Genomic DNA, 72089 nt, shown 5'->3' on the forward strand with positions numbered 1-72089 from the left:
TTAGCCTCGCCATAATTAAAAGAAGAGGATGAACGATCAAGATCAAGGAAAACAAAAGAGCAAGATTGAAGGAAAGGTTGCAAAGTATAAAGTGGAACGACTTTAGCTCTAAATCGAAAACCTCAAATAAATACCAAGGGAGTGGCCCATCATATTTTCTCTCAATAAAGGTTTTTGCCTTATAATATCTAGAAAGTTCAAATGACGAGTGTCCAAAAAGAGATGAGACAATCAGGGAGAGAGAAGAAAGGGCTAGAAAAGTAAAATCAATAATGGAAGAGGAAACACATGAGAAAAGGCATAATGAAATTCAAGAAGATGGTATGGAAATGGAGGATGTTGATTATGGTGATCATAGAATTCCATATTTGGTATTCATTAATTTAGAAACTTGAACACAAAACATAAAAAAGCAGTTAGGGATGATTGATGATATATTAAGATCCCTAACTGAAGTCATATTATCTAAGTTATTTGATTCTCAATTGGTAACTCCTATGGCACAATCATTAACGACTCCTAGTCAAGTTGAGAGGTCTACCTCTCGACTTAAAGAAACCTCAAGCATACTTAAGGACTTAAAACCACCATTTTTTTATTGGGGAAGAAAAAGAATGCAACAAGGGAATGATAAATATGCTCTTGCAAAAAATGACAAGACTTCCATAGACTCAGGAACACCCCTCCTAAAAATAGAGTCATGGAAGTAAGTCTTTCCCTTGAAGATAAGGCCTATAAATGGTGGATGAGAAGTGATAGGATCCCTAGGTATTGGGATGGATTCGAGAAACCCTTCTTAAGATAGTTTTTGCCTAAAGATGAATTAGAAAGAGCTTGGGAGGCTTGGGACAATTGTAGCATGGGTAAGAACACTTCAGTCCAATATATAGCAAACTATAGGGAGGCAATCCTTAAGTTGAAAGGAATCAACAAATTCCAAAAGATAAGAAGTTTCATGAGAGATCTAAAAGACACCTATAAGGTTAAGGTGAGAATAAATTCTCCCAAGACCTTTGAAGAAGAAATTAAGTATGCCCAAATATACAATGACACATGCGGAAATCCAAAGATGGAACTTTAAAACAAACAAGTTTTGCTCTGAGTTCACTGAATGTCCCAATTTGAAAAGGAAGGGGCACTTCAAGAAGGAGGCTTCTCAGGCACCACCTAAGAAACCTCAAACAAAAAAATATTCTCTCATGAAGAAAGAGGATTATGAAGGGCCAAGTAGGAAAATCCTTGCTTCAAATGTTTGGGCAAAGACCATGCTACTTGGAACTACCCTAAAAACAAACAAGTGGGAGCTAAATCCCCAAATAAACCTCCACAAAAACAAGTACACATGATGCAGGTGTTGCCACCTAATGGTATGGAAAAGTACACTGAGGTAGTGGTTTTTCATGAGCACAACTCCCACATGTGTTTTCTATAATTGACAATGTGGCAACCCACCTTTGGTCCTCATGACTTATCAAGGGTACATGGAAAAATTAAAGGGAAAAGAGTAAGAGTGATGGTTGATGATAGTGCCACACACAATTTCTTAAACTATTTGTTAGTTAAGAAGTTGCCAGAGAGACCAAGTGCCCATAAATACGTGGTCTCTCTAGGTTAGTGATAAAAAGGTTTGGGACACCATGATTCATGATGTAGAGGTGGATATCCAAGGTTATCAAGATGCCTTGGATTTCCAAATTACGCATCTCAATCATACTGATGTTTGTGCTTAGTCGAGAATGGTTGTATAGTCTTGGGCATAGCTTATAGTGGAGTTATTTAAATAACTCCATTGTGTTTGAAAAATATGGCGGAGTCTTCCAGATGATGTGCCCTACTCTCCCTTTATTTGTTTGATGGAATTGGAACAACTTCTACAACAACAATGCAAGGTATATCTCTATGAACTTTCTTTTATTGGTGATTTTATTTGTGCTACATATAAAAAGAATAAATTTCATGTTGATATGATTAAAAAGTATTAATCTTTGTTTAAGGAATTAATGGTTGAATTTAAAGATGTTTTCTCGAGTGACTTGCTTGATGTTTACCTCTCGCGTGAGATGTAGATCATAAAGTAGACATAACTCCTGTATCCACCCTATTTGTAAACCACAATATAGACTTAGTCAAATAAAAAAATGTCAGGTCAAAAGACAACTAGTTGAATACCTTAGGAAGGGCCAAATTCAACCTAGTAATTCACCATGGTCATCAACAGTTTTACTAGTAACGATAAAAGATGGCACTATGTGTTTATGCATAGATTATAAAGCCTTAAATAAAATCACAATTAAAAAAAAGTACCCTATGCCTTGCATTGATGATCTCTTTAATCGATTGTAAGGGAAAAAATATTTCACCAAAATTGACTTAAGATCAAGATATCACCAAGTGCGAATTAGAGAAGAGGATGTCCCTAAGACATCATTTTGTACTAGATATGGGCATTATCAGTAATGCCATTTGGTTTAACTAATGCTCCATAAACTCTTATGACACTTATGAACAGTGTCTTGAGGCTATATTTAGGAAAATTTGATGTAGTATTTGTAGATGATATCCTAATCTATAGTCATTTGAGGAAAGTGTTCCAATTGCTTAGAGATAATTCTCTTTTTGCAAAAGAATCCAAAGGTGAATTATTTGCAAAGGACGTAAAGTACTTGGGACATATTATATCTCAAGAAGGGATTTGTATGGTTCTCGAGAATGTAAGGGCCATATTGGAATGGCCACATCCTATAAACCTACATTAATTATAGACATTCTTAGGTTGGTTTGGATTTTATAGGAGGTTCATCCAAGATTATGCTAAAATTGATGTTCTGATGATGGACCAGCTTAAGGGGAAGGGAAGTACCTTCATATGGGATCAACCTCAAAAGAATAGTTTTGAGAAGTTAGAGGTAGTTATAGCATTTGATCTTGTTTTAAAGGTAGTGGATCCCAATGAACCATTTGTGGTTGAAATAGATGCCAACAACTTCACTGTTGCAGTAGTACTTTTGCAAAAGGGTTGACTAGGGGCTCTTTGAAAGCCATGACTAATGGAATTACTTAGCATATGAAAAGGAACTGTATGCTATAGTTAAGAAATGGAGGCACTATTTGAATGGTGCCAAATTTGAGATCATTTTTAATTAAGAAAGCATTAAGTGGATTCACAATAGCCAGAGCTTAAAGGTTGAAAAGCTAGATGAGCTAAAATAATGCAAGAGTTTAACATACATATCAGAAGGGAAAGTTCAATGTGGTAGTAGACTCCCTAAGCCAAATGCCAAAAGAAAATGTGGGTTTGATCCTCACTTCTTAAAAATATGGTAAGTAATTAAGAAGAGGGATCCAATTAATCAAGGAGCTTTCAGTGAGGAGTCACATGGAAATGGTGACACACCATAGGTTCTTGATAAAGTATTTAAATTGAAATTTTATAATATTAAAGATGGCTACCTACTCTACAAGGGTACAATATGATCCTAGATAATAATGACATTAGGCCCCAAATTCTTTTTGAGTGTCATGATATTCCTAGTGCTAGACACTCAGGAATTCAAAAGACATATGCACTTTTAAAGAGGCAATTCTTTTGGCCTAGAATAGATAAGGATGTCTAAGATTATGTATTGAAGTACCAAAAATACTAGGTCAATAAGGGTGAATGCCTTAAGGTAAGAGGTGTCCTACACCCATTGGAGATTCCATCTAGCAAATGGAAAAGCATCTCCATGGCTTTTATTATTGGATTACCTAGGACACAGAGGGGGCACGACTCTATATGGATAATTGAGGATTGATTGACCAAGATGGCTCACTTTATTCCAACTAATGAAGAGGTTAAAACTCTAGAATCAGCTAGGCTATATGTGGACCATATTTGATGAATTATATGTGCTACTTGCCGATATTGTTAGTGACTAGGATAGAAAGTTTAACATCCATTTTTGGAGGGCTATGTTGTTGGAAACTTCTTTGAATATGAGCACCGCAAATCATCCATAGAGTGATGGTCAAACTGAAAGGGTCAATCAAGTTATTGAGGATATGCTTCAAGCATATGTAAGTAAACGGCAAAGTAATTGGGAATAGTATTTTCCCATATTAGAATTTGCATATAATAGTGCCAAACATTCACCTATAGGTTTTATTCCATTCATGATGATATATGGATTTCAACCTAGAGCCCTAGCTGCAATGGGACTTGGAAAAGACAAGGTTCAGGCGGCCAAAGACTTTCTTGAGGATATGAATCAAATGCTTAAGTTAGCTAAAGATAGCATCAAAAGGGCTCAAGACAGAGCAAAAAGTTATGTAAACCTCCACTGTAGAAGGTTGGAGTTTGAAGTAAATGATAAAGTCTATATTAGGGTACTTGAACCTTCAGAATCCCTAGAGGTAGGCAAATGTCCTAAGTTGTCTCCTAGGTATTATGGACCCTTCACAATACTTAAGAGAATTGGAGAACTTGATTACAAATTAGCCTTACTAGAGGGATGTAGAGTACATCTAGTTTTTCATGTAAGCAAGCTAAAAAGAAAGTTAGGAAATGATAATAGTCTCATTGAACCTACTACTTTACCACATGAACTAGGAAAAAATTTAGATCAAGAAGAAAAAAGAACGTGACATACAATATGGCAAGAATGTCTAGTTAAGTGGAAAGATAGACTTGAAGAGAGCTCCAACATGGGAAACGATAAGCAATCTCTAGAGGAGGTTTCTCAATTTTGTTTGATGTAAGCCATTCTCAAGGGGAAGGGAATGTTACGTCAGCCATAATGCATAAGCACATAGGTTAGTTATGGTGAGGTGGGAAACCAAAGGGCTGTGACAATGCTTGCATAAGTGGGGCTTAAAGGGTTTGGGTCTAGGGTCATCCCTAGGTTCAAACATTAGTGAGAGGGTGCAAGGGAAGCCTATTGGGAGGGTCCCTTGGGGGACACATGGCACCACTGGGTGGTCCCACATGGCAAGCATGGGGTATGGGGGAGGGCTCCATATTTTTGGAGCTCCATTGGAATAGAATCCCATAGGAGGGAGTTGCATAGGAGGTTAATGGTAATATAGGAACTCACTGCAAAAGGAGAAACCCATGGCTAGGAGGTCAAACATGCAAGTGCTCTATTGTATTAGATGCTTCTAATTGCTGACCAACCTTGCTTGTGGGTGACCAACTGCCATGTGTTGCCAAGAGAACCAATCATTAGGGAAGATAATATTTGCCAAAATCTTTAAAGATCCCATCAAAATCTACAAAGATTCCATCAATATGAAGTAAAGATGCCATTATCGTTCTTGAATTCCCATTAACGTTGATTTGTATGTGTAGTTTGGTCAGTGTCGCATGTTTCTTGGCTACAGTTGTGCCTGCTTCTACATCGTTGCACTTGTTGAAGGAGGTGTTGAGATCACATCATAGTCTGTGTTAAGGCTGCGTTGTTATTTGTGGTCACGTGCTAGCCTTCATAGTCCATTGCCTATTGCCTTCTTATTTTGTTGGCTTCTGCGAATCCGGTTTTTCTATGCTAAGGTTGTTGTAGCTTAGTTTCTTTAGATGTCTCCCTTAATTGTTGCTGGTCTACTATTGTCACACGTTTGACTGTAGGTCATAAAGTCCATGTTGTAGATGTAGGTGTTAGGTTTTGCATTGCTTGCTTTACTTAGTTGCTTGGTCGTTGGCTTGCCCTATGCACTGCTTGATGTAGAATCCAGCTGCGTGTAGATTCAACAAGTTGTTTGGTTTGCAAGAGTTAGTGCTGCACCTAGAAGCATGTCTTGCTGGCTCGCTTTGGTTGTATGTGCTGCTGTCAGTTTGTGTGTACATCTGTTATTATCCCAGGAATGTAGGTAGAGTTGCTATTGTGAGCTGTGCGTAGTTGCTGCACTGCCTAGTGAGCATTTGAATAGAAGTTGACTGATGATTGACGTTTAATAGGCTTCTATTGCCTTGTTGTTGTAGAGTTGCTAAATGTAGGCTTGAGTATGGTAGCTATGAGGTCAGCTTGTTGCCCTTGCAAAATGGAAGCTCTCTCTAAAAGCCCTTCTCTCTCTCTCTCTCTCTCTCTCTCTCTCTCTCTCTCTCTCTCTCTCTCTCTCTCTCTCTCTCTCTCTCTCTGTGAAGATCTATCAACCCAAATCTCTCATCTGGTTGAAAGAGACACCGGTCACAAATCTCTCTCTCTCAGAATATACTAAGAAGGATACACTCCCTTTCTCTCATAATAGCTCTCGGAACACAACCGTCTCTCTAGAAACTCACAAAGAATAGCGATAATTCTCATCCTCTCAATGACGGAATGAACACTCACAAGGCTCTCTCTCTCACAAGAAATCTCTCAATTGAAATGAATAAACCGATGAACGAAAGTCTTCACTCAGTGGTAGTGAATGAAATGAGCTCACAATGACTCAAGAACTCTCAATCTCTCACACTCTCACAAGGATAGTGCCTCAGCAACCATGCTCTGATACCATGAACAAATATGAAAAGGGAGAGGAAAAGAGTGGAGATGAGGAGAGAGGGCATAGCTAGAGACCACGCCACAAATGATTAACTTTATACTATATTAGTTGAGAAGAATGAATATATACAAACCCCTTTAGGGTTAGGTCTAGGGCTAGGGCTAGGGTTTCCAACCCTTGTGCCTTTTAGCACTCATGATGTTGAGATGCATCCTCAATAGATCATGCCTTGATTTTGATATTAAGTGCTTCACATGTTGGTGCCCTTATCTATTCAATGGGGTTTTATTTGTGCATCTACATGTTTAAATTGGAAAAGCTTGTCCATGTGTCTGTGGACCTTACCTATGTGCCTAGGTGCAGACTTACAAATTTGTAGGACTCGAGAGAATCTTATCTTTAGAAATTTATTCATTTGGCATGAACTAATAAAGATTCCATTATCTTATTTTGTTGTGATGTTGAAATTGTCCAATTGATAATGCCCTTGTTGAACAATGCCAATTTATTGATGATGTGTTTCTCTTTGAGTCATAATTTGATAAAAAGCTCCCAAAATTCATCAAAATGGTTGTAGAAATGTTGCCTTTGAATAGCTAAACCTATTGGAGAAGACTAGAAACAATTCTCATAGGTTTTGTTGAAGTTATGAGGATTTCCCTTCAAAAGGTACCTATAATTGGTGCAATGATTGGCCTTGGAATTATGTACAAAATTAGGTCAAATGTATTGGAAAAACATGATCTTTCAATGTGTGAAAGGTGGGCTTTGACAGGGTCCAATTAAGCAAATTATGTCTTAGGGTGAAATTTAGAGGGGTTCTGGTCTTTAAGTTTAGGTGTAGATATAGCTTAATGTTTAGAAATACTAAGCTTTAAAGGGTTAGACAAACTAATTGGGGCACTATGTCATGTTACTCTAACTAAGGGTTGTCTCTAACTTTACCCATGCAAGTAGAGCAATTATGCATCACTCGACCCTTTAGACAAATTGTAATGGAGGAAATGCACCAACCACCATATATGGGACATAGGGGAGTGACTGCTACTTTACAAGTGATAGGAGCAAGGGAATTTCATTGGCCTACTATAAGAAAAGATGTGGCTAAGTTTGTAGCCGAATGCATCACTTGCCAGAAGATCAAGAGTTACAAAGGAAAGACCCGAGGATTGCTAATGCCTTTGCCTATTCCTATGCAACCTTGGGAACAAACATCTATAGATTTCATAACAGGTTTTCCTACTAAAGCGAATCAAAATGATATGATTTGGATGATAGTAGATCGCTTTAATAAGCAAGCTTATTTCATCCCATGTAAGAATACTTTTAACATCTCAACAAGCTGCACATTTATTCATCATCTTTGTTCATCATGGCTTGCTAAAGTTTATAGTGTTTGATCGAGATTCGAAGTTTTGCAATAATTTTTGGACTGCATTATTTCATAATCTAGGCACTAAGTTAGATTTCTCATCAGCTTTTCATCTAGAATCGAATGGACAAACTGAAGTTACAAATAGTACTATTCTAGACATGATAAGAGCTTATGTGGGAAGTCAACCAAAGACTTGGGACAAATACATTCATCTCTTACAATTTGCATATAACAATAACACTCCTCATTCTGCAACTGGAAGAGCACCTTTTGAGATTATCTATGGGAAGGTTTTACCTATTCCTATCACATGATTGACCCATAGAGTGGAGGCAGCAAATGCATTTACCCATGACTATCAAAATATTCTCACAAAGAGGTTCAAGAAGCCATTACAATCGCTCAAGAGAAGTACACAAAACAAGCTAATAAGAAACGGAAACATGTGCTTTTTAAAGAAGGTGATTATGTACTTCTTCGGATTGAGAAAAGAAGATTGAAGAGTGTTGAGAAATGGCCAGTAATCAAAATGTCCCCATGTTTTTATGGACCATTCAAGGTGATTCAGAAAATTAATGATCTAGCTTATAGGCTTGAATTACCTGATAATTGGAAAATACATAATGCTTTCCATATCAGCCTCTTAAAGCCCTTCAAAGGACCTTTACCTATTCATCCTGTCTATGAAGAGGCTCCATTGATTGTTGATGAAGAAGAAATTCTAGAACCTGAATGCATTATTGATCATCAACAGACCTCGACCCGAAAAGGAAATGTCTATTAAATACTTGCTCAAATTTAAGAATCATCCGAGAGATGATGCTTAGTGGATGCCTGAGCAGTTCTTTCAAACTTTTCTAGACCTCATTGGTTCCTATAATCAAACATGCAACTGAGGTCAGTTGCAATCCAAGCAAGAGGGATGTTACGAAAATTAAATTTTTGATATATCTTGCTTTGGACATTATTATTTTAGTCAAGTGTGACTATGGCAAAGTACTCCATAGGAGTGCACCGGACGCGGCGGGGTCCTAGTGGATACTTTGTGTGGTTAGTTGGGGACGCCTGACTAGCTTGTGTTTTGCCATGCTAGATGGTCGGTATTGTGGGTGATTCCATGTTAATACTGATGTCGCTAGTGTTATTGGTGTTGTGCTTGATTATTGTGCTTTGAGTGCGGTTATGTTGGGATCGGTTGATTCGATGATTTGTTCAATCGATTGTTAATATAACTAATGTAATTGGCGGCTTGAGTACAGGTAATGGAACTCATAGCAAGGATTGGAGTTGGTGCGAGGGTACCGATCAAGGTATCACACAATGCATTATATATGGCCATGGGCCGATTTTCTATTTGCTTTATTATTGCAAGTTTGAGCAATATATTTTGTAATGGACATAATTCATTTTTGGGCCCTAAGATGGCTATGTAAAACAAACCCCTGATTTTGGACGAGAGGGATAATTTTGGCTCCTTGGTGCTTTTATGAAATATCATCAATACTCTAGATGAGGAAGGGTGAGCCACTCATCTAGGGGGGGAGATTGTATCTAGTTTGCTGTCGTGTTCTTCTTCTCCAATTGATTAAGTGGTTAATTTGTGTGTGAAAGAAATACCTTTTGGTTTCAGTCCTTGATAACCCAAGGGAGAGACAGTGTTCCATGGTAAATAGAAAAACCCAGCTAGGAGCTGTTGATATACCATCTTTCAAAGTAGGAGCCTTTAGCAGTGACCTATGCATAGAGAATAAGCAAGTGAGGAGCAAAATCCAGTTGGAGTAGACTAGTCAGCAAGTTCTTCTTTGGCTAGGCATAGTGGAGGGAGGAGCTGAGCCTGCATGTCCGGCCTTGCACTAGAACATCTTCCTACCTCTTGAGTGTGTTCATCTAGTTTTGTTTGCAGTTGGGTTAATCTGATCATTGTAGTTATGAAAATCCTGATCCAAGAGAAACTTAGCCTGAGGCACAGCAAAGAATGATCAGTTAGTAACCATAAAGCATTCATACCAATTAATAAAGAGTTGGTCAGCAAGCATGATCTCATCACTGAATTGTAAAGCATTCCTAAAAATCCATATAAACCATAAAGCATAAGCTCTGATAATTGATCATTTGGCATAAGGTGTTTTGAGAGCATCCCCCAATAGTATGGCCTTCCAGTTTATAGGCTCCCCAATTCTGATTTGCACATATTTCCATACTTTTCTTGCTCTGGGGCAAGCGATGAAGAGATGAAAGATGTCTTCTCTATTCATCACACAACATTTGCATGTACCATCCCCCTTGCTAATGTTGAGACTTCTACCATTGGTCCAGACTACCTTATGCAAAGTTAGCCATAGCAGAGTAGACATTTTCTCAGGGATTTCTTTGTTTCATTGGATGAGTGCTCATGCTCTGAGATCCTTCTGCTTGTAGAGCAACCACAAGATCTTGATACAACATGGTCGTTCACTGGAGTGGGACTTCATTTGTTGTGTCATCCATTGTCTCATTGGTTTGCACTAGCAATTGGAGTTCAAGATTTGAGATGGTTACCTTGTGGGAGTGCAACTCATCAAACTTATACAGGACTTATACTTATGGTAGATGGATGTATATGCACCCTTAAGGTTTTTCATCTTTGCAAGATGACCTGTTCTTGTTGAGAAATGGCTTCATTGGTATTGACCATTGGTCCAAGACTTGAGCTTTTGAGCAGTGGTTGCCTTTGTACTAGTGGCAAGTTGGTCTTCTAGTAGTTGGCACTCTCTTGTAAGCTCCTCAATGCTAAAAGTGGGTGTTACCAAAGATTGTTGCATCTCTACAAGCTTTTCTTGGCAATCCTGGAGTGCTTCTTCTTTTTGGATTAGAGTGAGCCAAGCCCAGGTACAAGTTCCTCCATTTTTGTTAAGCATGTACTAAGGTCAAGTGGTCATTGGAGGTTTGTAGGATTGCCCATAGCATGAAGTGCTCTTATCAGCTGTATTTGGATCTAGTGGAGGTTGGAAGTCATATCTAGCACTGTTTTCTCCTAAGCTTAGTTCATTCGCACTTTTTCAACTTCAGCTATCTGGGCCCAAAGTGCCGTGACCTCTATTGCCATTCCATGGAATTGGTCTTGGATGTCTTCTACAATTTGTCGTTCCGATTCTTGGGCATGCTCCTCCTTGGCCAAGCTAGTGAACAGTTTTGACATTTGAAGCATCTAGTTGGCTTGATGATGGAGGATGGCAGACGATGATGAGGTTTGGCAAAAGTGTTGATACAATTGGTACCCATGCATCCATCCTGACAACGCTGTAGTATTGGCGGGGGTTGCTCCATTGGTAGGTCTGATACTTGGGTCCAATAGTCATGTTGTTGGTCTTGCACTAGATCCCTTGGTGGCTCATTTACTCACATGATGTTGATGGGTAGGTCCTGGACCAGTGTAGCCTCTAGCTCTTGCTATTGTTGTTGATGGAGATCTATTGGTTACAACTGTGGGCCGAGCTGCACATCTTTGGGCCAATTCCTTATTTTTTTGACCTCCATCATAGGTACTTCTTTTGGGGCATCCTCATCGGGTGATGTATGAGGAGAAAATTGTGATGGCTCCCACATGGGTGACAAGAGGATGTCTAGATCCTCAAAGGTTGTGGCAATAGGGGTAGAGTCATTTCCTTTTCTTGCAGCTCTTTACTAATGATTACTCCCAATAAATGGGAAATTTTACATTTTTGGCTAGATGAACCATCATCGAGTTTCTTTGTGAAGAAGATGACCAAAGACTAGATCCAAGTTTTGCTTCAGAATTGCCTACTGAGAAAAACAAATGTGCAGAGTGGAAGGGAGTGATTCTTACCACACTTGACCCCCAAGATTGTGGATAGGAATGTAGCTGCTTCCTTGAGTCTAGGGTCGATGATTGTGTAAAGTAGTATTCCATCCCTATGGAACTTGGTGCTGTTGGCAAGCAGAGGCTAGATTTCTAAAAATTTGGCATCAGCAGGCCTTGTGGGATATTTTGCCCCTTTATTTGGGAGTGAGAAGGCCCCTTGGATCACTATACTATTGAATATAATGTTAAGTGGGCTCTAATTTACAGTGATGGTGTTGTATTTGCCAACCTGTGCATCCCTAGAGTAATAAGGGTGGAGAAATTCCTAGGATGTATGTGGTCATGGTAGGAGTTTCCTTCAGAGATTGTAAGACCCTCAAACAAACATCCAAGCCCGCTCTAGGAAAGATTTTGTGTCATTGGAAAGTGCATAAGTTGATAAAGGTGACAAAACAAGCTCCAAGGACTTAGCCTCCTCAATGGTTGTGTAGGTGGATGTTGTGGGGGTTAAAGGCCACTGTACCTTAACCTCAGTTATGTACAATACTCAAGCATATCCATATATGGATGACATAGAAGATTCGGGTCTTCTGTACCCACCAAAAACTTGTCTGGCTCTCTCTTCTAGCTCCCCATTTCTCTCACCCTCTTCTGTTTCACTTATGTTGTTTGAGATCTCTCAACTGGTATCAAAGCACGGGTGTTCTAGCTGAGCCTGGAGCCTGAAGTCTGCTGCTACAACTCTATGGGAGGGAGGAGAAGCTTTGTTAGGTGACTTTACCTATATCCTGATGTGTAGAGACCGTGTAGAAACCTTTGGAAAGTTCTTTGAGTGGTTTCTTGCAAGCCAACAGGTGGTTTTGGATGCAAAAGACGATCTATTTTAAACCTGAGAGTCTTGTGATGAAGATATCTTTCTCTAGAAGCTTTCTCTCACCATCTTCCATTTTGCTTCCATTGTTTGAGATCTCTCAACTTGTATCAGAGCCTTGAGATCAAAAGAAAAGTTGTAGAAGACTTTGAGTACTTGATTTTTCTTTTTTACATCTCTGTCATCCGAGTTCTCAGTGAAAAGTTATAGCTCCTACAAAAAGTTACAAAATTCAAGTATCTATGCAGATTGTGTGTGTTGGATCTCCATATCCAAGCCACCATTTGCAGTTCAAACACTTCCAATGGATTCAAAGCAATCCAAAACTTCTACCTTCTGTGAAGATTCTTCCGATTCCATGAAGTTCTGAAGCTATGGTGAAGCTCTGTCTACTCCATCTTCATTCCGTCATTTCCTGTATGAGTGGAAACTCAACATCCGGGCCTCCATTTGCAGAGCTGTCTGTCCCATTGGATTCGAGACTACTTGAAACATATGTCTACAAAGTTGCTTGCCATTCCGTAAAGAATTGAGGGAGTTGTGATTCTTTGTGTTTTTCCATCGTCTCTTTGCAAACAATTTCTCAAAGTTTCCAAGACCTTCTCATTGATCGCCGCGTGGCATTCTGGCTAAGGTTAAGTTTCCTAAGGTTCATTTTTGCAAGTAAATGCAAGGTTGACTAGCTCTTACTCCATCCTTGGATGAGATTTTGGAGTTGTGGCAGAAGAGAGATATTTGTAGATTTTCATGCTAAGTCCAATTACGCAGTGACACCCATGTTTTAAGGCATCTCAAGTTTTATTTTCACTAGCGATCATTGCCATGGGGCCATGATTTTTTGGATATACCTTATGCAGATCACTCTGATTGTATTCTGAGCCATGTGCACTCATTCATGGTTTGCATTGGGTTGCACTGGATGCTTTACAGGCCATTTGGATGCATTGCAATCCTTGTTGGATGCGCTGATAGGCCTAGATTACCTTGTGGGATGCTTTATTGATGGATGTTTAGCACACAAATGCTATTTTATGCTAAGGGATAGCTTTGACATATCGCAGTGGATGCACAGGTTGTGCTATGATCTCTTGGATGAGATTTTGTGGATACAAATGCTCATGGAAAACAATTATGCTTGAGGCATTTTGGTACTTATTGGCATTAGGATTGCCATTATTTAACCATTGCAATTGGCATTTTCTTTTGGGCCAGATTTGCTCATATGGATGCATAGTATATGTACATGAGTCAGATGCATTTTGATGCTTTGAGCCTTTGAGGTTTGGTAATATTACCTTCTATTTTGAAATACAAATATTGGGTGCACCTAGTATTTGTTGTGATTTCTCTCTTGCAGGTACTAGCATTTGAGATTTTGTTTCATTTGCATTACGGCATCCTCTTCCATGTCTGAAAAGGAGTTTTTCAGCATTAAAAAGGTTCATGGGACAAACTTTTCTTTGTGGAAAGAACAGATAAGGGATGTGCTTATTCAAAAGAAGCAGATTAAACCCTTGGAAGGGATTGAAGCTAAGCCTGTAGATATGTCTGAGGATGATTGAAATGAGTTAGATTCATTAGCAAAGTCTACTATTAGACTTCATCTTGCAGAGTCAGTTTATGTCACAGTAGTAAATGGGCAGACTATGAAAGATTTGTGGAAGAAATTATGTGCCACTTATGAGAAGGAAACTACCTCTAATAAAGTTTACCTCATGAAGAGGTTGTTTGAGCTACAGATGAAGGAAGGGGTCTCCATTGCTTCTCACTTGAATGAATTTAATATTATTTTCAGCTAGCTTTAGGCTCAGAAGATGAATTTTGATGCAGAGACTAAGGCCATATTCCTCTTATGTTCATTACCATCCTCATGGGATACCTTCTGTACAGCTGTCATCAGTAACTCTGCACTTGGTAGAGTACTAAAGTTTGATGATGTGAGTAGCTTGTTGGCTGAGGAGATTAGAGGAAGTCTATGGATGGCAACAAGAAGGATGCAGCCTTAAATGTGCAAAGGGGCAGATCATAGTTCAGGGGGAAGTCCCAAGAAAGAGGGAAGTCTCGTAGCAAATCCAGGGCATGGAACATTGAGTGTTATCACTGTGGCAAGAAGGGCCGCATGAAAAAGGATTGCTACAAGCTGAAAAGAGAGCAAAAGGATAAGAAAAAGAATGCAAATTAGAGTGCAAATAAGCAGGAAGAGAGTCCAAGGGAGGACAAAGAAAAAATGAAGATCGAGGAGATTAATGCAGTCACTGATGGTAGTGACAATGACATTCTTTTCATGTCTAGTCTACCTATAGACTTGCTTACCACTTCAGATGATGCATATTCTTAGGATTGGATTTTGGAATCTAGTGCTTCATTCCATGTTACTCCCCATAGGGAATGGTTCTCCACTTATGACAGTGGAAAGACAAGTTGTGTGCATCTTGGAAATAGCTATGCATGTGACATAGTGGGAGCAGGTGACATAAAGTTTTCTTTTGCAAATGGGTCTCCATTTGTTTTGAAAAATGTGAGACATGTGCCTAAGATGACCAAGGGTCTCATTTCAGTAGGTCAGCTAGATGACGCTAGTTTTTATACCACTTTTGGCTTTCAGAGTTGGAAAATTTAGAAGGGCTCTATGGTTTTAGCTAGGGGTGCCAAGTGTGGGACTTTGTCTCCCTTACATGTATTAGGGGTTTCTGAACATGTTGTTGCAATAACCGAGAATCCAAGTACTTCTTTGTGGCATTGCAGATTGGGACACATGAGCTAGAGTGAAATGAAACTCTTATGCCATTAGGGTTATGTACTGCATTTTGAGTTTTTCTAACTTTGAATTTTATTCACATTGTCTCTACGAGAAGCAGACTAAATTAGCCCATAAAAGAAGGGGAAAGAAAGAGCTTGAAAGGCTTGATTTGGTGCATTTAAACGTATGTGGTCCCATACCTACATGGTCATTGGGCGGGGCTGAATACTATGTGACATTCATCGATGATGCAACTAGGAAAGTGTGGGCTTATGCTATAGCTCGGAAGAGTGATGTGTTTTAGGTATTTCAAAAATCAGTCAAGTAGAACGCTTAAATTCCTATGGATTGAAAATGGTGGAGAGTATATCTCTTATGACTTTTAGCATTTTTGTGATACACGTGGGATCAAGAGGGAGCTCATGCATCCTCATACTCAGAGTAGAATCCAGTTGCAGAACAAAATCCTATCACCTTTTCTAATATTGTTTCTATTAGGGGCAATGGATAGTGATCCCTAATGGTGGGAGCATTGACATTCTTTAAGTTCACACATATCTGTAGCTTCTTGTTACATTTAGGCACAATCAAGATGGGGAAACCAATCGGTGTCTTCTATCTCATAGATGAATCCTACATCTAAGAGCTTCTCTAGTTCATCTTACACCATGGTGCCAATTTGGAATTTGTTTAATATGGTCTACATACCTTAGCATGGGAACCTTCCCTCATAGGTATGCCGTGTAATTCCTTTCACCTCTTTGTAAGACCATGCTAAGCAATCTTAGTATTCCATCAGACATTCCTTGAGTTTTGTTTCTTCTTCTTGGGTGAGTTGTTTTTCAATGAACATTAATTTGTCTTCCTCCTTCAAGGGCGAGTTTGATGATTCTGGTTTTGGCATGGTCCCTCATATACTGGAGTCTCACAAAGGCTATCACTTTCTTGTACTTTTTCCTCTCATAGTGGTCTTATGGGGGCACTACCACTTGTATAGTTCTTGAAGTAATCTTGTACTTCACAGATATCCACCTCTGATTGTTGTCCCATTCAAGTTTAGGAGGCTCAGTTGTTGGTGGTTCTGTCTTGGTGAGGTACAGATCCACAATCCTTTATTGCACTCTTTTAAACTCATTGTAATGCTCAACCTTGGCTTTGTGTCATTTCCCACCTTTGGCTGTCTTTTGGTTGTATCTCCTACTATTATGTAACTTTGGAGGTTTGACTCTAGGCAACTCAACAACCATTAGTCCAATGCGATTGGATGACTTGCGTCACCTAAAACCCCTTAGGGCAATAGCTTTGCATGGCATTGAGTTCCATACAATGCACAAAATTATCATTATGACATGCCTCTAAAGGTAGTTCTGAACCCAATTGAAACATCTACCACTCCATTCCAATTTGATGGAGATCCCAATGATGAGGAGCTCATAAAGTTCTTGTTGCCATACTTGTTGCCATCGATAGCATATTTCAAGGAAACTATCCTAGAGTTTATTTTTAGGTCTCTTACAAGGGCCACATTATCAATACCATAGCACATGATTCTGGTGAGGATCCGTTTCACATGTTCATTCAAGGCTTTTCTAGAGACTATGGTGAAGGGGTTGATGCTAAAAATATTCTTAGATTTATGATGTCAAATCTAGAGCCTGCAAACTAGTAAGATGTGCAGTAAAGAATCTCGGATCTACCAATTGAAGTTTTTAAGTACTTGCATTAAAGCCATTTGCTAAACATGATTCTCCATTATCTGGGACTTGAAGACAGTTTGCACATGAATATATTATGCAAGCGCCATTTTCTTTTTACTTGTATTGAAATGGTTAGTTTTTTGGTTAAATATAAAGCTAATGGATGTAGGAAAGATGGATGCAAGGCATATGGACTCAAGGAATGTGGATGCAAGTATTTTTTACGTAGCGAAGGTTGATTCATGGTAGGTGGATGTCGGGCAAGTAGATGCACGGTACGTGGATGCAAATCAGATGGATGCAGAGAAGGGTTCAGGGTAGCAGGATGGTAGGAAAGGTGGAGGTGGGGAAAGTGGATGTAGAGTAGGGGGATATAGAGTAGGTGGATGCAAGGAAGGTGTATGCAAACATAGTGGATGTAGAGATAGTAGAAGTAGGGCAGATGGAGGCAAGGCAGGTGGAGGTGGAGATGTAAGGTAGGTGAATGCAAGCAGCATATTGTTTTGTGGCATAGTGTTTCCTCATCATGGGCATTCATCATCCCCTGGCTACTGTCGTCGCCCTATAGGAAGCCCTCATCATAGGGCCAAATATTCTCATTACCACTCCATAGAGAGCCCTAATTTTTCAGCATGCTTGAACTATTGCTAATGGAGCCAATCATGAGGTAGCACCTAGATTACCCCACCAAATTCTTCTTGCTTGACATGACAAGGCTTCTCCTGTGTACCTATAGTAGGTTTTAAAGCTAGTTCTACCATAGACCTCATGGCTCAATACGGTTTGTCAAGGAGTCTAAAGATGTCATTCATGTGGTTGGGCCAAATGCACTACCTTTCTTAAAGTGGTGCCTGAAAAAGTTCAGGGTTGATTGTGGAGGGTAGCTTGATTGGAGAAGTTTAGGGTGATGGACAAGTTTATTGGCTATCTACTCATGGAGTGACTATGAGATGTCAAGTTTAGCAGCACAGTGAGCCTTGATTAGCCAATGTACTTTAAGAACCTTCAAGTGGTTCAGTATTCATAACCCTTATTCATCGAAAAGAACACTGATAATTGATCATGCAACATACAAGGTACCTAGGAATGGCAAGCATTGTACCTTCACTCCTCCAATCAACCTTGATGACACATGATAGGACATGCATTACCTGATGAAGGTGTTGCAACCATGACTACATGAGTGGGATTACAGTCCACACCCATGGCACGCTTGGGAAGATCAACACATTAACTATGACGATGATGAATCAATTAAAGTATTGGAGCAATTAGTAAAGATCGATGAGAAAAAGAATCAATAAGTGTTGGTAGCAAGTTATGTTGCTAGAAATGGTTCAATGACCTTAGGTCAGCAATTCTATATAGTGAATCAATTTCGTTTATCCATATTATTTATTGTGTGATGTGTGTGCATGTGTGTTGTTTCCTATCTACTATTTGCATCCTTTGCATACCTTCTTATAATTCCAATGAAAGGAGTCTAGATAACCAACCAAGCAAGTTCAAGAATGTACATTTCCTACTATTCCATTTGTTGTATAAACACAGTTTCAAGATGGACATGTATCCATGGACAATCATAGAGAGCTTACCCCATTTCACTGACCCATTTATCAGTTCCTACTTGAAAAAATAGTTCCTACAGCCTTGTCATTTCTAATCCACCCAATTGGGCTGGAACTAAAGTAAAATATTCACAAGTCTTCCATTTTTTAATTTTATCAAACAGATTGAAATAATTCCCTTTATCCATTAAGTCATTCCCATTCAGGTAATAGTAGTGATGCAGTAATCCTTCCCTAAGTCAAAAAACAGACGGTAAAATGTTCACTAAACTGACAAGAGATGCTCATATGAACAATTAAGACCAAGTGAAGCATTCTCGAATTACCAAGGAGTGTCTCAGCAACAACAGATTATCTTTAAATGGTTTTCCAAAAAACTGTTTAACAGTATTATATGAAAGAGGGCCCCAATCCTGAATCATCTCCTTTCAGCCCAAGTCAAAAAACTATTTCTTGTCCTATTTGCAAAGTAAAAGCTTATAACATGAATATAGACAGTTGTCCACCCACCATGGGGACTAGTGTCCGAACCACCCATGGGACTGATAGTATAACTTAAAGCAGCAAATAAAAAGTTTATCAGAGGATCCCCAGCTAATTGTCCATTTAGCTTTCATCACATTAGGACCCATCAACTTCATGAAATGTGTTCTGTCAAAAACCATCTGGAGAAGTAAAGGGACTCACCTGCCACCATCCAAAGCAAACACTTGTCAGTTAGTCTCCAATGGGAAGGCACGCTTCACAACCCCTATACAGTTGTCATCCATGTCACTCCGTAAGTCTTGATAAAAAACCACCTAAGTGCTCTCCTTTTTACATTATTGTTGACAAGTAGCTCAAATCTGAGAAGGTAGTGTCAAAGCTCTGCTAAATTAGGCAGTGTGTCATCGCATCAAGTCAATGAACAAACTCACATGTTCAGTTACTGTCCTTAATGCAGCATCTAGTATTTTAAAGTCGTACACTGGTGGTCTTAATAGTTGGTAAAAAACTCGAAGAAAGAACTTCAAATATTATAAGGAGGTACTATAAAAATCTGTTAACATTAACAGTTATGGAATACAGGAACCATGCATCCACTATTACAAAGAAATATCGACCTTGGTTTAATGCTTACACCTCCCAATCACAAGTGTCACAAGTCATTTTCGAGGCAGAAAAACGTTAAGTAGAGAGAACACTATTGCCCATATATTTACCCAAGGGGGGGAACATTATATGTTCTTATCCTTCTGCCCAAATATTGTAGTTGTAGCTTAGGGTGGACTTCCGAATGACACCTAGCCTCCAAGTTACCGATAACAACTTCGAATTCTTGAGTTCAGTATATGTGTTGTGAGGACTAGACGAGGCTTGTACCTACGTGTATCGTAGTGATTAGTAACCGCTCACAAGGTTGCGCAGCATGTTATTTGCAGCTGGAACCTGAAGAGGTTTCTCCATTGTAATTTTCAGATGATATCGTCACAGAAGTTTAAGCTATGGAAGGTGAGACGACGTAAAACTTGTACCAACGGGGTACTCTGTTAAAATACTGTGTCAACCGGATCGTTAGGCAGGGTAAAAAAATCCGTCCCCCATTACGATAAACAGTTCGTTCCACTTCTTTATCTAAGGAACCTTCCCTGTGCTTCGATATAGCACTTAAGGAACCTATAGACTCGTTATACCGGTTGTCATGCTATAGAGTAGCATGTTCCTGATAATTTCTAGAACCCATAGTGGGTGGGGAGGTATTTCGACCCTCCTCCCGCTGTGAGGGCTTTCACCAGCACGCATACGTACCTCTGTGCCAATAAATCGTATCGTCTTTTATTAAACTTTTAGTGGGCGAACATGGGAATCAGACCCCGGGCGGGTTGGAGCCATGGCTCGTACATGGTTCGTAGAGGCCGTATAGTGACTACAGGAAGGAAGAGGCATCTATATGCTGCATGGAGCGCACTTGGCTCATAGTAGGGAGCTTTACGAAAATCCATTTTTGGCTCCTCAGCAGAACTGGGGTCACGCCATATAGTCGTTCCCCAGCTCTCTGTTTCGGTGGAGCGACGGGTTCCACTCCCCGCAAACTAATGGAAGGGAGGTAGACCATAGCAGTAAGTAAAGGTGAAAGGGCGGCGTGTATTCGGCGAATTATTTGAGTATTCAGCAACGCAGTCCAAATTGCTTTTCGTATTGAGAGCAAAAAAGATCAGTGGAGTTCCACTACAGAAGACGAAATGTGCTACGTTGAATCAAAAGACTGTGTGCTTCACATAGTTGAGCGTCCTACTGGCACCATTGGCGAAAGGAGAGTTACAGAGTTAACGTTGTAGCTCGTTCCTTAACGAGGACACTGCCCAGAGTCTCCATGAGACTCTCAGGCCCTTGTGGCAGTTATCAGAGCTACTCTATGGGGCGCAAGGAGCTTCAGCTCTACTTCCCATTGTAAACTTGACGTATGTCGAGGAGAATGTAATATCCTAATCTTTGCACTCAGGCTATCTAGAGCGCGTCTTATGGAAGAGGTGATTGGTGTAATGGGCCCTTCACCTGGGATGCCTCCATAGTCTTCAAGGGATTCTGGCCCTTGCTGCAGTCGGTCCTCTCCACCTCCTTAGTTCCCCTGACACAGTCTTCCTTCCCGAGTTGAGAGCCCCGCCGCTTAGAGCAATACTGCCGTTGCAGGAGCGGGCTTCTTTGGCAGCTGGCCTCTTTCGCAGAGTCAAAGCTCTCACAGGCTTATTGGAAGTGTTAGCATTCGTTCGGGGCTTCTAGCCTCTCTATCCTTGCAAAAGGCGCCAAAGTGCAGCTCTGAACTCGCATGGGCGCGTGTGCCACACTCCCCCCCTTCATTGCACGGCCTCCAATGTTACTCGTTTACCATATGAAATCCCTTAGAGCAGGTTCCTGCCGGAAATCTCCGAGCAAAGCAAAATGTGCTTTGTCCCCATGGTGAACGGTATTTCGTAGAGACCACGGCAGCGCATTAACTATGGACCTAAAATTGGAGAAAACTCTCGAGTAGGATTTCCCGGGTGCCACGGGGTGCCAAGGCACACCTTGGAATGGGCTATATTCTCCGGTTGGCTGGAGATTTTGAGTGTTGTCAAATGTTCGGAATGGTGGAGAGAGCAGGCTCATGGGAACCAGCTCTTAATTCTCCCGTATCTAACAGTTACTCCTCCGGTATTTCTCATTCCCCCGCGGTTCGAGGGGTGCCAATGGCAAGGGTACCATGTCCACGACTCCCATACCCTCCTTGAATGTATTAGTTGGGGACCATTGAGCGTGGAGTCTAATTAGCCAACTATCTATCTTACCTTAGGGTCTTCTACACCCTTGGGGTAAGAGACTTTACCTCTTTTATAATCCCCCATGTACCCAATGGGTTATCTCCTAGTGTCCAAATGGTAATGGGTCAATGGGCGTGCTTTACATCCACCCGAATACCTCACTCAAGGGAGGGGTATTTCCTACCTCAATTGTAGTTAATTATAAGGCCTCCAAGGGAAGGTCATGTGACCGTTATCGAGGCTCCTATGGCTCCTTATAGTATACAATATTCCTAGGGAGACTATTAGAATTGGGGTAAAAAAAGTCCTCAAGGTGTATGCCCTCCATGATCTTTAATTATTGTAATATGTAATTCATGATCTTTCCCCTTCTTTGCTTCCACACGGATAGTCGAGGCCCCCAATCCGTATATCGTAAATGTTCAGAGGAAAAAACCATCAACCCTCCTGGAGTCATAATATTATAATCCTTGCTATCCCTTAGTCCTATTGCCATTCCTTAGCCCTATTGCCATTCCAATAGTATCCAATTCGGTAATCCCCTATGGTTTGGTTAATATATTGCTCCTTAGATTTGAAAGGATTCTTGCTAAAACCAATTATTAACACCTTGCCAGTGTGTGTGCGTGCATGCATGCGTGTGTGTGTGTGCCCCTTTCACTAAAAAAAAGAATAAAAAGTGTGTGTGTGTCCCCCCTGCAAATTTTTTATAGAGAGTGGTTTACTATCATACAATTAAAATCAAACTTTGTAACCTTTTCAATTTTATATGTTTTTTGGAATGGGATATTTTCTTGCAATTCAAAACCTTTTATGAATTGGGTCAACATTAAGTGAGCAAGGTAGGCTATGCCTCGACAACACTGTCATCCACTTTCTTCTTTTGTTGCCTTCTATTTCCATCTATGGCCCAAATAATTAGTTGTAGTTTTGGTGTTATTCTAGATCCAATGGTGGCTTGGTGGTTTGCTCTCTTTTTTATATCTGAGTATTGTAATATCAAGTATTATGTTTGGATTTTGTTGAGAGCTTTGGAAAAGGGTTGTAAAGGTTGTGCATTGTGTTTGTTATAGGTAGGAAATGGGCTTAAGGTGTTATGCGGATTGTGCTTTGTTATAATGGAAATGATATCACATATATCATTTCAAAGTTTCATGAGGTTATATAAGTAGATGGATGCACATAGGAGCACACAAGAGGAGGCCTTTTCTGTCATATCTTGGAGTGTTATATTACTTGGTATTTTGGCTGTCAAAATTACTATACATACCTCTAAAAATCTTCTTGTTCGTTTGGAGTTTTTGTGTACACACATAATATATATGTATTTTTTGCTATTGTTAAACAAAAGCCAAAATAGCCTTGCTACTATGCACTAAAGAAACAAAAAAAAAGAGAGAGAAAAGGAGGGGACTAAAACAATTGGTTGTATTCAAAGGTGCAAAGAGAAACCACTAAGATAGTATAGTGAATCATCATCTTAAGAAGAGGAACAATCCAAGAAGCATGCAAAAACCCAAGAACTTATCATGGCCTTCACACTTAATTGGTGCATAAAATCATATACTATTTTCACATAAAATAGAGATGAAAATTATGTTCTTTTTCTAGAGATAAATGTTTATCAATGTGTTTGTCAATATGGCCCTTGCCCCTAAAGGACCCCTCAAGGTGCATATTGACAAACACATCAAAAAATATTTATCTCTAGAGAAGAGCACACTTTGTTGACTTAATTGGTGAGTAGCTATGCAAAAAAGTTCTACCACAATACTAAATCCATACTAATGAACACAAAAGAAGTAAAAGTCTACCATCTAACTACTATATCTATACTAAACCACTTCTAGGTGAACAATAAAGAAGCACTAAAGTCTACTAAAAGCTAACTACTTGCTAGGAAAGAAGTACTAAATAATTGCTAGGAAATAAGTACCAAATAAGTACTATATCAATACCATATTAGTACTATATAGCACTAATATATTAGTGTTAAATCCAAATTAAATCAAGACTATATAGTACTACATTAGTACTAAATATATTAGTACCAAATCCATATTAAATCAATACCATATCAGTACTATATTAGTAGTATTTTAGTACTAAAAAAATTATATATGGATCATGAAAAGGATGGCTCCTCATTTTGATAGTGAGAGAGGCACTCAAGGTGGATTCTTAATAGTGGTATGCACTCTTCTAGGAATGGAGTGGGATTTTCACAACTCCATATAGCTTTTTTAGATAAGACATCACTTCTCTAATCTAGGGTTAACACATTGGCCATCCATGTCATATTTTAGCTAGGATTATGTGCACATATTGCACCAAATTTGTATTACATTTATTTGTGCACATAGCATATGGTTTGGACCATATGATGGGGGGATTAGGTCCACCTCCACCTCCTATTGGCTACAATCCATATAGCCTCTCATTGTATGACACATGGCATAGGGTTATCCCTCTTCTATCTATATATTGCAAGAATGGTGGGAGGAGTCACCAATCGGTATCTGCTTTTGCTTCTCATAGTACAATCCCCTTACATTTTTTTCAAACCAATCACTATATTCATTTTCCTTCTCACATTCATGATCCCAAGCTACAATTTTTTCAACCCAATCGCCATCTTCTGTGATTCATGATCCCTAGTCATTGCTTTCCAACCAATCAACACCTTGTTTTTATTCTTGCCCTCTCCTTCATGAATCTACATATACATAATGATTATATAGTTCTTTATTGTAGTTAAAATTATGAGCTTTCTATTATATGCTTGTCTCCTTTAATGATAGATACTAAAGAAGTGGGGTTGTCTAAATTTGTACCCCTTTGTGTCTACCATTAAGTAGTAAGTGTTATATTTTGTGTGAATATTTCAGATATGTCATTTTGATTAGGAGTGTGTTCCATGGAGTAATAGATGATTCGATTCAAATCGGAATTCTTTTAATGATAAGCATTTTATTGAAACATTTCAAATTAGCGGTTTGCCAAATATCTTGCGGCCTCAACGTTGGGATGCTCCTTGCTTCTTGTTCCCTTGAAAAGCAGCTTCTTGAACAGTAGCAGCAGCTCTACCAGCCAACATGGGCGGCCGCTATGAGCAGAATTCATCAGTCCCCTCGAATCCCAGCCCCGATGAGAATGCGATGCAGCACGTTGAAGAAGATGCATCTCCCGTGGACCAGGTTGCCCTCACGGTGAGCACACAAGATGATCCCTCGTTGCCCGTTTGGACCTTCCGCATGTGGACCATCGGCATCTCCTCCTGTATCCTGCTCTCCTTCCTCAACCAGTTCTTCTCCTACCGCTCGCAGCCCCTCGCAGTTACTATGATCACCGTGCAAGTTGCATCCCTGCCCGTTGGGCGTTTCATGGCAGCCGTCCTGCCAGACTATCGAATTCGCCTGCCTTTCTCCAACCTAGAGCTCTTCACTCTTAATCCTGGGCCCTTCAACGTGAAAGAGCATGTACTCATCAGCATATTCGCCAATGCTGGCTATGCATTCGGAAATGGCTCTCCTTATGCACTGGGAGTTGTCACTATTGTGAAAGCACTCTACAAACGGAAATTCTCCTTCGTCGCGGGCTTGATACTGACCGTCTCTACACAGGTGAGCAGCTCGCTGCTTTACTTTTGGGACATCGATCAGACACCTAAAATGAATATGGCTTCCAGTTCGGATGGTAGAAACGCCAGCAACTAGCAGAGTACTTCCTCATCATACGAAAAGGGGAGACTCAAGGAACTAATGTGTCGCATCACATGTTCAAATGCCGTTTCTTTCACTACCTTAGGATTAGCGCGGTTGGGGAAGACCCATTCTGAGTGCTTGCAATATTGTGTTTATGCAGGTTTTGGGATACGGTTGGGCTGGCTTATTTCTCAAATACCTCGTAGAGCCTGCTCATATGTGGTGGCCAGGCACGCTCGTTCAAGTTTCCTTGTTCAGGTTGGTTGCAGCGTTTCTGTAGTCGTCTTCGGATGAATTTGAACCGCTATTTCGTCCTCGGTTCTTAGACCACTTGTATTGCTCGGGTTTGTTTGTTTGCAGAACACTTCACGAAAAAGATGCCAAAAGGAGAGGAGGCCTCTCTCGCAACGTCTTCTTCTTGACGTTTATGATTGCCAGCTTTGCATACTACATACTGCCCGGGTATTTTATGCCGATTTTAACTACATTCTCCTGGGTTTGTTGGGTTTTCCCTCGTTCGGTAACACTTCAACAGATTGGTTCTGGATATGTCGGACTCGGCTTGGGTGCTTTCAGCTTCGATTGGGCCGGAATTTCTGGATTTCTGGGAAGCCCGTTGGTTTCTCCCTTCTTTGCAATCGTAAATGTAGCCATGGGATTCTTCGTATTCGTGTACATGGTTATACCTTCCGCATATTGGAGTGATCTTTTCCATGCAAGGAGATTTCCAATCTTTTCTAACAAGCTCTTCGCCGCTGACGGGGCCTCATACGACATAGCCTCCATACTTAATCGGCAATTCGAACTAAACCAGACAGCATACGCACAGCAAGGTCAAGTTCATTTGAGTGTGCTCTTCGCCTTAAGTTACGGATTGGGATTCGCAACCATCGCGGCTACAATCAGCCACGTCCTGTGCTTCTACGGAAAGTAAGCTTTTATGCTCACCATTATCGTCATCTATTTAAATATTATCTCCTATGACTGCAAGCCGGCACAGGTCCATTCATTCTCCACCTACAAGCGGCTGCATCTTCTAAGTATTGCTCGCTTCTAACGTTACTGCATACAGGGAGATACGGCAACGCGCAAGAGCAGCCCTTAACGCAGAACCCGATGTGCACACTCGTCTGATGCAGCAATATCCTGCAATACCGCAATGGTGGTGGCATACTCTTCTCTTTCTCTCTGTCGCCCTCTCCTTAATTTTGTGCATGGCGTTTAAGGACACGATACAACTACCATGGTGGGGGTTGCTGCTCGCATGCGTCCTCGCGTGGTCGTTCACGCTACCCATCGGAATCATAACGGCCACCACAAATCAGGTGGGATGCAGCCAGCTTCATAGTCGACGTTCGTGACTGATTGCATTTGGAGCATCGATTGCACCAGCATTTGTGATTTCTAATCGAGTAAGGGCGGGTTCAGACTAGGCTGGCGGACACGGGTGTACCTGGTGGACAAACCTTATACAAAATAAGAAGCAATTATGGCATGCAAATTTGATTGCCTTGGAAGGCATTCAATGCATGGGCCCCTCATCGTGGGTTCAATCCCCGTTCAGACTATCTCGTGGCCTTTTTCTTCCGCCGGCCATCTTATGGGGCCTTCAACCCAGGGACAAATATTTTTGGGTACCATGTCCGTGCCTGCCTATGCTATTGGTCCAAGGGTGCTCGCGCCCCTTCACATTGCATTTTGGAACATGGCCGCCGGCCTAGTCTGAACCCTGCCTAAACTTATTCTAAAGTTCTAAAGAGTAAACTTATTCTATCTTCTTGCAGACTCCCGGTTTGAACATCATTACGGAGTACATAATGGGTTATATCTTGCCTGGCCGGCCCCTTGCCAACGTTTGCTTCAAAGTGTATGGATACATGAGCATGACTCAAGCCATATCCTTCTTATCTGATTTCAAGTTGGGCCATTACATGAAGATTCCCCCGAGATCCATGTTCTTAGTGCAGGTGAGCAAACTGGGCACCTTGAAGCACTAGGAATGTTTGATTTAGTAAGCTTTAACACAAACAAAATAACTTAATTATTGAGAAAATAGATTTTCCCATATTTTTGTTTTTGTCCTTTCTTCTTATGACATTGTGATAGTTTTGTGGGGAATAAGGCAAACGTGGCATGTACCACCTTCTTTTCCCATTTTAGAGAACTACTTGAGCACTTAATATTAATGATTTTGTGGGAAAGAAGACTTTGTGAAACATTTGAGGGTGTTAAAAATGACATAAAGTCCACATTTTTCTATTTTTATTTTAAAAAAAATGAAAGTGCCGACTTCTATACTATTTCTTAAGGAGGGAGGGAGGCAAGAATGTCCCACGTGTCGTGTGGAGAGGGAGTTGCAAGAATGTTCCACGTGTCATGTGGAGAGGGAATTGAAGGGGAGCTTGGGAAGAAGTAGAAGAGAGGTTTCGATAGGACAAGGCACATTTTGAAATTTGAATTTGGCAATCTTTCTTCTCGGTTGACCACCTGCCCTCCATTGCCTTGCAGCCCACGACTCCTACAAGAGAAAGGCTTTAGTGATGTCTCCCCTTGCCCAGTTAATCTGCCATAGCCACCAGCTCCCTTGCATTCAATTTGCCATGAACTTTCTGCAAGGCTGAGAGACTCCTCACCCCACAAGCAAGACATGAACGACAGCTTGCAAGCAAAGAACAAGGGCGAAGTTTTTGAGCACATGATATCTCTCCTTAACGGTGCGAGGGATTGCAGGGTAACTATCTATCCATTTTTCTCCCCGTTGGTCTGAAAATATGGTAGCAGTGGGAAGGTTCAGAGCGATGGTGAGGGGGGGGGTAATCAACAGCAGCGGGGAACGGAGGTCTGGAGGTTGGAACAGTGGTGGATACGGTGCCATGGCTGACGGTGGGAGCGAGAACAATGGGGACAGGGAGCTTTCGAGGGTGGTGGAGCTGGGGGATGAGACGGATGTGGGAGGTTCGCCATTGGTGTGATGTGTAGGATTTGCAGCTACGCATTTGATCACAAGTTGCAAGTCGCACCTGAAATTTCCAATCCAAGCTGTGAAGTCTCCCTCAGCCAAGGTAGACAAAGCAACTCATGCAAGCTCCACATGACAAAAGCAAATAAGAACCACCTGGCCAACCCATGGCGAATCAAAGTCACGTAATGGATGCAGCCGATCTTCGCCAACCTTGCAGTGGAAGAGAATCACATATTGGAAAGCGCTATCAAACTTCAACCTCTATCTATCGTTATCGAGAACATCTTGCAGTCCAGGAGATCTGATCAGAGGTGCCAGAATCAAGACCATGGATGGATCCACGGACGTTTGTGTGCAGCAGCGTCATTTCCAAGTTTGCTCACAGGTTTTTTCGAAATGCAAAGAAATAACAGTTTTATGATTTGCTAATGAAGTTGTAGCGGTTATCTCTTGAGGGTTTTTCTTCCTGCCAAAGCAAAGTCAAGGAGTGATTCCAGCACTCGATGGGTGCTGCGTTCTCTAACGTTCATGGGGAGGGAGAAGATTGGGAAGAACACAAGTGCCGAGCGAACCTCAAAAAGCTTGCAAGAATGCTGCTAGAGACAGTCGTGCTATCGGCAAGAGATCTGCCTCTCCCTTCATAGTCACCTCACAGATCTCAGTAGCGCCTAGCCCAGCCGAGCTTGAGAATTATTCATCGCCACGTACCCCTGCAAACTGAGGCTCGACCAACGAGAAGATCTCTCTGTAGACCCCTCGAACGACTGCAAAAATGCCGAATTCTCCATTGCTCACAAATAGGGAGGTGGCAGATTTGTGAGCAAGGCTATTGATGGATCTAAGGAGCTAGTGATGGAGACACAAGGAGGGCATGGTGGAGTCACTCAAGTCTACAATGAGCCCTCCACTGTAGCTGCAAAAGATGGTGTGGCGCAAGAAACACTCAGGGCGTTGGCCAAGGACCTTGATACCCATCACCCCATCTTCTCTGAAATCTGCCTCGATATTTCAACACCAATGACCGGGAAACTCCTTGGTCGATTTCTAGGAAAAGCTTGAGGTGGGGAGATCGCTAGTGCACAACTGCATGTAGCTCACTGTCTAGCACCCCATTCAGAAACTTCCCTGCAACAAAGCCATCTCGAAGTTGAGACGGCTTTAGGCATGCTACGTTTGCAGCATCTACATGAATACCAGCTGGTTCTACAATAGCAATAGAAGCTGTGATAATTAGTCGATCCAACGACCCACTTACAGGGCGCCAGTGATCAAAATACATCTCTTCTCATGGAGTGGGTTAGTCAAGATGATAGAACTAGAGACCATGCTGCTACAGGTAATGATCAGGTCTAGAGGCAAGTTGGAGCAAATGTATAGCCAGTACTTGAGTTTGTGGTAGGTCTTGATGATACAGTCAGCCAAGTGAAGTTGCTTCTCTTCTCTGGCAAGGAGAAGATGGTTGCAATAGTTGGAGGCATGGGTGCGATCATATCGACAACGCTGCATCCTTGGTGTAGGAGGCAAGCAGATAACAGTCATCATTGCCTATTACACCAACATTGAGGAGGCAAATGAACCATCCTTTGAGCTCTACAAATTAGCGATGGGATCAAGGGAGGTGCCTCCAAAGCCAGTGTTGGAAGATTTGCAGAGCAATGAGTATCACTAGCCGTGGGCTGATTCTTGGGTTGAAGAAGGTTTTTGAAAGAATTATTCGCTTCCTTAGCAATCCTACTTGCTTACCAAATTTTGCATTACTGTGTCCCCTTAATTTTTTACAAAAATTGGAGTCAATGAGTCTGGTATCTTTCTTGACTTTGAAATTTAATTGTTGTTGGGTGCCGAGTTTGATAGCTATTGCTTCTATGAACATTGTCTCCAAATGTTTGTGGGTAGGCACCAAACTTCCAAAAAGTTGTACAATGTGTTGCCCACTATTCAGGAGTTGAAGTGAATGGTTCTACCTGTGAATTAGGCAACTACATTTATGTCAATGTACACATCCAAGTGTTGATGCTTGAGCTAACATTATGCTAAAGTTGCATACATTGTGGCTGCTTGAAATGTTGGAGAGGATGCGAGAGGGAGAAAATGCCTCAACCTCTCTATATACCCAACTAATCATGTGCCAACCATTTCCATTTGCAGACATGTCCATATCCTACATAATCAGTACATAATGCATGCTTTTAATGTTGCCGAGAAGGGCACCACATGGTGGCAATGCCATGTCCCCTTATACTGAGCTTCTAAATTGACAATACTAAAATCGAATCAACTTCTTTAGTATCATAGTGGAGTGCACTGGGTTGAGCTAAGTAGAGATACAAAAAACAACAAACTTCTTATCTTATCTTATTTACTTCTTACCTTATATCTTATATCTTACTATATATTAAGGAGGGAGGGAGGTTCTAATAAGCCACGTGTCGTGTGGAGGGAGGCAAAAGATTGCCACATGTCGTGTAGCTAGGATGCAAGCGGGGTGCATCTGTTGAGCACTGCTCTTCCCCAGGCGATTATACTCCAACGCGTGAAATTTCAATCCTCCTCTCCCCTGCCTGTCAACTCCTGCACTTCCCTGTGTTTGCCGGTCATCGCTTCGGCCTTTTTGCTCATTTGAGTCCTCCAAGCACCCATGCGCTCAGGCTCCTCAGACGTCCTCCTCCAGTCAGGCTAGGCTCCAGAGTATGGATAGCCATCCCAAGCATTACAATGTGGGTCGTCATCGCTACATCAGGCTTCTTTGTTTGTCTTTATTTCTCTGACCTCGCACAAGTCCGTGTTCTTTTACGGTTGTAATTTCTATGTGTAATGTGAAAGAGTCTCCCTGAGGCTCCCTCGCCGTTCGGGATGTTTCTCTACAGGAAAGATGTTTCTTTGTGGGTGTATTTTGTAGTGATGGCCAATGATTAGAGAGCTTTTTTTGAATCTAAAATTTTTGGGTATTTTTGCACACCGTCCCAAAGCATGCCTGTGTAGGAAGCTTCGGAGATATTGAATGTGGGAGGTACATGCCTGTATAATCTGTGATTAGAGAAGTCTAGGAATAGTCTTTCCGATCAACCAACATATTGACGACTTGCCGATCATCAAAAACTTGTAGCCAATCTCCTGAATGATCAGGTACTTCATAGATTTTTCTGTGTTTTGCACTTGAGCAAGCTGCAAGTTTGCAACCGAAGGTGCGGATGAGCAAGTTTTCAACCGATGTGTCGAGTGTTGTTGAACCTTTGCTAAATTGTGAGTGATTCTTTGTGGAGGGAGAGATAATTCATCTACCATTTCGAAGTGAGTGAACTTTGGAATTGAGTGAAAGAGCGATGGAGAGAAAGGGCTTTGTAATTCATCTACCACCGAAAGAGTCCTTTTTGGGCAGGGATCCAATTTCTAGATCTACAGAGGTAGGGAAGCATCGTGACAGGCTACGCATGGATGGACTTCAAGATGGCCGGTTGCAAGGAGTTGTTGGACGGCAAACACCTAAGTTGTTGGAAATTTACCACTTCTTAAGCATCTGGCCTCGACCATGCTGTCAACAATTTACCACTGCTTCAGCATCTGGCCTCGGCCATGCTCTCAACAGCCTCCATATGAAGTTGGATCTCTATGTTTAGAACCCAAGTGGCCACCAAGGGTTTGAAGTACTCAGATCTGAGAGATGACTGGCTTTACTTCACAGGCCACATAGGGCCCGAAACTTTGAGTGTGGCGGCAATGTTTTTTGAAGCCACCGGATTCAGTCTAGCACATTTGTTCACCTCTTGCCCAGGTTGAGTGCCCATAGGGATTGCGCTATATTGATTTGAAATGCAATATAGAAAGTCCCGTGGCCACCCTTTGCATCCATTTTTGGCCCTTCATCATCTCGAGTCATTTCCTACAGGAGTGTTTTGCGGGACCTTGACAATTCTCATGTTAGAACACATCAAAAATCAGGCACTGCCCATTCTTAGGAGCTTCATTCTTGAGGCTGAGGTCACCAAGAGGTATCTGTCTGCCTTCATCCTCCATATCAAAGCTTTTGAAGCATATGTGTTTGCCCACAAATGTACTTTTGGACAGACAGTGAATTGAAGAAGCTTGATGAAGTAAGAAGAAGATAAGTGCTCTTGCAAAGAGAGAGACTGAGATTTGGCTAGAGATGAAGGCTGAAACAGGCCCAGGTATAATGGTGAACAAATGCAGCATGGCAGCGACTATCAGGTCAACAAGATTTGGGGCAGAAATGCTCAGCAAGTCATTGGTGAATTATAGATAGAAGTGCAAGAAACCAAGACCTTGGTGTCTTGGTGAGGATGTTTGACCTTGAGATGTGGTTGGATGAGGAGTCAAAAACTTTTGTGAAAGTGAAGGATATTGATGAGTGCTTGGAGTCATACAGGTGCTAGCTAGTATGGCTGACGTAGAGGAGGATTCTTTGCGAGAACTTGTAGATTCGTTGACGTAGGAGGGGGCTACACATGGAAGTTGGGAGCTTAGTGCAAGCTCATGGTATAGGTAATCTGGATTTATGCTTGGGATTTGATTTCTCGAGTATGTTGTTTAGTTGCGGACTTGACAGACCCTAAGAGCATGGTGTTCGGAGAAACTCAAGCAATTATCCTTTTAAGAAGGGGACATTTGGAGGATGCCGGTGCCTAGAGTGCTGAAGTTCAAAGGTGGGTACGTGATTGAAGGATGTGGTGCCATCGGGTCCTACCAAAGATGGACCTGTGTACCAAGTTGGTTTGCTTGCACGGGACCGGACCTGCTGGAGCAGGAGCCACTGGTTAAAAGAGCAAGAAGTAATATAGACACCGCATTGTTCCAAGGGGCTACAACATGGACGCTGCGTGAGCATCTTCATCGATGAGTTGGGATATGAATGAGATATGTCGATAAGTGGCGGTGTTGGGAAATTCCTCCCCATCTGTAAGCCTCCATATGAGGAGAGCATGGGGGAGGTGGACCTAGGGTTAGGGCTACCACATGGGCAGCTTATCGGCGACTATCATGTGGGTAGCAAACTCAGAGGGAATACAAAGAAGAGGGGGCTGCCACATTGGCAACATCTAGGTTGCTAGGTGGGCAGCATACAAGCAATCAAGAAAAGGAATATGGGGCTGTCCCATGGGTAGCACATAGGCTTCCATATGGGCAGCACAATCATAGACTTACTCGGCCATGAGTGGAGCTCTTGGTGGAGAGATTCTGTATGGAGCAAACATGTGACAAGGTGGAACTGTTCACAGTAGTTCTGGGCAAGATCTGGAGCTTGGAACATGTTGACTAGAGAATGGAGGCCTGTGCAAGACTGTGTGGATATCCTGGAGCAGTCAAGTTGAGATTGGATGGATTGGAAGAGCTGGTACAGCCCAGAAGTGCATAGATCTGTAGTTGCCTTCATGATAGGTGTCTACAGCAGCATGTATGAGGCTGGTACGGTAGATCTAGGGCAAGATGTAGCACTGGTACAGATGTGAAACAGTAGGTAGAAGGCTGGAGCTGATAGGCGATTGGCAGGAGTAGACCATGGGCTAGAGATCAGGGCTAAAACAGGCCTAGGAAGATGGCGAACAGATGCAACATGGGGGCGACTATCAAGTCGGTAGGATCTTTGGCAAAAATGCCTTGCAACAGGGCATTGGTGAACTATAGATAGAAGTGCAAGAAAGTAATTGTGGCAAAGCAAAAATTCAAGTCACTTATATCGTATAGATGGTCTTGCAGATGAAGAACCAGTACTGCGTGGTCATAGGCAAATACAGCATTTGTCTTCTATGTCCCTTTGCCATGAGTAGTCTTTCTCTGTATGCATTTGAGGGTTGAATAACATTGCATTGTTGTTTTGTTAATGGTGTGTTGCAGCTTCTACTCCTTGACGTGGTCTGCTTTCCTCTTAAGGTCACATTGTACATATGGGCCTACTAGACCATGGATGTCACAGGTGGTTGTTTATAGCAGAGGTGTAGGAGTATATTCACCCCACGAGTGTATGGATTTTGTATAGACCGAGGAGCAAGGGTATATATGCTTTGTATAGACTGGGGAGTATATTCATTTTGTATAGATCCAGGAGCCAATATATTCATTTTGTGTAGACTTTGGAGTAAATTCATTTTGTATAGAGTTGAAGCCAGTATATTTGTTTTGTATGGAGTCAAGAGTGAGATGTATAGTATATTCATTTAAGGAGGGTTATTTTTTTTGTATAGATTCATGGGGATATTTGTTTCATATTGATCCATAGTATGTTCATTTTATTTGGGTCAGCAAGCTTTTGCTTGCATTTTAAGATTAGGGCATCGTGTCTTGGAAATCTCGCCCTTCTCAGATGCTCTCTTGGAATGCATTGATCTCGCAAGATACACATAAGAGGGCCAAGGTGAGCAGGCAAAGGACGCATGCAGCATGAGAGCTATGATATCATATTGTGCTGCTCTTATGGACATGTATACATTACAGGATACGTATAACAGAGATAGGGCGAGCAAGCACTGGACTGTTTTTGAACTTATGCAACATGAGGGCTACGATATAATACTGTGTTGGGCATTGCTCTTCTGGACATGTATGGAAAATGTCGTGCTCTCTCTCTCTCTCTCTCCCCCTCAGTGCACAGGTCCCTTCTTGGAATTTTCGCTGTCTTGGAATGCATTGATCTCACAGGAACAGCACAATAGGACCAAGCCCATGGTCTTTTGGCAATGATCTTTTGGACATGTATGCCAAGCGTGTGCTTGAGGAGCTTCCAGCTCAGAATGTTCTCTCTTGGAATGCATTGACAAGGTCAAGGTAAGCAAGCACTAGATTGTTTTGAAAGCATTCAGCATGAAGGCATCCCTCCAAATGCAATGACCTATGCTTGCATCTCTAAAGCCTGTGGTAGTTGCGAGAGAGAGCTGTCTGCAAAATATTATCCTGCAAAATATAATGTGTGCTTGAGGAGCTACTTTCGCGAAATTTGTCTCTCTTGGAATGCATTGAAAGCCTCTCTCTCTCTCTCTCTCTCTCTCTCTCTCTCTCTCTCTCAGCCTATTTTGAATGCATGCAACACGAGGGTGGCCCTTTGGATGCAGTGATCTGTGGGTGTGCCTTGAAAGAGTGGGAGATGTAGAGAGAGAGAGAGAAGGAGAGAGTGATGGAAGCAGTGAGGAAAGGAGAGAGTGATGGAAGTCTGCAGAGCCCGTGGCCATGCTGGCTACAGCCAGCACACATTGCCATGCAAGCAACCACATTAGCTACCACATAGGTAGCCAAGTCGGCTGTCACATAGGTAGTCAATGACAGCAGACAATCATACAGACAGCACCACATTAATGCACAATAGCCACATCAGCAACATGGCAGTCGGTGATTGGAGCAGATGCAGCCCGACCAGCTTGGTCGGGATAGATTTGGCCAAGGGGTTGCTTGCCTTGGTCGGTCATTTCTAAGGCCCAAGGGAGCCTATAAAAGGTAGCCGCCTTGGCCTCTTTCATCATTCACTTCCAGGGTTGAAGAGTGCAGCCAACAGTAGTATTTTGCAGCTGAGGTCAGCCTAGGATTAGGAGTAGCGAATCTGGTTCATCCTTGGTGTCTTCCAGGCCCAGGACATCTTCCAGGCCCCTTCATTTTGGACAGCAGCAGCAGCATTAGGGTCTGCATCAAAGCATCCCTCTTCTGCTTATCTATAGTGAGGGTTCATCCCTCCATACAGTACTTATTCTTTGAGTTGTATTCAGCCCTATTGGGATTTATGTTGGCAATGGGCAGGTCACCTCCCCATCTGTAAGTTCCCAAATGAGGAGAGCGTGGGGGAGGTGGACCTAGGGCCAGGGCTACCACATGAGCATTTGATTGGATGCCTTTGTGGGCAGCATGCCCCGAGGGAAAAAGAAAGAGAGGGGGTTGCCACATGGGCAAGCACCTCACAGCAGAGCAAGGGGACTACCACATGGGTAGCACATGGGTAGCCATGTGTGCAACACAAGAAATGAGTACCTGGCACCAAGATGGACAACAACAGGCTGCGTAAAGAGACTGAGAAAGACCACAATGTTGTCAGCATGGGTACAACTTGGTACGGATGCTTGGAGCAGACTATATAGAGGTCCACGTGGCCTGACAAAAGGCGGATCCAAGGCAGGAAGGAGGTGCAGTTGTGGTGCAGATCTATAGGTGTCTGGCAAACCCTTAGGGCTTGCATTGGACCACGGTTTGGGGCAGGAAAGGCCCTGGACAAATGGCAGGGAAGATGGAGCAGATAGGCGAGGGTTATGGCAGGTGGCAGGCCTACAATAGGCCTTGGGATAGGGCAGATATGCTAGGCACCCAGGTGGCCAAGAGCAGCAGTGAAAGGGCTGGCCATGGGGCCTTAGATAGAGCCCTACTGGGTCGGCCCAGTGGGCAGGTCAGCCAACGGGGGGGCTGCTGGGTTGGCCCATTTCCCCCTACTGGATCGGTTGGTTTTGGGCCTTATAAAAGGGCCCCTTCTGGGGCTCATAAGGCATCACTTGGAGCAGCAATCCAAGAGTAGAAAGGCTTGCAATAGGCCCTAGGATAGGGCAGGTGGCAGGCCTATAATAGGCCCTGGGATAGGGCAGATATGCTAGGCACCCAGGTGGCCAGGAGCAGCAGTAAAAGGGCTGGCCGTGGGGCCTTAAATAGAGCCCTACTGGCTCAGCCCAGTAGGTAGGTCAGCCAATAGGGGGGGCTGCTGCGTCGGCCCATTTCCCCCTACTGGGTCGGTTGGTTTTGGGCCTTATAAAAGGGCCCCTTCTAGGGCTCATAAGGCATCACTTGGAGCACCAATCCAGGAGTAGGAAGGAGCGGCAATGCAGTAGCAAGGAGCAGCAGCAATAGGTCCATCCTTGGGCCTATACATAGGAGCTGAAGGAGACATACAAGGGCTGTAGTCTTAGCTCAAGGTGCTGCCCACCTAGGCTGGCTACCCGGATAGCAAGGTGGAAGGGATCACTGGCAAAGAGTGACAGCAAGATAGTAGTACAACATTTTGGTAAGGTCAAAGGACCATGTATTGGTGGGACTCTAAGCTTCTCTTTTGTATTGTGTCCTTCTGTGGTTGGACCGAAATATCTTTGGCAATAAGAGGTGGAGTGGAGGGAGAGCTAGGAGATTTGCCATGTGTTGTTATGGTGCCCTTTCCATCTTGACACGCCATAGCAGAGGCACTTGGGCATCACTGTGTAGGAGCAAGGCAGAAGAGAGAAGCCATCTACTAACACGAGTGAGGACTCAGAGGCGGCAAGTCATGACTGTAGACAGCAAGCAGATATGAGTTGGGAACTTTGGCAATGGTACTGACCAGAGATGTGAGAATAGATTGGTGTCACGGTGACTGGTCTTCACAGCTAACGAGTGATGGAGTGTGCATAGCAAAGAACAATCGCGCAGATTGGAATAGTGGAGCTGAAGGATTGGCTACACACTGATAGAGTGGATGGCAACGTAGAAGAGCATAGTTGGCAACGCAACAGACAGAGCACAGTGATTGACCTCTTTTGCTATTTTATCAACAGTAGAAGGGGAAGCATAGTCTGGATGAGGGGTTGCGAGGCAGGCACATGTCGGTCCACATGGATGCATATTGTCTGTCAGATAGCCACGAGGCGAGTTGCTGACGTGCGATGCCACAGCAGTGAGCGGTTTAAATGAGATTTTTTTTTCAAAATTTTGTGCTTAGTTTATATATTCACACACACACATAACATTTTTAAAACCTTTTAATAATCCTTTGTCAAATGCTTTTCATTTAATTTTTATTTCTTTTTGAAGGCGAGAGAGAGAGAGAGAGAGAGAGAGAGAGAGACTTTATATTATGTATACAATATTTACATTTCATGTTTAATTTATATATATATACACATATATAAATTGCCTTTTAAATTAATCCTTTTTTAAATGCTTTTCATTTAATTTTTATCGCTTTTTGGAGGCATGAGAGAGAGAATATTATATATATGATATTTATTTATATTTATACATTTCATGTTTAGAGAGAAAGAGAGAGAGTAAACATATGCGCACACAAACACACACACACACACACACACATGTGGGTAACAAGGCAATAGGGTGGGTTTATGCTTTATTTTCAAATATGTGGCACATTGTGAGGGCTCTAGAAGATAGGCTCAAACGACTCCACATGTAACAAGAGAGGCTAAGACACAAGCTTGACAACCATGTGTGGAGTGGGCATGCGGTGAGTTATTGCCATGAAATGACACGTGGCCTTTGTGCAACAAGCTACCACCTTCAAGCCTCTAGCCATACCCGCACACGTGCGTGTGCACACACACACGTATGTACATTTATACGTACATACAAATGTACATACGTATGTATGTACGTACGTGTGTATATATGTATGTTTATACAAATAGAGACATGGTGCAAGATCGATGGAATTGACACACTTATGTGCATGGGTGCAAATATTCTAGCCATGTGCATTCAAAGATGCACATACATCACATGAACATATATAGACACTTATAGGGACACAAGCACACATGTACATGAGTACACAATCATATTGGATTGCACATGGACATATAGATGCATACATCCACTTGCATTGGCCTACACATAGACACACATGCAATCATCCACAATGCACAAAAAAACCCACACACTCCTAAGCAAACATACAAACATTATCATCATACACACACCTCTTCTTTAAAAACAAGCTTCTCCAAAATTGCATTTCTTCAATTTTAGAACTTGACTTTAATTAACGTCATTTCAATGTTCAAATAAAAATTCTTCATGTGTGTGTGTGAAATAAATAATATATATTTTATTTATACCTTCAAATGAAAAATCAATATATAATAATTAATGTGATGATTGATTATAGTCGATCAATTTAATTCAATTAATTTAGATCATATTATTAATAAAGGCACTCCTAGGGATTCATTTGGATTTGATTAGAAAATTTAATAAAAAGCTTACAAATGTTGAGATTTGTATGTGTGTGTGTGGGTGTGTGTGTGTGTGTGTGTGTGTGTGTGTGTGAGAGAGAGAGAGAGAGAGAGAGAGAATGGAGATACAATTTGAAAATTTCTTAAAGTTATAATTAAAATCTTAAATTTAATTCCTCGAAATTAAAGGCAACTTATGGTCTCAACTTTGAGACCCAACGAAGCGGGTCTGTAACCCGTCGTAGACGGGTCATGCTACTCATTGATATTAAAAGGTGAAAAGCAAGAGATAGGGGGGGTCAAGCCCCTACAGGACCCTTATAAAAAATATGGCCTACATAGGAGCTGCGCCCAAGGCCCGTGCTCAGGGAGCATACAACAAGGCCGGAAAGGCTAGCAAGTACCACTCTAAGGCCATCTATACACTCTATCACCGCAGCATCACTGCTAGCTTTGATCAAGATGGAGTCTGTAAGGTACGTTGTTGCTAAACCGAGAACCAATGAGACTCGGGTTGGCTCCGAACTCTGTAGCTCAAGCCACGAAAGTTAATGAACAAAGAAAAACCAAGGTTCTTGAACGTGAACCAAAAAGGATCAGTCACACCGCATTTCAGCTCCTGAGTACTGAGAGGCAAGCCTTCTTTTTGGATGGACTACAAACTCCACGAACGTTCCGAAATAGGTATCGCCCGGTCACTCCCTCTTCTCGAACAGGCCGAACTAGTTTGCCAAGGCTTCGTATAGGCATCTCTAAGGAAGTGGAATCTGTTCTCTTTGCCCTAACCAGCCGCCCTCGCCGCATCTTTATTTTTTTGGACAGCGAACGGGACGTCCGGGGGTTATCTCGCTTCTGTGTCTGATCAACCTCCGATTCGTCCAGAGTCCGTTTCTTATGGTGGACATCCGGCATATCTTCTTCTGCCTGAATCGAATTACTAGGGTGCTTACTCGATCTTGCTGCTGAAAGCTCCTAAAGAGGCGGGCGGGCATCTCCACGCTGACCATTTGCATGCATCGAAACTCGATCCTTGGCGTTACCTTTAGGATCGGGGACTAGGGCTGAGGGTCTAGGTTGGGAGGGAAGCTCGCAGACCTGGGGCATTTTTGCTTTGCCTTTGCTGCCAACCACTGTCCAATGATCGGCATCCTGGGTACCAGCATCCTCCTCAGCCTACGCCATGGGTCAAGTAGCTGAGCCTCCCATCTCCAGAGTTGGAGGAGGGACCTTTTGAGGCGGCTTTAGAGCAGCACCTTCATCTGCATGAGCCTCCTTCGTCTTGCATTCTTTAGCCAGTCTGATGTTTTCGGCACGGCGAGGGCAGTTCCTCGCGAAGTGCGAAGTCTCTTTGCAGATGTAGCAAGCATCTGCGAACGCACTGAATTGGACTTGTTGTGCAAAGGGGACTCCTCCGGACATTTCAATTCGCACAAAATTAGGCATCTCTTGGCTCCTGTCCCAAAGGATCAAGGCTCTCCGCAAATAGGACATCGACTTGGTTGGAGGCGGAACCAGGAGCACTCTCCCTAGCGATGCCGCCAACCTTTCCACCGATTCACCAAGCATCGAAGGGAGGTTGGGGAAGTCAATCCAGACCGGGCACTCATGAAATGAAAATTTGTCGATACTGAACTGAGGACTCCACGGATAACCAAGATCGTCACTCCCGCAAACTTGAAAGCATGACCAACCATTTCATTTTGTAGTAGTTCAGAGGCCATGCGGAGGAGAAAGAAGCCCTTACCCAGAAAGCGGGCTGAATAACCCGGCGGCGGGATATCAAACTCGAAGGTGCGGAGCTCTTCGAGTCGACTCCGCCACCAGGAGTCTCTTGGCAGTTTCGTCGTCAAGCTCAATGAAGGCCCCTCCAAATCGTTTGGTAAGGGAGTCAAGATAGGACGGTTGAGTAGGTTCCTCAGGAGTCTTGCCATCGGAGCCGCCCTCGATCTCTTCGATGCATTCAGGCTCGCTCCTGACCTCCTTTCCTCCTGGCTCTCTCTCGCCTGACATCGAGGTCTTGTCAGTATCGCCCTCTTGTCCCTCACAGCATCTCGGGCTCTTCTTGTCCCTCACAGCATCTCGGGCTCTTCGCTGGAGTCCTCGAGACTCGCCCTTGGCTAGGAAGCGGGTTCACACTCATGCACCGGACTCAGCGTTCTCGCTCAGAGCTCCCCAGCTCTGCAAGTTTGCTTCACAGCCGTGATAAAGTCCACATTTTCACCAAACTTTATAGTATTTTATATGAGAATTTCCCATAAAAATTAGGGCTTAACAAAATAAACATCCCATATGTAGAGAATGCCATATCAAGGTTATGCGACCCTCTTGGTTGCATTTGAGAAATGGATGCCTATGGACAACAGTCGAGTACAATGGATTTAAAAAGACAATAAGTAATAAGTCCCCTTAGGTCCCCCAATTGAAAGAATTCCAAAATCTATGCTGCGGTGAAAAAGCTAAGAGCAAAGAGGTAGGGGAGGGAATCAAAGAGGAGACTTCATGTCCCTCTATTTTTGAATGGAGTAGTCCCCTCCCCTCATATTTATGAGAGTAAGAATTCAAAACCCTTTCACTATACTTTTTTTCACATATCTTAGTTGAAAGACCCTATGAGTGGTGAAAGGATGTCTTGAGTTCAAGCCCTCCCTTAGCATGAAATTTGGTTCATGTCCCCCCTTTGCATAAAATTTCAGAGCTATCTCTTCCACCTAATTAGCTCAATTGGGCCATCTTTGCATTTTTACCTAAGAAATCAATTGAATTTTTCCACCAAAAAATAAAGGCCTTTTCAATTAGGTTTCTCCTTAGGTCAAGTTATATGTACGTTGTATGGAATAGTTTGTGGGGTTAATTAAGGGCCTTTAGAATGTTTGAATAGGAAGTATTGATGGAACTAATGGAAGAATCAGGTGAGAGCCATTAGGGGATATGTATATATATCAGTAAAATTGGGGGTTAGAGCAATTAAATGTTAAGAGCATAAATGGATCCAAAATGCTCTCAAGAAATAAAATTGATTAAGCATTAAAGGATCAAGGGTAGCTTGAGGGACATTTCTAGTATTATTGGAAATCATTTAAAGTAGATCTATGCCATGTGGAAAACAAATCTTACGATTAAATTTAAGGACTAATATTTTTTAATAATATTTTGCAATCATAGTAATAAATTTAAGGACTAAGGAAATTGAACAACAAGAAGATGCAAAATCCTATGGGAGATGATTTTGCCTTCATAAATGTTTAATGGCAACATACATGTTTTTATAAAGCATAATGCATAATATCCATTAAGATTTAGGAGAGGGGAAAGAGAGTGTATTATCTATAGAGCAAATGGTAATCAAGCATTTACAACTGATGACTGCACTTCCCTTAATAACATTTTATCCACCTTGAACATCATAGATGTTGATTCTTTGAGCCGTCTCAAGAATTACCATACTTCTCTCTATTAAGAGCTTTAGGAAAGATATATGTATTTTTATAATTCTCCTCTGCATTTACAACTAAGCACGAAAATGATGAATGCACTTCCCTTAATACACTTGATCCACCTTGCACATCATAGATATTGATTCTTTGAGCCTTCTCAAGAATTATCATACTTCTCTCTATTAAGAGCTCTAGGAAAGATAAATGTATTTTCTAAATTCTCCTCCACATAATGATGCATCCATGATGCATCACTCTCCTCTCCTCAAACTCTTCTATCTGTATTTTAATGCAAACCCTTGTAGATAAGGTTTATATGATTTTAGATGATTGAGATAACTAGGAAGATGCTCACGAAACTAAATCATAGTCTAAGAAATTTCAACATAGAGGGTTCACCCAAAAAAGTTGTATTGCTTTGCAATTAATTTATTTGTGAAGGAGTTATTATAGGGTAATGAGCATTTCCATGTACCCCCATCAATTTATGAGGCGATTGGTACAGAGGGGAAGTATGCCATAGCCATGCTTGTGTATAAGAATTGCATTACTATGAGGTGCAATACAATGCCTATAATATACTACCATTAACGACTCCATTTTGCACCTTTATTTATTTCTAGGTGAGAGACCTACTTTTGAAGACCTACCCTCCTTTTTAGGAGGAGTTGAAAAAACTAAATTTTAAGAATTGCTAGTAGTGACACTTACATTTGACAACGCTCTTGCATAAGGAAGATGCAGTGAATAAAGAATACATTTTTGACACACAAAACTGAACGACACTTCTCGGTTATACTTTCTTAAGTTTAGGATAGTGGAAGGTTGTAAATATGACCATTTGTGAGAATTTTATAGATGGCCTTTGCCACTAAGATTTCTTCCTCAAATTGCTACAAACATGAAGTTGGACAGCCCATAGCATCTACTGTTCATAGAGAAGTTTTATGTTTGTAGAAACCTACCTCGAGATTTTTCCTAAGTTTTAAGGCCAAGAGTTAACTAAAACATGAACTTTAGTTTAACTATTTTTTAAAATTGCAAAAGTGAAATTTGTAGGTTCATTGTGTATTCTCTCAACACTGAATTGTCTACCTATCGGGTAGATTTGAAATTGTAGTTTCATTGTATATTCTGTCAACACTGAATTTGTAGTTTCATTTGTATATTCTGTCAACACTGAATTGTCTCTCTCTACAATTGAAAAAAACCAAGGTCGTATCGTTCAAATAAAGAAGTCCCAGTTATCCAAGCTTTGAATCGGTATGCGCACGCCGTGCGTTCGAGCACATTCCTTTTGCTCGTCGGGCTCGAGATCTGATATTGGCCTGCCTGTTGATCAGATCGTCGGCACAGTTACTGCTGCAGTGGTGAATATGGGTGTTGCTTGGTGGTTGTTAAACTCTATCCCCAATATTTGCGACCAAAATGCCCTCGCTCAGAACAGCCCTTGGACATGCCCTGGTGATAACGTCTTCTTCGATGCGTCAGTAATTTGGGGCCTTGTTGGACCCAAGAGGATTTTTGGCAAACAAGGAGTATATCCAGACCTCAATTGGTTCTTTCTCGGAGGAGCGCTTGCACCTATGCTGGTCTGGTTATTTCACGTGGGTTTCCCCAAGGCAACCTGGATACGTCTTATAAACGTGCCTGTGTTACTGGGTGCAGCAGCATTAATGCCTCCGGCAGCTTCTGTGAACGTGTTTTCATGGATTGTGGTGGGCACCATATTCAATTACTTTGTTTTCAAATTTCGAAAAACGTGGTGGAAACGCTACAACTATGTCCTTTCTGCTGCTTTGGACGCCGGACTAGCCTTCATGGGAGTGGCCTTATACTTCTGCTTGCAGTATGAATCCATCCAGGTAAATTGGTGGGGAAACATGGGTGAACATTGCCCGCTAGCTCAGTGTGCAACTGTCGCTGGAGTCACTTCAAACTACTGCCCCTTTAGTACATAAGCCGTGGCATTACCATCCTGACACCAACCGACCTAGAATATACCTTCTTTCTACAAAATTTGTAATAACGCTGCTGGCGAATTGTTCTCTCTCTTGATGTCTCGCTTTCGCTCTATCATGATATATTCTCATATGTGCCAACGTATCACTTTTTTCAAGAAATTCCATCGCATGTGATCTTTTGCCTCAGTAAAGTCGTCCTCTCTCTCTCTCTCTCTCTCTCTCTCTCTCACACACACACACACAAACATCATACCCACAAAACACAGATTTAGATTCTTCTTCAAAGTCTGCAAACATCAAGCTGTGAGAATTTAAGTGAAAGAGAGAAGGTTGACGCATACATACGAGAGGAGAAGGAGAAAACGAAGCTTGTATCAGTCCTTGATCAACTTCATAATGTACATGGGTGAACATTGCCCGCTAGCTCAGTGTGCAACTGTCGCTGGAGTCACTTCAAACTATTGCCCCTTTAGTACATAAGCCGTGGCTTTACCATCCTGACACCAACCGACCTAGAATATACCTTCTTTCTACAAAATTTGTAATAACGCTGCTGGCGAATCGTTCTCTCTCTTGATGTCTCGCTTTCGCTCTATCATGATATATTCTCATATGTGCCAACGCATCGCATGTGATCTTTTGCCTCAGTAAAGTCGTCCTCTCTCTCTCTCTCTCTCTCTCTCTCTCACACACACACACACAACATCATACCCACAAAACACAGATTTAGATTCTTCTTCAAAGTCTCCAAACATCAAGCTGTGAGAATTTAAGTAAAAGAGAGAAGGTTGACGCATACATACGAGAGAAGGAGAAAACGAAGCTTGTATCAGTCCTTGATCAACTTCATAATGTCCATGATGCAATATGGATTCATCGTATTAATCTAACCTAGAGTGGCTACGATGTAGACTAATCTAACCACTGTAAAAAGGCATAGAGTTATTATTCTAATATCCCCTTAACTCAAATATAGCTCTTAGGCTCGATGAGACCAACAAGTTCATAGAATTTTCAATTTAATGGGGTGGACAACAACACACTGGACGTCCATAAGCATAGCCTATGTGCTGACAAAATTCAACATCATAAGAGCATCAACAACATGGTGCAGATGATATTGCACTTCATTTGATTGTCATAATTACAAATTTACAAGGGAGCATTTCAAGGGAAAACCAACTCACCCATGATGATTTAAGCCAAATGCCTAAGGCAACATAGGCAACTAAGGCAACATATTCAAACGTAGCCAAGGAGAGTATGAACTGGGATATGAGTTGGATCCAATGACACATTTCATGTGTGAAAGTGATTGTTTAAGCAAGAAATGGCTGTACATGATAAGATTAGCACTAGTAAGAGAGTCTGTGAAGTCTGAGGATTTTACATTAGAATCCAGCACTTGTCAGAATAAAGCCAAGCTTGAGATCATAACATTCACAGCTTTATGGTATGAACCAAAGCCATTGAAAAGTTTTCCAAAAAGATATACAATAAAGCAACTCTATGAGGGTTGCTTGCAAAAGAAACATGAATGGATTCCAAATAAAGAGGGCCTCATAGATGTGGAAGTGAGTAGCATTATTCATTGCTAGAAATCAAGGACTCGAAGTTATAAACAGAAGCATGGCTATGATGTTCTGAAAAATGTATCACAATCCTAGATCCTAGCCATGCCCATATTAAATATCACTTGTCTAGACTTGACCCATCACGTGCAAATGTAGTACAAGAATCTAATGACTCTGGACAAGATTGAGATACATAAGATAATGTATTGTATGCCTTGTTTTTTTAAACAAATGGTGTATCTATACACCACCTATATGTTGAATTCAACAAACTCTTTCCATATGTTGTCATATTTTCACTATCATATCATATCATATTGGGTCATATTTTTGTGAAGGTGACCCATTTTGTTGCATATTTATCCATCATGATGTATAGAGTGGAGGTCACAACTTACAACTTTGAGGTTTTTTAAGCTTTATTCGGCTATAATTTGTAGAAGTGACCCATTTAGCACATTTAGAGTTGATCAAGTGATGTTGAGGGGAAGTGAAATGCTAAAAAAAAAGTCAAGATCAAGAGGAAAAGTCCAAAAATTTTGAAGTGTGTGTTAGTTACGAGGAAGAATTTTTTACTGCCTTTTAATGAATTTTTAATGGCTACATCTCCAATGTCATACAATTTCATATATTAGTGTTCAGTTCCTCCCATGTCAATTGTTCTCAACATCTATAAAATCGTTTTTAGGATTTAATTTGTTTACTCATGCAAGGCTAGTTAATGCCATGTAGGTAGTGCCCTACTGTTGTACTTCTTACAACATTATAGGCTACGAAATATTTAAAAATGCATGTATGTATGTATATACGTGTGTGTGTGTGTGTGTGTGTACACACACACACGCACATGCACATGTACATGTACATGTATATGTATATGTATATGCATATGCACATGTATATGTATATGTATATATATGCATATGCATATGCATATGTATGTATGGGTCAAATGACCTTGGATCACTAGTACCCATAGGCACTTTATGATGCTTTCAATAAATTTTATGGGAGTCAACTTGAATAAGTGTCAATATAATAGTAAAAAATAGCATCAAATATTCTTATTAAAATAAACCCATCCCTTTTAATAAAATACATAAATTTTCAATTTTCATAGTGTATTGCATGGAATCTTTGGTATACAAGAAGATAGATCTAAGCCATATAATGGATGAATGTATGTATGTTTTGGTGTTTTGAGGGGACTTTAGATCATTCAATAGATAAAAAATTTGTGTTTTCACCTTACATAATGTGTTCATGCAACATATTTGTTGTTGTTTTTTTCCCACCCATCCCATCCCTCTCATCCCCTATCCTTTCCATCTCACTTGCCATTCCCACATCTCATCGCTTGCATGTCACTCTCCCTTTCCTCTTCATTTTAGTATATGTATATGCATATGCACATGTATATGTATATGTATGTATATGCATATGCATATGCATATGTATGTATGGGTCAAATGACCTTGGATCACTAGTACCCATAGGCACTTTATGATGCTTTCAATAAATTTTATGGGAGTCAACTTGAATAAGTGTCAATATAATAGTCAAAAATAGCATCAAATATTCTTATTAAAATAAACCCATCCCTTTTAATAAAATATATAATTTTTCAATTTTCATAGTGTATTGCATGGAATCTTTGGCATACAAGAAGATAGATCTAAGCCATATAATCGATGAATGTATGTATGTTTTGGTGTTTTGAGGGGACTTTAGATCATTCAATAGATAAAAAATTTGTGTTTTCACCTTACATAATGTGTTCATGCAACATATTTGTTGTTGTTTTTTTCCCACCCATCCCATCCCTCTCATCCCCTATCCTTTCCATCTCACCTGCCATTCCCACATCTCATCGCTTGCATGTCACTCTCCCCTCTCTCTCTTAATTTATTCATAATATCAAAGAACAATTTAAATTTTCACATCACTATCCTCTTCATTTTAGAATCTCTTTTTCTCACTGAGACTATTGCATCACATATATTCAATATAGCATCTAGTGGGAGTTCAAATAGTTGGAATGATCATGCTAACTCACCATCTAGTGGTCCGTCAAAGAAAATAAAAAAAGATTGTTTCTAATAAAGTGTGAAAGCTTCTTTACAAGCTCAATACCCATGAGTAAGAGCCAAGCATTTGATCACAGTATCATGCCACAATTGAGGCCATCACATGGCATATTAGGCGCTAGGAGCCATCAATTCCATCATCCTAGCACATCTCAAGTCACATGAGTCAACTATTATCTAGCCATGTGATGATAATGTCCCTATTCAATATTCTATTAATGGTGATGAGAAGCTCATTATGAATCCAATAGAGAATTTCATACTATCAGTATTGTAGCAATTATGCTATATTGAATTCAAAGAAGTTATGATTGACCTAATGATTGCATGAAGAGTTTTTTATACCTGAGCATCTCAACTTTGATGCAAGGTGGGTACTAAAAAAAAATATCGATTGCTTGAGACATTGAAAGGAGGTGATTCAAAAGTGTGCAAGAGAGTTGCATCTAGTCAAACCTATGTGTTATTATAAGAATGACTAGAAGGCCAAGAATGACAAGCACTAACAAAACTATGAAGGTGCAAAAGCCCGCATAGAAGAAGTGGGGATATCCCACTTTGAATCAAGGGGGAAAGCTATAGTTATGGCCTACTTTATAAGTGTTCCTTTTCCTTCTTCTTACCTACAAAACCCAAAAAGTATGCTAAAGGGATGAAAAAAGAATGCAAAAAATAAGTCCACCTAGATCAAAGATTGATCAATCAAACACACTCAGTCTTTTCTTTTGAATGTACCGAAAAAGTACGCTGAAGGGATGAAAGAAGAATGCAAAAAAATTTTCCACCTAGATCAAAGATTGATCAATTAAACACACTCATTCTTTTCTTTTTTATGTACCTTAAACATGCGATGTAATAAAGCATATATGCAAAAGGGCTTTGTCCTGACACAATATATTAAAGCATGGTGTCCATGACAAAAGTTCAATCAAGTATTCTTTTGAAGAGTGCAACATTAACTGGCAATTTCACAAATAGAATCGACATGAAAAAAGATGTAGGTGGTGAACTAGTACTCCACCACTCCTTCAACATTATGAAATGTGAAGGTTGGCAATTGCAAGTAGTAGGCTTTATCATGTAGTAATTGACCTCCCCCTTAAGGGGCTCTTATGTTATCCATATACAGGATCCAAATGGCTCTTGTGTTATCCTTGCCAATTTTGGTGATCCCAGCGAGTACCTCAATCCTAAGCCATGTGTGGCTCAAAACCCGTAGGGTTTGGACAAGCCAGATCTGTCAACATGCTCAATGGATGTTAACATGCCCCCCTAACTATTATTGAGGTGTCCTCGGATCAATCGCACTATAATAAGTGAGTGGAGAGGATTGTCTGGAGTATGGCGTAGAGATCCAATTGCCATGGGGTGATTGTTGTGAAATAAGGCCGATACTTCTAGAAATGGGGGGCATGCATGTCCTCAAACGTTTGAATGTACTGGCCATGGAGATTTTGGACTCAAATGTACAGGCACAAGTCTTGGAATTGGCAGGGGCCAATGTCAGGGTCCAAGACAATTTGGTTGCTGAGATTGTGAAGTTTGTCTTTGATTGGACAACTATGGGTAGGGAGATCTTGGAGCAACACTAAGGATAAGGCGGTTGAAGTGTACTAAAACTACCACAAGGTTGGATACCGAGCTGTAGGTATCGATGCATTAGGGGAGAAATGGGGTCTCAAAAGGGCCTCATAAGGAATGGATTAGTCCTAATGAAAGGGCCATGGTAGGGCCCAAAAATTCCTAACTCCCCCCCACCTAGGTGGATTAAACCCACAAGTGACCCCTCTTCTTACACCTCTTACACAACTCTTACTCCTAGGTGGGAACCAACAAATTCAAAATTCAAATTTTGAATTCCCTCCCTCCTCTCTCCTCCCTCCCCCTCCCCCTCCCCCTTCCCCTCCCCCTCCCCCTCCTCACTCCCTCCTCCCCCTCCCTCCTCCTCCCCCTCCTTCCCTCCTCCACACCTGCTCCTCCTCCCCTCCCCCTCCCTCCTCCATGCTTGCTCCCCCTCCTCCCTCCCTCCTCCTCCACGCCTACTCCTCCTCACCCTCCACACATGTTGGTCCTCCCCCCTTCCCTCCTCCATGCTTGTTGGTCCTCCCCCTCCATCCCTCCTCTTCAACTGCTAGTCCTCCCTCCCCCATCCCTCCTCCTCCTTGCCCTCCCCCTTCCTACGTGCTACTCCATCAAGCCTGCTTCTCCACACCTTCTCTCCTTCTCTACACTCCTTTACTCATGGCACCATTCGAGGATTCCTCCAACAAGTACCACATTCAATTAGAGTTGGAGGCTGAATATGCAAGCACGCATAGTCTAGGATTGAGGGGAGCTTCCAAAATCCATAGTCTTTGTTTACAATGAAAGAATCATCTCGACCTTTGGGTAGAAGGATCCTTGTATCCTTTAGATCCTGCCAACCAAAAGAGCCCTCCTTTTCATACAATGCATGAGCTAGTTTGGTTTGTTGGAAATGGACTATAGGGTTTCTTGCTTATTGCAATCAGTTAAACAATGCTCAGACAATGGCTATGCAAGCAAGCGAGATGCGCAGAGCCCAAGCAGAGCAACTAGCACATTTAGGAAATAGCACCATTGTTACAGTGCATAACTCTATGCAAAATCTTCAAAGGAAGAACAAGGATCTTCATGATAAAGCCAAAGCATTGGACTTGGAGTGAAATGCATTGGAGTTGTAGCGATAGAAATTACAAGCGTCACTCTCCGTAAGATAGTTGAAACCAAAAAAGTCTTGGAAAGATCTATATACAATCAAGTTCAATGAGCCATAGAGAAGTAATGAGAGAAGGCAAAAGAACAAGTGCAAAAGATGAAAGAAACACTTTTGGGATTGAACGATAGGAAAAGAAGGTACTTACATAACATGGATGCATTGGCACCCACTGGTGGTTCTAGAAAGAGGAGAATTTAGACTACAAGGTTGGTTATTAAATGTTCGAATGAAATTACACTCTTTTGTGCTACACTGTTTGTGACTAAGTTTTGCTTGTGTTCTTCTTTAGAACTTCATGAGAGATGTGATGGGAAGAACAGATGGGGATGATATTTATTATTCATATGCTCTAGCTAGTTTATTGAAGTCAAGCGATGTCATTGGGATACTAAGGGACCCAAGACACAAGCGCCTATGTGTGCAAGTTGCTAAAGAAATGATGAAAGACTTCAAGGATATTGTGGGACGCAAAGGAGATGCTTGCAGCTTGTGATACTGCCGGTGTAAGTCATGAAGCTTACAAATCTATTTTTAAAATTTTGAGTTTGCTATTTTGGGAAAGTATAAAAAGTTTACAGTGCCCCAACCCACACCTTGGTCTATGAGACATGCACGGTGAGAAACAAACCAACATGTAAGAGAAATGCTTGGAGGGTACCATTGCATAAGGGGCACGATGACTTGGAAGAGTAAAAAGAAATCTAGTTTGCAAACCTTTGAGATGAATGCTTTCAACAATGTCTACTTAGATGTTGAGAAACTGCAACAAGCAATGTGGCAAATTCTATGGCATGAGAGAAGATGGTAAGAGGGAATCCATTACAGCAATGCACTTTACTTACTTCATTTCCTATATCGTGTTTATCCTAATGATTTCTCTCTTTTGTTGTACAGAATGCAATAGAGAACTCATATTTGTCATCAAAATGGATGAAGCTCGATTGGTGAAAGAACACAAGTTAGAGAGAGTGAGCATCTGCATTATGAATAAAGCGTTAGCCTTTTTTTAAGGGAACGAGAAAGTAGACCAAGATTTCTCAGTACAATAAAAGAAAGATATATGGTGGCTTGTAGCATTTGAGACTCCGAAAAAGTGCCATGAGACATTGAAGTGGGTTCTAGATAGAATAGGAATCCCATCGATGATCCGAAGACAAGAGGAAGGGCAAACACTGGCAATAGATGGTCATGGAACATTTCGAGTTGAATAGCATCTTGTTGGTGATTTGAAAACCTTGAAGTGCTTGAATGGTTGTGATATAGGGGGAAATGCAATGTTCACATGCCTTTATTGCATGTGTTCACAAAGTAAGCAAAAGGTTGGCTTACAATGGGAGAATGGCATTCTATCTTGTAGCCAAACGAAAGCTCCCAATCGCAACAAGAAGGATCCAAAGTGGGATCCCATCTTGCCCATCCCACTAGAGAGAGTACACATATGTACTTTACATGCAGAATTGCACATACTTGATAAGTTGTTGTATTTGCATCTTGTTTATGATTGGAATTTAATTCTACAAGAAGTATCTGCACGGTACATTGCAAAAGCTGAGAAGTTGCTGTCAAAGATGGGATTCCATGGAGGACATGTCAAACTTAAGGAGGATAAGAAAATGTCTGGGGCAACACATAATCTTTTTGCTAAAGTGTCCATGGGTGGAGGTAAGGCAAGGAGATTCCTATCTAACCACAATCTGCACTGCACAAGACAAACATACATTGTCTCAAATCAGTTTGGGTTGGGAATACTGGAAAGCATTGTGTGAATGCATGACCAATAAGGATTCTCATCCTCAAGTAGCAACTTTGAGAGCTAAAGTATGGACAAAGGTAGATGCTTTAATAAAATTTCTTTGCCAGGTTTAAATCAATGAGATGTATTATGAAAGGTTCAGAATGATTGTGAAAGAGTTAATGCAATTAATAGTGAAAGCATGGGGGGAGTTGCACATTACACATTACATGGTAATATTGTCACCATCATAATATTTAGCACTTGATTTATTAAAAGTTTTTGTTGCTAAAATGATGCTCGTCATGTTTGCAGCATATTCTCTATGTACACGGACCATGGTTTGTACAGAATTGGGGTCCATTGTCCATTTGGAATACACAAGGCATGGAGAAGTCCAATGTAGAGCCAAGGTAGCCTACTTCAAGAACTCAAGGCATGGTGGTGGTGTCACTCATAGCAATGCATGGCTACGATGTTCAACGGGTTTTTTAGATGTTTACTAGGTAGGACTTTGAAGTCTAAAAAGGAAAAGGCATCTGAACTTATAAAAGTAGTTCAAATTGTATCAAAGAATAAAAGGCATAGTTCTTGGAAAGCATCCATAGGGAGTCAAGGAGTCGCACATTGGTTGCAAGCTAGAGTGAGAGAAGGGAGTAGATGGGTCCAACCGGCAACAGAAGCTATGGTGTAATTGTATACAGTTATGAAATGAATATCTTGCTTATTTTGACCACAATTTGTGTACTCACTCTTGGAGTCTAGGGTCTGTGTGAGGTAAGGAGGTTGGGGAAGGTGGGGATAGGGTGAAGGAGGGGGAAGAGAAGGGAGGGGCATGGAGTGGGGCAAGGGGGGTGGAGTGGTGGCAAGGGTGGTGGGAGGGAGGGGGGGAGGGGGGTGATGGCAAGAGGGGGGGTAGGGGAGACGGCAACGGGTGTGGGGGGGGTTGGAGGGGTTAGGGCGGGGGGCACGATGAAACCCTAAACATAATTAAAAGGAGTGTTAAAAGATGATGGACCTATTTAAAAACCCTAACTCTCATTATTCGATGGCATGAATGAAGAACACTGCTAGACCCATAGGACGCCACCTCCACCCTTCCTCTAGGTCCACCACCTCCATGACATCTGCGCACATGAACCTATCCGGGTCCGGTAGCACCTCATCAAACTCTCGTGAGCCCTCCCCCAACTCTCGTGCGCCCCCCCAAACTCTCATGAGGCATCCCCCAACTCTTGTGATCCCTCCCCCAACTCTCGTCATCCCTCCCCCAACTCTCAAGAGCATGATCCTTCCCTTAGGTCCCCTAAGCCCTCCCTCAACTCCCATGAGCCCTCCCCCAAGTCTCATGAGCCCACTCCCAAGCCTCATGAGCTTCTCCTCCGCATGAGCCTTCCCCTCCCCATGAGCCTTCCCCTCCCCATGAGAGGACTCCCCCGAATGAGCAAAATGTGTTTGAGAACCTCCCCGATATCAAGAGGCTTCTGGATAGGGGTCAACAAATTGCAAGAAAGAGCACGATCTTTCCTCTCCTAGTGATAGAGCTTGTTGTGGACATAGTTCATGTGCCCATGCATAGGGTAAAGTAGACGCCAAGGAAGCCCCATCAGCGGGACTCCAAAAAATATGAAAGCTCAAGTCATCTGCGAGAGGAGGATTTGGAGAAGGATCAGCATAGAGAAGAGCAATGCAAGAAGTTCAAGGCAGACAAGAGGCCATGGAGCCATGTTCAGGTACCTATACGGCCTCCACCAAGAGTCAAGAAGCCATATAAAGCAAATCCAGGAGCGAGGGCCCTAAGTTATATCAGACAATTGCAACCATTGACAACCTGATCCCGCATGCTCCCTTCCAACGTGTGGTACGAGAGATAGCATAGGGGTACAAGGATGATGTACCCTTCAGCACATGAGCTATGGGGGTGCTCCAAGAGGCTCCTAAGAGGCTACATAGCAAGTCACCACCATTTTGTTCAAGGATGCCAACTTGTGTGCCACCCACGCCAAGCATGTCACGGTCATGGACAAGGACATGGCTCTGGCAAAGCAGCTACGAATGGACCCAAGCTTGAAGCCCTAGAATCCCTTGGAGCCCACCCTTAGGACTTAGACTACCCCCTACCCTTGAAGGCAATTTCTTGTATCTGAGGCCCAAGGGGTGATCTTTTTTAATAAAATATATATACATTTTGTACACTATCGTGTTGTTATGAATTCTCCATGTTTATGACTTAAGTTACTGTTCATTTTAATGTTACTTTTTAATTCTATCAAATCTTGGAGGAATTTCACTGTGGCACAGAAGGCACAGAAGGCAAAAGTGTATGGGACGTCGCAAGTAGACCAGAATGCCATAAACTTGCCACGATGCAAATTTGGGCATTCTGGCAAGTCCAAAATGCCCAAATTTGCACCGTGGTGAGTTTAGGGCATTTTGGGCTCCTCACGATGTCCCAGACACTTTTGCCTTTTGCACAATGGTGAAATTCCTCCAAGATTTGATAGAAATGAACTTTGCAAACCCAGAATTGCTGAAAATCATACTAAATCGACTAGAAATGCATTAAATTAACACAGTTAAAAGGATGGAGCAAATATATCATCAAGTACTTTTAAAAAATACAATGGAATAAATATTATGAATTCATGAAGAGCAATGATGACTTAAAACAAATAAGGAAGACATGTAGTCATTAAAGTCATGTATCCATTGCAATATATGCTTATATTTACAAGAGGCCTCACAGGCTATCTTTCTTCTTAGCTGGTTTGAGTGCATTGAGAATAGGGGTCTTTGAATCCCCTAGTGGACTCCTAGATATAAACCTAGCCACAAGAGCACTAAGATCTTGCTAAAGACATAGTTGTTGCCATCAATGCCCTATCGTGAATGTTCGATCCAAAAGCATTGACATAGCCAAGCGGTGTAATAAGATCACCTTGTCGACATTTTCAGTAATTTTGGAGTATTAAACAGTGCACGACAATGCCTTGCATTTCAGCAGCTCCACAGGCCCTCGAGGAGAAAACTTAATATGGAAGACCACAAGGTGCTCTATGACTTCACTGAGGTAATTGGCCAAAGAATGATCTCGTCCAAATGCACTGCGAGTATTACCCTGTCAAGATGAGAACTCATCAACCTCAAATGCCTCCTACAACAATTCGACAAACATTAGAAGATCGACAAAATAGATTATACTGAAAGAACATCAAAATACAAAATATTCTTTGAACTTACCACTACAGCATCGTTGGCTTCTATCCCTTCCTCATTTGCAATGTTGATGGAACGAGGTGCTATGTGATATTCCATTTGGGAGGTGGGAGCTTTCTCATGACTTGTATTGGAGGTGGAAACTTCTGCATGAGAGGGTTGTGCATCATACATGGACATGTGTGCATCCCTCATTGAAACCAACATCACCAAGAGAAACTCTTCCATTGTCTGGTCTTCGAAACTTAAAACACTGAGATCTTTGAAACTTGTGTCAACATCAAACCCAAATAGGACTCTGAGTGCCTTGTCCTCTCATAGTCCAAAAAGAACCTCTATGTCATGGAGGAATACATACTCTTCTTCATCAATGATGAGGGGGGACAAGGACCATAAATCTGCTTCTAGGTTAGCAGTCTCCAATGCAGATTCTTGCTCTACTCTTGATGGGGGCTCTTGAAGTAGGCTCAATGCTTGAGCTGCTTCCACCTCCTCTCTTGCATGGTCAAGACTCTCTTCCGTGTACATGTCAGCAGATTCTAGTCTAGGGACGAGGATATTAGCAGTTCCTTGGCTTGCATATAAAGTCATCCTTGGCTCGCATATCTGTGAAGTCATCCTTGGCTCCCATATATGTGCCTAGGACATCTAAAGTCCTATCAAACACAAAAAATAGCTCTTCCTCGTTGCAACCTACAAATGCAGTTCACAAGATTAAATCATGGAATGCAACTCTAGCTGAATCCATGGTAAATAGCGATTGATGGAGTGAGTAACTTTTGAGGGTGGGAGTTTCTATGGCTTTCTAAAAGTGAAAGTGAGAATGTAACATAAAAAATGGCTGTTACCCCTTTATATATATCAAAACCCTAAAAATTAAAACTAATCATAAAATCCCCAAATTTTTTGAAAAACATTTACCATGAACTCAAAGGAAAAAACATCAAAAGAAATAACATGTCAATTTAATTGTCCATCATCTTTTGAAACAAGAACTAGGATTTGGCAAAAAATTAAATGATGTACTATTCAAACACATTGTTAACAATCTTCAAAGTTACAGGAGGAATGAAATTGCCACTATGCATACACTTCTCCATATGTCAGTTGATCTTACCACCATTTAAGGTAAAGTTGGACTTTGACATGCCATCCTCCATTACCACAATAGGTGTTCTCGTACATCCCTTAGAGTCTTGACATCTCCCTCTTCAACAACAATAGACAAACTTACCTCCATATTGTCTTCATCATTAGAGTCTAGGGGAAGCCACCGGCCATTTGTTTTCTTCCAGCGATTGTACTGAAAAGCTAAATAAAACATTTGGCATGACAAATGGTATCTAGTAACCACATTATATTTACATGTGTGACATTGAAACACATCACTCTTTTGTTTTCCTGACCTGGTTCCCCAATTCATCCCAAGTAAATCTTCAAGAGCATTTTCATCTACACGCTTGCAAGACCACATAGTTTTTGTTCTATGCATATGTATATTATGAAATAAAGAAGCAAAAATGTGCAGAGGCATAACCCATTTGGATCCAAATGTAAATTTCATGGCCATGCCCACATCCTTTGCAATCTTGTCCTTATGCGATTGCAATGTCCTCAAGTGCACAATGCTGCAATCCATGTCTTGAAGTTGTGGTGATGCAATGGTTTACAGATGGCCATAGCTTGATGATGTCATTGGAGGGATGTATGTTGCATTATACCAATACACAATCTTCTTTTGCAAGGAGGCCAACTTCTCCCCTGCATGCATTCGCTTACCTAAATCCTCGTGAGCTTGCCTATGAATGACTCAATTAGTTCCCACTCCTCGAAGCTCGAAGGGAAAACATATGCCATGAATAAGAGCTCTTAGAAGCCAAATACAAAATTTCCAAATGGACTGATTACACTTACAGCATAGAAATACTGACAGTGTGATGGTATCCTAGATTGATTGAATGATGGAGGAAGCTGTATATCTTTTCCCGTGTAGACATGTTACACTTTTGCAAGCCATCCTTTCTTCCCAAACTTGGACCTTTGGTTGATCCTTTCATCACTATCCAGTCATTCAAGCTATAGGTGCAAGGGATCCACTCATCCAATGATTTGTGGTGGTGTGGAAGACACAAGAGGTCACAGCATTGCATGGTCTGGCAGCCTTGCTCCTCATCATGCTTGCAAAGATTGTAATTATAAGAATGGAACTCCTACATAGGTCAATGCAGCTCCAACAGAGGCACAAAAGAGGGAGAAGGAGAGGGACAGAGCAGCACCAATAGAGGCATAGCACAAAGAGAGAGAGGGGAGAGGGAGAGAGAGAGAGGGGGGCGATGGGGGGAGGTACACAGTAAATGGAAGAGAGAGAGAGAGAGAGAGAGAGAGAGAGAGAGAGAGAGAGAGAGAGGAGCCACAACAAGTAGGCCAAAGCAAGAGGGAGTAGAGAAAGAAGGGGAATCTAGGGTAAATGCAATGGAGGGCAGCCTCAAAATTCAAAAATGGAGGGAATGGTAGGCTAGACCAGAATAGTGGGGGGCAGAGGCCCCAGAAAGAGGGAGGGGAGAAGAAAAATTTTTCACAAGGCCTACCATCTCATTGAAGGCAGATTTGGGCTCATGTGGGGGAGGTGCACCTGAGAGGATGGTCAAACATGGGTTAAGGAGGGGGGGATGGTTCCCTAGTGTAAGGGGAACAAGCAAACACGGGTTAAGGAGGGGGGGATGAGTTGGGTGGTCCCTAGTGTAAAGGGAATAAGTAATAGGGGCTCTCTGTAGGCCTACCCACCCTCAACCTCAACATCATTGCCCCACACCTTCTAGCACTCTCATTGGTACACCTCAAATCCCTCTCTAATCCCTTGGAATTACGAAGCACTACTTGGAGGCCCTTTTGAGACCCCATTCCTCCCCTAATTGAATGAGTGAGGATGAAATCAAAATCCTTCTTGCATCATCTCCTTGGGGAAGTTGTACTTAGGGAGGTTGTATATAATATTTGGATCCTTGTTTTTCATCTCCCTGAAGTGGCCCAGGTCCATTGTTATTCCATGGGCATATAGAGGGGATGGATTCGTCGCTCAAGGGGTGTGCTATGATAATAGCACCAAAATTACTTCTTCTTCAAAAATGGGATGCGCAAGCAAGGTTGGAGACCTATGTCCGCATCAATGAGAGAAATAGGCATGTCTGGAGCTAAGTTATAGCTGCTACATGTGTGCTTTGGGTTGGCCCACCTCCAATCGTTGAACGACTGAGTGATAAAAATAGTGAGGGGGAAAACTTCCATTATTTCATAAAAATGAAGGCAGGATCCTTCAAGCTGGGCCTTCTAGTGATGCATGAGAGCACTGGTTGGTAATTCTGGAAAGGATTGGAGATTGGGCCACCATTGTACATCTTCTGGTAGTGGTGAGGGGGAAGCTAGAGGAGCATCATCATCAACATTTGTCATGGGTTCCTTCCCTACTATGCATTGTTTTGTGGTCATGGTGAATGGTATCACACCCTTTGTTGACCTTAAGTCTATGCTAAAATTTCTCTTGGCATTCCCTTACCAAGCTTTGGGCATCTATTAACCATTGTTTCTCTAAGACTGGGTCTAAGCTCCCTCATGAGCAAGTGTGGATGTGAGGCCTTAGGCCCACACTAGTTTGTTTACCTCCGAATATGGGGGCATACTATGATCATCCAGGGAAGGGGCTCGTCTAGATGTAGAGGAGGTGGCCAGGGTGACTATCTCCTCATCTGAACCGTCTTGGATGAGCACTTGATTTTGTTCATTCGCCCACCCTGGTGAGCTTCTTGGGCTTGGTTTATGGAGATTGGTGTGCCTCAAAAATTTGAGACGTGGAAGCCCTATCCTTCCTTGCCTGCTTCTTCATCTTCTTACCTAGTGCCTTTGCTTACATCCTCATGTGATCACCTTCAAGGGCACCACTGCCACTTGACCTTGTTCAATGCTTAGCAAATTGATGCTAGTGCTCTTGAGCTGAGTGGTTGGAGCCGTTGGCCTCATTAGGGGACAATCCTTAAATAAATGCTCCACTCTGCATCCAGTGCACAGAGGTGTGGGTCTCATTGAGGAGGGCACTAAGGATAGTCCTTTAAAAAGTGTGGCCCTTGGCATTTAAAGCATGACACAAGAGGGTTCGTTGCGCCCTTGTATGGGCATTTTCTTGCCCTATGTCGACCTTGACACGTATAGCATTGAATCAAGGGCCTCCATGCCAAGGAATTCATGTCTCTTGCCCTTGAGGCCACAGGCGATGTCTGATATACCAGGACATGATGATCCTTATGTAAAAGGTGATGATTTATGATGCCACTTCCCTCCTTGTATGGATGATAATTACCAATACATGGTTGACTAAGTTGTACGAGGTGGGGACAGTTGTTGCGAACCTAGTATGGGTGGTGATAATGGAGCATGTTGTGCCCTATGTTGCCCTGGATTGGCTAGAGGGGCTCCTTATGCATGCATCGGGTTGGGTGGGGCCATTAAGGCCAATTGGGGCCTTGGTTGGTAGATCGGTTGGGGAAGGACCTTCAAAAATCGGCACTGAGTAGATTAGAAGCCAACTCACCCATATCTAAACTCTTACACTCTTTATCCTCCTTCTTGGTAGGCTTTGTACTATAAGACCCTAGTGATTGCGATACCTTGGACAGAGTTGTAGCAGCTTTGTCCTTGGTGTCCTTATCCATCATGTTGTCACTTATATGGATGGTTGCCTTGCTGCAAAGTTTGACACTAGGGGAGAATTGGGGTCTCAAAAGGGCCTCATAAGTAATGGATTAGGGAATGCTTAGTGGGCTAATGCAAGGGGCTTGGAGGGTCCCAAGGAGGCTAACAAGCCTAACCTAGGTGGGTTAAGCCCACCATTGAGCCCACCTCTCCCCCCATCAATGAGGAGATGGGGGCACTTTTTGAAATTTGTATTTTCAAATATTGAATCTCCCTCCCTTCATCTCTCTCCACCTCCCTCCCTCCTCCTCCCCCTCCTCCTCCCTCCCTCTCTCTCTCCCTCTCCCTCCCTCCCCCTCCCTCCTCCTCTTGCCTCCTCCTTCTTGTTCCTTCTTGTTGCTCATCCTCCCTCCTCCTTCTCCCCTCCTCCTATTCCTTCTGGCTCCCCCTTCCTCTCCTCTCCTTCTCCAGCCGCCCTACTCCATACAGTGCATGATGTTGTTTGGTTTGTTAGCAATGGACATGATGGATTGCTAATTTATTGCAATTGATTGAACCATTCTCAAGCATTGGCTATGCAAGCAAGCAAGGTGCAGAAGAACTAACATATTTGGGAATATTACTATTGTGGCAATGCATACTAGTATGCAAGATCTCCAATTGCAAAACAAGGAACTCGATGACAAAGCCCATGCACTGGACTTGGAACGACAAGAATTGGAAGAACTAATCCATAAGCTCATTGAAAGAAAACAAGCTTTGGAAAGGTTTATATATGACCGAGTTCAACATGTTATGGATAAGGAACAAGAGAAGTTGATAGAATGAGTACAGAAGTTGAAGGAAACACCTTTGGAACTGAAGGAGAGAAAAAGGCAATTGCAATCTATGGATGCATTGTCGGCCAATAGTGGTGCCCGAAAGAGGAGAGTATGATCTGCAAGGTTAGTTCCCAAATGTTTTGATGAAATTTCTTACTCCAAAATATTCATGGTGTTGCATTGTTTCCACACTAACTCTTTGTACTCTACTTTAGGAATTTCATGGAGGATGGATGGGAACAATGGAAATGGATAATAGTGACCCTTCATATATTCTAAGAAGTTTAATAAAGCCAAGTCATATCATTGAAGTGTTGAAGGACCCTAGACAAAAAGGGTTGCGTGAACAAGTTACTAGAGAGGTGATGAAGGACTTCAAGGGCCTCGTGCAAGCAAAGGAGGTGCTTGGAGCTTGTGATGCTACTAGTGTAAGTCGTGAAGCTCACAATTCTGTTTTTAACATTTTCAAGTCTGCTATGGAGGAAAAGTATAAGATATCTACAATGACATTGCCAACACCCTTGTCTGTAAGGCTTGCACGTCAAGAAATAAATCAATGTGCTAGAGAAAAGCTTGGAGGATACCATTGTGTAAGTGGCACAATGACTTGTAAGAGTAAAAAGAAATCTGGCATCCAAACGTATGAGATGAATGTTTTCAATAATGTTTACATGGATGTAGAGAATTTTCAAAGAGCCATGGTCAAATTCTATGGGATGAGAGAAGAAGGTAAGAGAAATTCCTCTTCACATTCAACTTTACTTCTTCTCATTTCTATATCCTTACTATATTCTCTTTCATTATAGAGATGGCAAGCAAGTATTTGTTATAAAAATGGATGAAGCTCAGTTGGTAAACGAGCACAAGCTAGAGAGGGTGAGCATTTGTATTGTGAATGATGCCTTGCATTTTGCTCAAAGGGATGAGGAAGCTAAGTAGGGTTTCTTACTACATATGGTGGCTTGTAGCATTTGAGACCCCAAAGGAGTGCCACAAGACAAAGAAGTGGGTTTTGGAGAGAACTAGCATCCCATTATTATTCAAAGACAAGAGGCACGGCAAACATTGACTGTGGATGGGGGCATGGAATGTTTCAAGTGGATGGCATCTAGCTAGTGACTTAAAGACTCTCAAGTGCTTGTATGGTTGTGATATAGGTGTAGATGCAAAATGGACATGCTTGTATTACACCCACTCTCAAAAGATGCAAAAGGGAAGCCTACAGTGGGAAAATGTCATCCTTTCTTACAACCAAGGTGCAGCCCTGATTGTCACAAAAAGGATCCAAAGTGGGATACCATTTTGATGATTCCATTGGAGCAAATACACATGTGTACTTTGCATGCTGAACTACATATATTTGACAAGTTACTCTATCTCCATCTACTCTATGCTTGGAATTTGAGGCCACATCAAGTCTCTACACAATGCATTACAAAAGCTAAAGAACTACTCTCACTGATGCGACTTCACGAAGGCAATGTGAAGCTTAAGCAGGACAAGAAACAATTAGGAAAGACACAAAATCATCTTGCTAAAGTGTCCATGGGTGGAGGAAAGGCATGGAGGTTCTTGTCCAACAACAATGCTGATAAATAAAAACATACATTGGCTCAGAGCATCCTAGGTTGGGAGTACAGGAAAGCTTTGTGAGTGCACTATGAATTACTTTGAGAGCAAAAATGTGGGGACAAAGATTTATGCATTATGAAGTTACTTAGACATGGTCAAATGGATGATATTAATTATGAGAGATTTAGGACAACATTGGGAGAATTCATATCATTGATGGTAGAAGCATGGGGGAAGTCATGAATTACACATTACATGGTAATCCTCCTTAGGTTGAAATTTTGAGCATTAACCTTGAGTCAGTTTATGTTTCTAATATGATGTTTTTCTTTACAGCATATTCTTTATGCACATGCAGCATGGTTTGTGGAGCAACAGGTCCTTTATTCATTTGGAATACTCAAGGCATGGAGAAATCGCACTACATAGCAAAGGCAGCCTACTTCAAGAATACAATGCATGGGGGTGGTATCGCATGAAGCAATGCACTACACAAAATGTTTGACTGGTTTTATAGATGTTTGATTGGTTTTATAGATGTCTAGAGGCCCGGACTCTCAAGCATGATAAGGTAGAGGTCTCAAGTCTTGCAAAATGGTTCAACATGTCAAGAAGACAAGGAGATATGTTTCTTGGAAGTCCTCCACAAGGAGTCAAGGGGTTGCACTTTGGTTGCAATGTAGAGTCAAACAGGGAAGGTGCTGCGTTCTAAGAGAACCCCAAATGTAAAATTTTTAATGAATAAAGTTAACACTATTTCGAGTCAATTGCACATTCCAAAATTCACAAATTTGTTTGGAAATTGCAAAGTTGCATGTGCATGTGCGACATGGCAGGGCAGAGGGAAGGTGGGTGGGGGCGCGGGGGGGTGGATCTAGCATTAGCGAATGGGCGATGAAAGAGGGGGGGGGCACTTGAAAAGACCTAATTTAAAAGGGCCTATAAATAAAACCCTAAACTGCTTAAAATAGATTGTATAAAGCATTTCAAAACCCTAAAATTTCTCATTTCTATGGCACAAGTTAAACAAACTACTAGACCCGTTGGACATCGCTTAAACACTACATGCTCTCCTTTTCACAACTCCATGGCCTCCAAATGCACTTCAAGCAATAGTGGCCAACAAAGCAACTATTAGCAGGGATCTGAAGGTGGTTCTCATCATCAGGAGTCCCAACAACACAAGTCCCCACCATCCGACTCTCATAGGGGATCCGAGCACGACCTAGGATCTCAGCACGATGAGGAATCCCAGCATGATCAAGGGTCCTCTTAGTCCTTCCACACAACTAACTGTGGAAGTAGAGAGGTCTCCCAAGAGGGAAAAAACAATCCTCTCAATCATGATCAACTACACACTGCTGTCATGTCCCTCCCTCCGTGTGGTCTTGGCATAGAGCATCTGGACCAACAAGGGGATCAAGAAGGGAAAAGTGAGGAGATGGAGAAACTAAAGGGGTCACAACAAGGGGAAGTATTTGGTAGGCTCGCACATATCATGAACCTTGGCTCCAATCCTCCAACCAAACAGACCACACGGAAGAGCATCATCAATCCTCTTTGCCTTGAGATTGTCACATATGAGGAGCCTCTAGTATGAGTTGAGCAAGAGCCTCAACCTAACTCATAGCCTCATCCAAAGGGAAAGAGGCCAAGACAAAGAAGACCCCTAGGTGCGAGAGGCCACGTCCACAAACCTACCAGACACAAGAAGAGGAGTCTGAAGAGGAGGTGGCAAGGAAGGAGAGGAAGAAGAAGTTTGAAGTGGACAAGCAACCATGGAAGCATGTTCAGAGTCCGATGCAGGGTCCCCAAAAGATTAAGAGGCATAAGAAGTTAGGCGTGATGGCACTTAAAGAGATCTGTAAGTTCCAGACCACTGTGGAAAATTTAATTCCATGTGTGCCCTTCTAGTGTGTTGTACGTGAAATAGCACAGCAATACAAGGATGATGTGTGTTTCACTTCAGGCATTATGGGAGCAATCCAGGAGGAAACAAAGCAGATGGTAGTAGGTCTTTTTGAAGACGTGAACTTATGCATGATCCACACCAAAAGAGTAATAGTGATTAGACAAGGACCTTGCACTCGCCAAGCACATCCGCTCTGATCCCTCCCTTGGACCAAAGATGTCGTTTAGGTTCACTTGGTGTAATCTAAATCATTTTGTAAATCTCTGCCCTTTGAGATTGAATGAATAAAAGATATTTTTATGTTCTATTACTAGTACCATATTATTATACATGCTATGTGATGCTTTCCATCACTCTATGCAAGTTTAGTATGAATTTGAGTAGTCAAATGAAGCTTTTTAACATGGCACATGCTTTTGATAGCGTGCTTTTGATCTTTTCATTTATTATTATGTTCAAAAGCATGCTATTGTCAAATAGGCTCCATACGCCAGATGGTGGGTTTTGGCATTTCGAGGCTCCCCACGTGATGCTGCACTTTTCCCTTCTGTGCCATGGTGAGATTCTTGCTAGATTGCTAAAAAGTGACCATTATAGTGCAAAGCATTATCTGATAGCATGCTTTTAAACAAAATAATCAATTAAGATATTAATGCCAATAACAACTAAAGTTACATAATACAATGACAACATAAAAGAAATTTTGTAAAAGAACACAAAATGGGACACTGTAGAAAATGTAAATATGTATTCATATAAAATAAAAGTTATGTACAATAAGGCTTCACAACCTTTCTCTCTTCTCTAAAACATTGAGAATATCGGGCTTTGAAGTCTCAAATAGACTCCTAGATATAAACCTAGTCGATAGAGCATCAAGGCTATTGTCGTTGCGAGCTAGGGACATGGTTGTTGTCGTCAATGCCATATCTTGAAAATTGGTTCCAAAAGCATCGAGGGCAGCCATGCGGTTTACCAAAATGACCTTGTCAGCATTACGATTGATGTCAGCATGACCAATCACTTGTGACAAGGTCTTGCACTTTAGGAGATCCTCAGTGCCTCATGGCAAAAACTTTTTGTGGAGAACCACAAAGCGCTCTTTGTGGATAACCACAAAGCACTCTTCTACTTGGCCAAGGTAATGTGCTAGTGAGTGATCTCAATCGAACCTACTGCGAAAAAGGTGTTGCCAAGATAAGAAGTGGTCAACCTTAAATGCCTCCTGTAACAAACCAACATTACATTAGAAGGCCAATAAAGCAAAATTATACCAAGAGAGAAGAAATTCAAAGGACATAGTTTCTTATCGCTATGGAGTCATCATGCTCGATCCTTTCCTCTTTGTCAATCAAGATGGATCTAGGGGTCTCCTGCTGCCCGGAGTGAGATGTGGAGGCTTCTTATGGCACATTAGGTAGGTCCAAGTAGATTGATTTGTTTGCATCTTGTGAAAGAAAGAACCTCTTCTGTTGAATCATCTGCTTCCCAAAAACTCAGGTTCTTGCATAGTGGTGTCCACCTTGTATCCACACAGGACACCAAGAGCTTCATCCTCCCAGAGACCAAACATAACCTCGATGTCCATCAACAAGAAGGGAAGCAAGAAACCATATCTTTGTTGCGGGGTCAACAGAGTGGTGCCCGAGGTAAATGGAATTTCAGAAGTGGAAGGGGGATCGGGAGGTCTCTGGAGCACTTCCAGGGCCAACATAGCTTCCTGCTCCTCACTTCTTTATCAATGGTCTCTTCATTGTAGATGTTGGGCTCATCTACCAAAACAAGAGGATTGGCAAGGGCAAGGGTAGCAAGGGCAAGGGTAGGGGTAGGGGCAGGGCTTGAGGTCGAGGCCTCCTCTTACATTTGACCCTCTTGGAGAAGGAAAATAAAGGTCATTTTTAAGGATAGGGACCTATTTCCTGTGTTTTTGATGACTCCACATGCTAGGAGGTCATCGATGTCCACCTCCCTAAACTCTTGGGGTGTGAGCTGTGGGCTCGAATGCGATCTACATGCTTCACAAACCTAGGTTCTTGATTGAACACATACTTCAAGCAATCAATTCGGACCCATCTTTTTGTAGACTCATCAAATTGATATGTAAAACTTGCGATGTGGTCGTCAAATTAATGAGGTCTTTAAAATCATCTTGGGCTCCCAAGTAGGTGCCTAGGACATCTATGCTCTTATCAAAGATTAAAAATGACGACTCCTCTCTATCAACTAACAGAGTACGAGAAATGATGGAAGGAAGACCTAGTTGAATCCATGGTAGTTTGGTAGCTAGGAGAACTATGGCTAGTATAATAGTGAAACGTTGAAACTAAAGTAACTTTATAGCCTATATATACCCAAATTTCCTAAATATAAATAATAAAATAATTTATTTATTTTTTAAAAAATTAAAATTGATATGAAACAAAACCATTTAAAACATCAAAATAAATTGCACCACTATGAATTAGAAAATGTCAAAATTCACAATTGTTCCACCCCACATTGTATACCATCTTCAATATTGGAGAAGGGATTAAAGTGGCACTATGCATGTGCTTCTCTGCATGCTTTCCTACCTTTTCACCATTTAAGGTAAAATGGAAGGACTCAGACATGCCATCCTCCATGACCAATAGGTGTTCCCGCACGTCCGTAAGAGTCCATTGTGATGTGATGGTCACATTCTTAACATCTCCTAAATGAGAATCAATACATAAACTTACCCTTGTATTTTCATCATCGTTAGAGTCAAGGGGGAGCAAATTGCTACGTTTTTTCTTCCAGCGCCTATATTGGAAAGCTAAATATAACATTTGGCGGGAGATGTGGTACTTGAAAACCATATTGTTCATCCATACATGGCATTAAAATAGATCACCCTTTTGTTCACCTGACCTGCTTTCCCAATTCATCGCCCCAAGCAATTCCTCAAGTGTATTCTCATGTATTAAAATAGATCACCCTTTTGTTCACCTGACCTGCTTTCCCAATTCGTCGCCCCAAGCAATTCCTCAAGTGTATTCTCATGTAGGACCTGCATAGGACTGGTTTTCTTGAATTTGCTGCATATTCTGATTTCTGCCACGGCCTCCAGATCGGCCTGCTCTACCTTTGCCTCTACCTCTTCCAGCATTTGAGTAGAAGACTGATTCTTTTGAAGTTCGACCTAAGAAGATGCACCACCATTTCTCTGCTCTCAGATTTTAGAAGAGCAATCAACTCCCCAAAATCAGAAAAATTCTCATAGACGGCAATGGATGTCCGGAGCTATGCATAATCCTTTCCTAGACCATTCAAGGTCACAGAAACTAAATCATCATTTTCCACTAGCGACTCAATGGAAGCAAGTGCATCTGCAATCTTCTTCACCTTCATGTGATAGTCATTGATGCTCATATTTTCTCTTTGCACATTATGCAACTTCTGCTTGAGCTGCATTTTCCCGGCTTACGTATTTGTGCTATATATTTTTGTCAAAGTATCCCACGCCTCCTTCGGCGTGCTTGCATCCTAAATATGCACAATCATAGAATCTGAAATACTGATAAACAGCCAGTACATAACTTTCCTGGCTCTCTCATGCCAACCTTTAAATGCCTGCAACTCCTATTGATTGCGAACATTAGGTATAACTGGTTCTTGTTCAGCTCTAGTAATGAACTCCCAATAGCCTTTTCTCACACTTGGAGAGACCATTGTCAAGACATGGGCCCAAATTGCCTCTTGGGATACAAGGACTTGCGGGACTTTTTGGAGTGGAACAATTGTTGGTAGAAGTTTATAGTCATCTCTTACATCTTTTGTGGGTCAGATTGTAGCTAACCGCTCACATCTCGTAGCTGTTGAAGTTGCATCCTTGCTGAACATGGGGACTCCCAATCCCTGCAATGGAGTTTTTTAGTGCTACAAAATCAAGGTTGACACCTCTAGTGCTACTGGGTAGCCATCTAGGATATTCAGATAGTCCTAGGACCCAATCACTAGAACTCCTACGAAACGGGCCTAGCTACCAATACTCCTGAGGGAAGGGCTATCTTGGGTGAGGCTTCAATCCTATAGTCTTCGGGAAAGGGAAGGACTCTCACACCAGCTCGCCTTGTGGGAGTAAAAGGCCACTATACCTTAACCCCAGTTATGTACAATACTCAAACACATATATATGGGGATGACATAGAAGATTAGGATGTTCTACACCCACCAAAACTTGTGTGGCTCTCTCTTCTGGCTCTCCCTCTCTCTCACCTTCTTCCATTCCCCCTCTGTTGTTGAGATCTCTCAACTGGTATTAGAGGACGGGTGTTTTAGCTGAGCCCAGATGTGAGCCTAGAGCTCGAAGTTTGCTGCTACAGCTCTGTGGGAGGAAGAAGAAGCTTCGTTGGGTGACTTTACCTACATCGTGGTGTGTAGAGATCTTGCAGAAACATTTGGAAAGTTCTCTGAGTGGTTTTTGGTAAGCCAACAGGTGGTTTTGGAGGCAAAAGACAGTTTATTTTAAACCTGAGAGTCTTGTGATGAAGATCTTTCTCTAGAAGCTGAATCTTACCTTGCACACTTGTTTATCATGCTTCAATGGCACTTTACGATTTGTTCACGACAAATTTGAGATGAGAGATACTCACATTGCTAAGCTAAATGCACACTTGTTTATCATGCTTCAATGGTACTTCATGATTTGTTTCTCATTCTATGCACCTACTAATGCATTCCCTAATATTTGCTCAGGTGAACAGGGAAAATAAATCTGGCAATCAAGTAATACAGCAAGGGAGGAGTGGTTTTGACATATGTGCCGAGTTGAGAGGCACCCAGATGGTGAAGACCACATCTTGTACCACACCACACACCAGGAGCTGCATGTCCACAAGTGTCCACTCCCCCAACATCGCTTTCTACCTGGTCAAGAAGCTGGCAATGCCATCTTTGGAGCCATACCCAATTATGCACACTGATGGATGATTAACGAACAACGGTATCAGAGTTTGTCCATTTTTGAGCTAGCACAGTATGTTCACATACTATCGCCATGGAGAATTGCTTCTCCCATGTGGCACTGCCAACATGTAATCAAAATATATGTACATGATAATATAATGTGTACCATTTTAACACTTACCAAACATCTTCATACACAATCCGAAGTCGATCCACTGTGAAGACGTAGTCAACCCAGAGCTACACATTTGCACAACTACTAAAACTCTGCTCCACAATACACCCGTCGTCCCAGCCAATTTGAAAGCCACTGACAGAAATCTGAGATCAAGAAGGGGTAGACTGAGGCACGGGAAAGAGTTTTTTGCGTAGGCTACCTACAACATCATCGGAGGGCTACCCACAATGAGGCACGGCAAAAAGTAGCCTACCTAAAACATACCCACAATGTACCTCAATGGTAGAAGATCGCTCAAAACGCAACAGATCTCCACAAAAACTGTGGATTTCCATCAGTTTTTGACCCAGATCTTTTCTGAGCCCTCAAAACAGCAAGGTACCTTGTTTGATTGGCTTATCTTTTGCACACGGGGGGGAGTACACATCTTTGGGTTGCAGGATGACGTGGAGGCACCTGATAATTCAAAAATTTATATCCCTTTCACTATGCTCATGAAATCTTCAGCAAAACTGGAAAAATAGCTTTTTTGCTTTAGCCTTTGTAGTCAATCATAACTTCATCTCTCTCTATGTTACCTTCCCTCTCTCTGCCTCCTTAACCTAATTAAGAGTTGCAATCCCTTATTTCATTACACTTCCAAAAATCTCTCAACTTTATAGGCCACTAGACAAAAGAATGAAAAAAATCTAATTTATATATAAAATAATGATTTCTGATGTCATGGCTACAAAATTCAGAAACCTTTTATTCATGATACATGATACCATGATACCCTATGCATCCTGCTTATTTGTCATGTAACTGCTCTGTTCATCTGAACATAATCCAAACTGCTCATTTGTAAGGTTAAATAACTGCCTTCACTGTGTGCATCCTAGTAAGGCTTTTCTGCAAATCTCAACAGAGCAGTTTGAAGCAAGCATAAACCATTGTGAAGTAAACAATACTGCCATCAGCAGGAGAAATAGGTAAGCTGTCACTCTTTGAAATCATCTTTGTCACTGAGAGGAATGGGCCTGTTCCTCCAAAATACTGCCAAAGCACTTCCTCCAAGCTGCAGAGATACCAAAGAGATATTGAGAACTTAAGAAGGAAGCGGTCGTGATTTTTGCTCATCTGCGAAGAAACACATGTAAACCTACCGCCATGAAGACAACACTGACAGCAGAAGGAACAGCAACCAAAGGATTGCTGAAATGCTTTTGTGCCAAGAGGAAACCTAAAGCAGAGCTCTGCAGGCAATATGTACACTATCAGACCCTCCTTTGACACAGTTAAGAATATCGAACTTGCAATACTTTTGTGGAGGGCACCAGAAATTAATGCAACAATCTCTCGTAATCGACAAAGCCGTTACGTATGAATTAGACTAACAGTAAGATATGAATTAGACAAGTGCATTGACACAAAAGATTCTCAAAATACCAATTAAAATATCATCTTCGAACTGATCACAAGTGAGAAAATCTACCACAAACACATGGGAATACTTTTATACAAGGGCCCTTGTACAGAGTCTCCACTAGGACTCCAAAAATAGAGGGCAGACTCCATCAAGCCATGATTATATACTTTTTAGTGTTGCAAAACTAAGTGTATATCTCATCCCCAATGAGAGGTGAGCAAAGAAGGACATGATAGAGCCCATACTCGCTTCATAAACAGAAAGGAAAAGTGGCAAGCCAACAAACTACAGCCAAAGAAATGGACAATATGGAAGAGGATCGAAAGCCTTCTTCAAATGACCAAGGCCAACCCAACAAGAAGCGAAAACACACAAAAAAAAACTGCACATCACACAATGAGAAAGTACCAACAGGGTCATGAGAGAAGCCAAAAGGAGAGGGGAGGAGAGAGGGGGGGGGCCGGGGGGCG

General features: G+C 41.9%; 2 protein-coding genes across 3 annotated transcripts in view; one reads left to right on the forward strand and one right to left on the reverse strand.

The window, feature by feature from the left end:
• Window positions 1-24339: 24339 nt before the first annotated feature.
• LOC147906337 (oligopeptide transporter 4-like) lies at window positions 24340-44945 on the forward strand. 2 transcript variants are annotated; one of them, XM_087378124.1, is made up of 6 exons: window positions 24340-25413; window positions 25655-25752; window positions 25855-26424; window positions 26567-26819; window positions 27279-27461; window positions 44150-44942. In XM_087378124.1, exons 1-6 carry the CDS (start codon window positions 24886-24888, stop codon window positions 44765-44767), a joined length of 2250 nt encoding a protein of 749 aa, XP_087234250.1. In that variant the 5' UTR covers window positions 24340-24885; the 3' UTR covers window positions 44768-44942. The 2 variants fall into 2 exon arrangements, with proteins under 2 accessions (XP_087234250.1, XP_087234254.1); XM_087378128.1 differs by lacking the exon at window positions 27279-27461 and having other exon boundaries at window positions 44150-44945.
• Window positions 44946-70888: 25943 nt separating this feature from the next.
• The window catches only part of LOC147906338 (sodium/pyruvate cotransporter BASS2, chloroplastic-like), a 19202-nt gene continuing 18001 nt past the window's right edge, over window positions 70889-72089 (reverse strand). Inside the window, exons 12-13 of the mRNA XM_087378155.1 lie at window positions 71357-71446; window positions 70889-71268 (exon numbers count right to left, since the gene is read on the reverse strand). Of these exons, the coding sequence (XP_087234281.1) occupies window positions 71191-71268; window positions 71357-71446 (168 nt within the window). The 3' untranslated portion in view covers window positions 70889-71190. The remainder of the gene's footprint in view (window positions 71269-71356; window positions 71447-72089) is intronic.

This window comes from Dipteris shenzhenensis, chromosome 1 (genome assembly GCF_047967505.1).
Source record: "Dipteris shenzhenensis isolate YYH24624 ecotype China chromosome 1, Dip_SZ_1.0, whole genome shotgun sequence".
NCBI lineage: Eukaryota > Viridiplantae > Streptophyta > Polypodiopsida > Gleicheniales > Dipteridaceae > Dipteris > Dipteris shenzhenensis.

Coding starts and splice junctions, on each gene's coding strand:
- LOC147906337 (XM_087378124.1), top strand. CDS start 24,886: ATGGGCGGCCGCTATGAGCAGAATTCATCAGTCCCCTCGAATCCCAGC. Junction 26,820..27,278: donor TAACGGCCACCACAAATCAG/GTGGGATGCAGC, acceptor ATCTTCTTGCAG/ACTCCCGGTTTGAACATCAT. Junction 27,462..44,149: donor GATCCATGTTCTTAGTGCAG/GTGAGCAAACTG, acceptor CCTGTTGATCAG/ATCGTCGGCACAGTTACTGC.